This window comes from Cyprinodon tularosa, unplaced genomic scaffold, assembly GCF_016077235.1.
Source record: "Cyprinodon tularosa strain WSP-4 unplaced genomic scaffold, ASM1607723v1 ctg10, whole genome shotgun sequence".
Classification (NCBI taxonomy): Eukaryota; Metazoa; Chordata; class Actinopteri; order Cyprinodontiformes; family Cyprinodontidae; genus Cyprinodon; species Cyprinodon tularosa.
This window is the reverse complement of record NW_024037782.1, coordinates 2,709,582-2,781,670: the sequence shown is the minus strand read 5'-3', so window position 1 is coordinate 2,781,670 and position 72,089 is coordinate 2,709,582. Positions and strand designations below refer to the sequence as shown.

At 37.2% G+C, this 72,089-nt stretch overlaps 2 protein-coding genes across 2 annotated transcripts; one reads left to right on the top strand and one right to left on the bottom strand.

Annotated features, from left to right (window-relative positions):
* The first annotated feature begins 28,972 nt into the window (after window positions 1-28,972).
* st7l (suppression of tumorigenicity 7 like) lies at window positions 28,973-50,800 on the top strand. Its single transcript, XM_038302587.1, has 16 exons — window positions 28,973-28,990; window positions 31,091-31,275; window positions 31,691-31,773; window positions 34,720-34,879; window positions 34,964-35,018; window positions 35,177-35,292; window positions 36,467-36,545; window positions 37,774-37,862; window positions 38,367-38,467; window positions 38,557-38,671; window positions 38,762-38,834; window positions 38,918-39,020; window positions 47,293-47,443; window positions 47,577-47,669; window positions 47,773-47,912; window positions 49,450-50,800. The coding sequence occupies exons 2-16, from the start codon at window positions 31,107-31,109 to the stop codon at window positions 49,543-49,545; spliced, it is 1,623 nt and encodes a 540-aa protein (XP_038158515.1). The 5' UTR covers window positions 28,973-28,990; window positions 31,091-31,106; the 3' UTR covers window positions 49,546-50,800.
* A 3,694-nt stretch (window positions 50,801-54,494) lies between these two features.
* Window positions 54,495-70,957, bottom strand: LOC119794749 (protein Wnt-2b-A-like). Its single transcript, XM_038302486.1, has 5 exons — window positions 70,388-70,957; window positions 64,799-65,019; window positions 63,138-63,415; window positions 60,392-60,656; window positions 54,495-57,390 (listed from the first exon to the last, which is right to left on the bottom strand). The coding sequence occupies exons 1-5, from the start codon at window positions 70,519-70,521 to the stop codon at window positions 57,161-57,163; spliced, it is 1,128 nt and encodes a 375-aa protein (XP_038158414.1). The 5' UTR covers window positions 70,522-70,957; the 3' UTR covers window positions 54,495-57,160.
* Window positions 70,958-72,089: the final 1,132 nt, after the last annotated feature.

Here is a 72,089-nt window from a genome sequence, read left to right as displayed (position 1 = left end):
CCTTTCATTTCTGTTTTCTCAACTAAACTACGGTATATGCAAAATCTGTTGTATTGTTCAACAGTTGTACTGTGTTTGCATGCATGTGCGTCATTGTTTAGCATATATGTGGGTGTGTGCATGAGGGTGTTGCTTGCAGACTAGGATGTAACCAGGATGGATGCAAAACTATACCAGTGGAAGGAAAATGGCTACGATCACACAGAATTGCAACTAAAGGAAGAAGAAGCATGAGGAGGAAAGAAAAACTCAAGCGGGCAGTGCTAAAAACAGTGATTGAGAGTTGCTACCCTGCAACTTTCCCTTCTCCAATGCAAAATGATTTAAATGGGTGAAATCCCTCTTCTTCAATGAGTCTTTCAACTCTACGGAAGCCAAGTAACTCACCTTTCATTTGGAAAGAAATGCACCTAAAGGTTGCTTGAGGGGTGGACCCTTGGATCCCTGAACTAGAGACATCTAAAGAGATAATCAAACCAGATATCAGCTCTGAAAAAGAGGCATTATGGACTATTCTAATGATTCTGCCACCTGTGGCCAAAATAAAAAACTGCAGCATACTCCTGCTTGTTCTTGTAGCTTGCTCTTGTATTTATCAAGGTTTTTTTTTTTTTTTTACTTTCTTCACCTTACCTGTAGTTGCCATTGGTGTCTGGATTGCGATTGCTTCTGTGTATTCGTATATTCAGGCTTTTGGCAATTACTTAATCATATTTAGTTACTTTAACACAATGGTTTTCAGGGTAGGACAAAAAACCATTGTGTTAAAGTAACTAAATATGATTAGGTAAATGCCAAAAGCGATTGCATTATTTTTTTGAGTGCAGAAAATCCATCCTAAATACAATGCTTCTATTGTTTACTGTTGGACCCATTTAACAAGACGTCACATCTGCTGGTCTAAATAAATACTATAAATAAAAACTCTTACAGGTGGTAATGAGTGAACTAGCAGTAATAACAATAAGATGTGCTGAAATTAAAGGTAGGATTTTTAGAGTATGCCTCTGTCCTCTGATGTCATACTGAAAGGCAAAAAAACCCCAAAGACTGTTGTTGTGTCTTCTAAAAGTTTGTGCCATCTTGTTAATCATAAAACATTACTTGAAACAAGATCAAGGCTGCAGGAGCTTTCACATTTGTGTTACATGAACAGAGAATAGAGAGCACCAGAAAGAAAACAAAACCAAAGAAGACAACGTTCTTCAACCCTTCTACAAACTCAGTGTGACAAGATGGTTACTCTCCCAGTTTCTGTGACAGTTAATCCTGGACTAGGAAAAGTGTCAAAAATGTTTAGCTGCGCTTGAGCGAAGTTAATTACAGAGCCCAAGGCAACTCAAACTGGGGCTGCTAATGGCCCTGACTCACAGATGAAGCTCCATTTACCAAAACTGTTTTAAGGCTACTAATCTGATTTACTTAGAATCAAATATTTTGGCAGTAGCTATTAGATGTTCGATGTTTAGTTTAGGCATCACATCACATAGAAGTCTAAATTTTCAAGTTCAAGTTTGTAAAAACATTTATTCTCTCAGTTATTCACTTTGTACAGTGTTGTAGTTGTAGATATGCATAAGAGCCACAAGTGTGGCTGTGCAAGAAAATATTTTCTCAGCTCCAGTTTGACATTCATGCTCCTAACTGTCACTGCTGACATTTAGACCCTCTGACCACCTACAAAACAGTTGCTTTCTTGCTTTGTCTTTTGTTTCTGCATCCACCACCCGGTGTCTTTTTCTCTTTCCTTCCTCTGAGGTCAGTGAACCACAGTGTTAGTGTTTTGAAGCCACTCTTACACGTCTCTGCGGTTGCTTCACTTCCTTTCCACAGGTCTCTTCTGTGCTGTTGCACTGACAGGCAAAATCTTATAAAGAATCAAGACATTAGTGGCCTGAGCAAAGAGAAGCCACACCCAGAGTTTAGGACCCCTAGAGATGGCCATTTACATCAGTAGTAAAGACAAGGAATTATCAGAGATGTTTCACAGACTGCAGTTTTGCTATCTGAAACATGAACTTGTGAAGAGAAATTACTGCACCAACTTTTTTTGCTGACATGTCTTCTGTATTATTGTAATTTTAATGATTTTTTTTTTCATATCCAGTACTGATGGTGATCATACTGACTTGATAAGAGATGAGCCGGGGGAAAAAAAACTACAGATTAGTAAAATAAAGCAAACTCAGGATTTTGTTTTCTAAATTCAAAAGCAATTATATGTGCAGAGTGAATATTAAGAGTGTGAATAAAAACAGATAGCATGAAGCGAAGCTAACACAAAACAATATTTCCATCAGTTTGTTATGGTAAAGGTATCATGCAGTAACAGGACATCAGGAGGAGCATGATGAATGATTTAATTATACAACCATTGACACTGGAACAACAAAAACAGAGGATATCAGGACCAGAAAAAGACAACTAAAAGGCACAGGGTTAAAAGGGACAGGGAGTAACTGAATACAGGTGTGACTTGTGAAACTTTTCACAATAAAAATAATCACTACAGCTTAAATGAAGCAACACAAGCCCCTTTCTATAGTTTCTTGTTCATAAAAACTGTCATGAACTTCACACTGATGGCAGAATTATTGGTTCATTCCATCCACCTGACTAGCTCTGCTCAGTTTTCATTACCGTTCATCAGATCCACCTATCCAGCTTTTACTTAAAATATTTGGCCTAATATTCGATTATTCAAGCTGTTTCTGAGGGTTCTCTAGAGTACCCAGTCTGATCCTGACAACTTCCTTCTCCCAGACCTCTGAGTCTGCCTGCCCCTGTTCTGATCAGTTTGCCTGACCTGTCTAAGAGCTTCTGTTGGATTCTGCCTGCTGATGACCTTGGACCTATCTTGGATTTCCCTAGGGTACCTCTTGGGATTTCTGATCTACTGGCCTGGAGTTCTGCAACATTATCGACACAGTTTGTGGCTTCTCCTTTCTGAAAATCCTGCTCTTCCTCGCCTGCTAGAATATGCTCATCAGCTGGCTCCACATCCCTCTTGGCTTTGGCTCCTGGAACTCTCTGGGCGGCATTCGTAACATGAAGCTAAGGCGGAAATTCAACTGAAGAAACTCTGATTACTTCCATTCAATCTGAGGCTGATCCGCCTCCGACGCAGCCAACCCGCTTCAAGCCACTTTCCTTGATGCCCAATCATCTTCCAGCACTCTACTTAAAGCCACTCCAAATCATCTCTAGGCCTGCTCTTCAACAAGCGCAAGATCCTTCGCTCCTATGTCGGACTTTGATTCAGACAAATCAACTTACCTCCAATCCTCCGGCTCGAAGGAGTTCCCGTCTAGCCGCTCTCTCATCTCGGTCCTCCGCACTCCGCTCCAGGGTTCGTAAGCGGTCATGCAAACGCAGCAGAGAACGTCCCAGCTCCAGCCGCCATAGCGCCCGGTCCCTCTCTCCGTTCCGACGCAAACCCAGGTCCTTCTTCAGATGTTCCCACCATGTCAGTTTCTCAATCCATAGCGGCTCCACCCTTCCACAATCCTCCCGCAGTTGACCAGTTTTCGGCTTCTCTATGCTCCACCCTGGACTCTCTAAATCGCTCCGTTCAGACTCTGTCTGCACGTGTCTAAAGCCTTGGGAAATCCCCACACTGCCACGTCATCACTGCCTTCAGCTTCGCAGCGGGATCCCCTCCCTCCTCCTCCTACATTCACACTCGCCTACGCCCGCCCTGAGCCAGCTCTAGGTAAGACGTATCTAACCATGTTTCTATTATAATTTTCTTTTTTCTCTCTAGTTTTTTCTCATTCTGCTCATTATGCTTCCCCCGCCCTTTCCATTCAGGTAGTTTATATATTTCTATGTATTCTAACGTTTCTCCTTGCCTGTTGCAATATTATATAAGGGAAATACATTAATTTAGTTTCACTCACCCTCCCCTCCTGTGAAGTTGAACATCAAGTCGCCTCAGCAGGTGACATTACAGCTGTTTCAAATCATCCGAGCGCGTTTTGCCCATCTATACCCTTTAAGTCTAGCATTCAATCTATTCCTCCTCCGTTCTCTTCTACACTTGCCCAGCCCACAGACTCTGGTAGAAACGTCCAGATATTCAATTCCAGACCCATCTGTAATAAGTTTAATGAAAGTACATGCACCTTTCCTAACTGCAGTTTCTCCACATTTGCAGCTTTGCTAGGATGCGCATCCCAAGTCCGTCTGTCCCCGTCGTGTTCTGTTCATGAGAAATCGTACCTTCAAACATTAATAGCCCGTCATCTTCTACGCCCATCATTATTTCTGAATTGGCAATTTATCTTACCCATCATCCGACCGCACTTTCGTCAACTTCATTCTTACCGGTCTGTCTCAAGGTTTTCATTTCGGAGTCTGCACCCCCCACCCCCCCTCACCCACGTCTCCCCTAATCTCCAATCTGCTTTAAAGAACCAGACGTCGTAGATCAGCTGCTTCACAAGTTGTGTCCAAGAGTTTCACGATTGGTCCTTTCAAAACATTCTCTGTCTGCTCCCTTTCGTGTGAGCCCCCTAGTGGTAGCTAACCGCTATATTCCGGGAAAATGAGGCTCATATTGGACTTATCTGCCCCTCATTCTGGCCGTCACTCCTCCATAAATAGCCTCTTCCCTCTTTCCTCCTTTTCTCTTCACTACGCTTCTGTAGACCACGCTATTTTCTCTCATTAAGACCACCGGCCAAGGGGCCTGGCTGGCCAAAGCAGACAAAATTATTTTCATTCACCCTTCTCAATGGCTCCTGTTCAGAGCTAAATGGAAGTCTCTGTTCTACTTTGCTGTCCGTCTCACCTTTTGCTGCAGGAGCAGTCATTGTCTGTTTGACAATCTCAGAAGCTCTGTGTTGGATTCTCCTTAATGTTACTCATTTGCCATGCGTTCTTCATCTCAGGATGGTTTCCTACGCATAGATCCTCCCTCCATTAGCCCAGTTCGTCACTCCTTAAACTAAAGTTCTTAACCACTTGGTGTTCCTCTGTCCAAAGAAAAACCATCGGCCCTGTTACAAATTGTGTTTCTAGGCATAGCTCTCGTTTCAGTGGCCATGATGGCATCCCTGCCCACAGACAGGCTGTCTCAGATTCGTGAGATTTCTCAGTCTTATAGCTCTGCATCAATTATTTCCCAACGTCAGTTGCTTCTTTGCTTGGTCACCTTATTTTGCTGTGCGCATCATGGTCGTTCCTTCATTTCCCGACTGCTTGACCTAGCTAACTCTGTTCCCTCTCTCTTAGATTAGGTTTCTCTGGACGAAGGTTGCCGTTCCGATCCTTCCTTCTGGGCTAGACTTCTTGTAAATGGAAGGGCAAATTATTTTCGATGGCATCATTCAAACGCTGACACGCTCCAATTTTTCACGGATGCTGCCCCATCCGTAGGTTTTGGGGGGTTTCTTTCAGGACAGGTGTTTGCTGGTTCATGGCTCCCTCTTTTACTAGTTCTCAGTCATTTGCGCTATGCGAGGTTTACCTTTAGCCGTAGCTTGCCGTCTGTGGGGCCCGCTTTGGAGGAAAATGCGCATATCCGCTTCTGCGACAACATGGCAGTCGTTGACGCCATCTCTAAGGTCGCTCCTCCTCTCAATCTCTCATGCCATTCATTAGAGGCATAACTTGGCAAGCAGTCTCTTACAACTCCATCATCTCTGCTCGACACGTTCCTGGTCTTTCTAACCATGCTGCTGATGCTCTTTCTCGTTTTAAATTTCAGACCTTCCACATCTTCGTCCTTCTGCCGATCTCCTTCCGACCCCCGTTTCTCCGCTAGAAGAACTCATCCTTAACTAACCCACTCTCTTCGTTCGTACTTACTTCCTCCAGTTTCTACATAAATCAGGTTTAGCTTCACTTCAACTAATAGTCGTTTCGATCCTTCCCGGCATTTGTCTCTTTCGGATCTTCGTTTCCACATCGATCTTACAAATATCTTGAATCATTCTAAAGGAAAGGCCCTTGTTTTATTTCTATCTTACGTACAGATGGCCCCTTTGCCCGTTTATCACCATGTTCAATCTGTTCAAAGCGCCAAAAGTTTTTCCCTCATTTCAAGCCACTTCGTCACGCGCAAGGGTTCTCCCGCGTCACCATGCTGGTTCCAGACCATCTCAGAATACTATTAGAATCCTGTGGCTTTTCATCCAGTCATTATTCCAGCCACTCATTTAGGATAGGGGCAGCCACAAAACAGCTGCTCGTGGTGTCTCTGTGGCTTCTCTCCAGCAGTTGGGCCGATAGACTTTTTCAGCCTATAAATCCTATATCCGCCCTGAACACTCTTCAATCTTAGCAGCTCAACGCTCTCTCTGTCTGTAAGGTAAGCTAACTTCGAATACTGGTGGTGGTTTAAAATATATTCTCATCTTTGCTAAATCATTGCTCCCTGCCACGCACCCTGCTATGTTCCCTGTGTGTTCCCTGCCTCATTCCCTGCCTTGCATTCTGCCATGCTCCCTGGGTGTTTCCTGCTATGCTTCCCGCTATGCTCCCCGTGAGTCATGTTCCCTGCCATGCGCCCTGCCATGCTCCCTGTGTGTTCCCTGCCATGCTCCCTGTGTGCCCCTGCCATGCTCCCTGTGTGCTCCCTGCCATGCTCCCTGTGTGCTCCCTGCCATGCTCCCTGCTATGCTCCCTGTGTGCCCCTGCCATGCTCCCTGTGTGCTCCCTGCCATGCTCCCTGTGTGCTCCCTGCCATGCTCCCTGTGTGCTCCCTGCCTGCTCCCTGTGTGTTTCCAACCTGCTTCCTCGCCACATCCCCTGTCGTTTCCTGCCTTGCTTTCTGCTATGCTCCCTGCATGTTCCTATGCTTCCTGCAATGCTCCCTGCAATGTTTCTATGCTTCCTGCAATGCACCCTGCTAAGCATTCTGCAAAACTCCTTTATTTTCTCTCTGCCATGCTCACTGCTATGATCCCTGTCATGATTATTCATTTATCACGTGTATCAGTGTGAGGGACCAAACTTAAATAAGGACAAAAGGTGTTCAAAATTTGAAAAAGTTCTTCCATTTAATTGTGTAAAAAGAGTTAACAAAGGCTCAAAAGCAATACAAAATAACTTAAATACAGAATCTGGGCCCAACTTAACTGAGGTCAACTGAGGATCCAACTCAAACAGAAAACTGACCTCCAAACAAAGAACTAAAGGCTGCTTAAAAAGGGATGGAGTAACCCAAGTCGACAAAATGAGGGAGGCACAACATAACAAAAGAACCAATAAATACAAAATTAACCATTCTATGAAACAAATAAAGCAAAACTAACTTACTTAACAGAAACAATAAATGAGTATTTAAGTGACAAACTAATTTAAAACTTCTTGAAACAAGTCTCCCCCGTCAGTCTTTCAATGATGGTACGCTCCACATTTCCTTCTCCAGCTGGTTTGTATCAGCAGCACCTCAAACAAAAGAACAAGTGTAAATAAACATTCAGACAGACATTAACTAAAGTGTGCACCCATTAGAAAATACCTGTCTAAAATAACCAACTTAAACACAAATTGTAATATAATATAAAGCAAGAAAAGAAAATACTAACACGATGTGGTGGTGGGAGGATCATCCACCACAATCAGCCTGTGCATAATGAAGTCCTTCTGTACTTATCCTTCTCCCTCCGCTTTCTGCATATGCTGGCGCTCAGGCCTGTACCTCGGCAATTTTTGGGGGGAATATCCTTATTCTCATACATCAGTTTATCTGCATTAAAGTAAAAACCAGCGTTTATGTTTCCTGCCGAGGCCTGAGCGCCAAAGTTCAAACTATTGTATCAATAAACTCTTCTAATTGCATCTTTCTCTCTCTGTGAGTTTTTCAGATTGAAATGAAGCTAAGGCGGAAATTCAACTGAAGAAACTCTGATTACTTCCATTCAATCTGAGGCTGATCCGCCTCCGACGCAGCCAACCCGCTTCAAGCCACTTTCCTTGATGCCCAATCATCTTCCAGCACTCTACTTAAAGCCACTCCAAATCATCTCTAGGCCTGCTCTTCAACAAGCGCAAGATCCTTCGCTCCTATGTCGGACTTTGATTCAGACAACCCACCTCCATCCCCTTCTCCACCATTGTAGTAAGCTCATCCGACTCCTCCTCGATGCTCCTTCAACCTCACCTCCAGCGTGTACTCCCTCCAGACTTTCATGGAGTTCCCTGTCACTTTAAACGGTCCGGCAGAAGACCGCCACGTTGAGCCTGGTTCTGCCAGAGATTTCTTCCCAAAGGGGAGTTTTTTCTCTCCACAGTCGCTTCATGCTTGCTCTTCATGGACAGTTTATGCAAACTTTGTTCATTCAGTGACATCTAACTCAAGCATCACCCTGTATACCAGCCTCTATGGATTAACCAAACTTCACCTATCTAAACTCCACCACCAGTTTCAGGCCCGGGGGGAATATCCTTATTCTCATACATCAGTTTATCTGCATTAAAGTATAAACCAGCGTTTATGTTTCCTGCCGAGGCCTGAGCGCCAAAGTTCAAACTATTGTATCAATAAACTCTTCTAATTGCATCTTTCTCTCTCTGTGAGTTTTTCAGATTGAAATGCTGTTAAAAAATCATCTGGATGGATTTCACTCCTTCGTCTGGGCTCGGACTAAACTTTTAACCAGATTAGTGACTCCAATACTCATTATTGTCCTCCATCAGAGATATGTGGTCACTAACCTGTGTTTTTCCATCTACAGAGGTTCCAGCCAGTTAGTCTAAGCTGCTGACCTGCATACTTTCCAAGCAGTCAAACACTTTTATAAATCACTCTCTCTGCCTGAATTTCGGGTCCAACGTTCTGAGTCCTGACAGAAACTACATCAATATCAGTTTAACATTTGGCTAGAAATAAAACAGCACAATAAATATGTTCAACATCAACACCTAAAGAAAGTCTTCATAAATAAGAAAAAATTATCCATGATAGATGGAGCTTTAAACATTAGCTACAATTGTGGTTGCCATGACCCAGAAGACTGAGAATGTATCTCCCTTTTGTCTCCTCTTTCTTTCATCTTTTCTCCTTTTTTGCTGTTTTTCCTTTCCTTTTCTACCTACATTGCAGTGTCCATATAATCTGATAAACTCCCTGAATAATTATAATAAAGCAATTTATATGCATAAATAAGCGGACCACTATGGCGAAAGCCGTACTGCTCCACTTGTGAAAGTAAAATCTGTTGGGCTCTTTTTGGCATCAAGACAATTATTCTTATTGCCACATTGCCAGACAGGACACTGTAAAAAAAAAAAAAAAAAAAAAAAAAAGACAGAGAATCTAAACAGGCATTAGCAGGGTGTCCGTTACAAATGTGTGCAAATGTGCTATGTCCATATTCTGCTTATTTAGAAAATGCAGAAAAAAATTTTCAGATGCGATATTTGTATTAAATTACTAATACAATAATAATTGCGTGTGAATACATTTGTTCATGCGATAAATGAAAACAAATTGGCAGCGGGGATGTAAATACATGAGATCCACTCGCACATTTCAGCCACGGCTCTAGTGGGTGCCATCATCCATCAACTACTTCTTCTTTGTTTTTTTACAAAGCAGTACGGTCCAGTTGCAGATGACGTGACGGATGTGATGCGAAAAAAGTTTTTCCATTGCAATTTTGCGAAATGTAAGAATCCGGAAGTTTCTATTTAACAAATGTATTTTTGTAACTACAAGTTGTGCATTTGATGATTATTGGAAACACACATTATCATCCTTTTTTTCACTAGGCAACCAACCAGTTAAACAAAATATGGATATATCAACAATATATCATTGCAGAAAAATACATGTGAAGCACAATTTATGTTTATTGTAATTTTCACATTTTAAAATTAATAGTATAACAAAACTAGCCTGACGTAGTCCTACTCAATTCTAGTCAGAATATGAGTCTGATACTGCTCCATAGAGCTGTGATTATGGGCCGTGTTTCGAATGAACCAGGGAAAAAAATGCCTCTGCACTCAATTGGATAGACCTACAACCAATAAGAGCAAAGGAGTGCGTGACGTATGTTAAGCGACGCATAGTTGTTGTCAACAAAAATCAAAGCGTGCAGTTGCATGCCTAGAATAAGAAGATGAGCCTTGATCGCGTTTCTCTGTTCCTCTTTTAAAATTAATTTGCTGTCGATATCTTCTAGAGCAGACCTAATAGCAGAATCTACACACCTCAACTCTCCAGCGGCAGCCATTGTTGTTGTCACCCAAGCGCGCTTTGGTGACGTGGTTGATTACGTTACTGTTGATCATCTGTCCATCATCGTATAAAGCCCGCCCTGACAATTTGATTGGCCCGCCAGATATTGTGCGAGCATACTCGCGCTACTATTGAGCAATGCCAGACCGAACTTCCCGACCTCAAACGTTGTGGGCGGGACTAAGTTGGCACCCAGGCTATAACAAAACAGCACTATATCCATGACAGCTGTAATACTGGCAAATATTGTTTTAAAGGCTGGATATTAATTTTCTTAAATACAGAACAACGAGTTTACCTAAAGAGGCTATACAAGAACAATCAGATAATTTTGTTTGTGCAAGTAACACTTCATCAGTCATTTGTCTGAAACACTTGGCAGAAAATAGCTTGCAGATTTACAGATAAACAGTAAGAAAACCTGATTAGTAGGACACATGCTAATTTACATAAAACATTTGGTTAAATAAGTTGAGCTTCTTATGAACAGAAATTTTGCCTAAGAAGGCATTTCTTATCTTAGATATAAATCTTAAACTTTCTGTGCTCATGATTTTACTGTTATAATTGTAATATAATTAATTAATTGTAGCACAATTTCTTTGAGCCTTGTGTGGTTTAATACCGACATGGCAAATCACTCACCCATCATCACCATTAAAATATCCAGCAACAGGTTGTGGGGAGGTTTTTATTTCATCAAGGGGGAGGTAGTCAGATATAATGGGATTGACAATTTAGCAAATTGAAGGACAATCCTAAAAGGAAACTTTTTACAGGTTGTGATGTTCTTGATAAGGAATTACAGTTAAGTGGTTTAAATCAAAGCACTTCTATATTTTAAAATGACAAATCTGAAGTCTATATCTTAATTCAATATAAATGTGCCAAGAGTTCCAAATAGAAACTCTATCCAATCAAGAAAGAGTTTGAGCTTTTTTGCAATTCTTTTTTGAGTGTGTACAGTATGTGTGTGTGTGTGTATGTTTAATATCAAACAGCCACATGTTTTGTTTTCCAATATCATTTATAAAAGGAAATTAAAATGACAAAAGATACACTGTTTTCTTACTGTTTTTCCCTAAAACTTCGAGTGTGTGTGTTTTTATTTTTTTTTATTTGCATTTTTCAAAATTTTACCAGGAAAAATGTAAACATGTAAACAAAGAATCATTCATGAAGTATTCCTGCAAAGAGCAAGCAGCGTCATTTGCTGTTATGGTTTGTACACATACCAGCAATGCAAGGAATTTTCTTTTATCAACATTTCTTTCCTTTGTTTGAGTTGTCATTGTGGGAGATGAGCCTTTTTCCTGAGGATCAAAACTGTGGCTAGTAATGTTATGAGGCATGTGTCGAATAGTAGAGGGGGCAATTCTGCGCTGAGCGTATAAAGGCTTACTTCATTTGGGGGAGGAGCCAAAATAGATGACATCGGAAGCCTCACTATGCCACTATACCATGTGACCGCTTCGGGAAGTGGTTCAGCTTGCTGGGAACTTGGCAGGAGTTTAAACACTCTCAGTATTCAGTCTAGATGTGGGAGCTTGTAGGAGAGTTGCAGTCAGTTCGATATAGTTTGGATATATTCTAAGAATAGATTGGAAAAACAATCAATCCAGTTTGTTAAAACTAGTTTGATTAGATTAAACAATGTAATGATTAAAATCTGGGCAGGCCACTGGTAAGAATTGTAACATTAGTGCTAAGTATTATTGCTTTTTAATGAGTTGTTACCTTGCTAGTGGCGTCAGCTGTAAAAAAAAAAAAAAAAAAATATGGACTTCCACTCCTGGGGTTGTTGGTTTGAATGTCACCTCAGACTTTTGAAAGTTGCAATCAAGCACAACAGGTATTTTCGCTAATGCGACTAATTTGTAGTTTGCCCTAGTACAACTATAGATTGTGTAAAAACACTGCCAAATTAAATTGGTTGGTTTAACCAAAAGATTGGTTGAACACATAACTTCTAACCTGATTAAAACTGTGGAAAAACCATAATGTTTGAATATATATGACTAACACTATTCATTTTGCTCTAAACTGCCCAATTTCCATAAACACTTTCACTGTCTGTTTGAGCTTATTTCACTAAAATGGCAGAAAAAGGTTTCAAAGTTTTATGACACGACCAATCATTAACAATTTCAAAGGAACTTAGATAGGAAAATAACAAGAAAATCACAGATTATATTACTAACTATAATTATTCACTAGACCAGTAGGTGGTTACATGTTCACATAAAGCTTCATGAACTGTGGGGATCGTTGAAACAATCAGCAAAAACAGTTCAATGCCTCATGAGGCCTTATCTCACCATCACTAAGTGTGGCAATGGACTGAAAAGGCTTAAAACTGGACACTACCAAGCCCTACCATGTACCACTGAGCTATGGGGGGGATTTGGGTTTAGTTAGTTTAAATGTTTGCTTTAGTTAATTGTCAGCCATCTTGTTTTCCCCTGTGTTTGTTTTTTGGCTTGGCCAAACGACTTTATATGTTACCCTCTGTGTCATTGTGTGCTCAGTTTTCCTTTGGCAAGTTTGCTTTGTTTGTTAAGTTAAGTGTTGTTAGATTCAGTTGAACCCTTTTATGTGCCAGCTGATTTTTGTATTCTTTTGGATTTTGTTCATTTTTGGGTTAATAAAGCCCATAGAGACTTAAATTACATAGAGATTGAAATAAAAGAATAAACAAAAAGGATTTTAAAATGTGGGCAAATCAACTAACTAAAAGAACTGCACATTCAAGAAGACATTATGGCCTCTTTATGAAGAATAGTTTTGTAATATTAAATAATTAGCCTATCCTGGTAAATACAGCTGTTTAAAGCTTAATTTAGCTTTAAATCTGACAATGTTTCGCAGATTAAGGTTTTTCAGAGAAAACTGATAATTATGAATGTTATTGCTGAACAAGTTTTGCAACTGTTATTCATTCACATGCAATATGTGTTTATCTGTAGATGACCCACCAAATCCCTATTAATTGTATGCATTACAGTAGTTTTTTTTTGCATGAGAATCATAATTTTTTTATATTTCCCTTTGTTTTTGTTTTTTTAGAAAAGGTTTGTTCTTTTCAGAATGACACGTCAGCACTGATAATTAAAATCACAACCAAAATGTGTGTGTTTGAAATATGAAAATCTATTCATTCTATATGTTTGCATGCCCCAGTATTTTTCAAAGCATCAGTGAACGACTTTTATGTCTTCAGGACGTTATACGGATCAATGTGGCAGCCACAGTCAGCCATCTTCCTATACTTGCACTGCAGAGTGGTTTTTTGAATGAATATGACTGTCACTCCTGTAAAAAACCATAACAAAAGAACACTCTTTTGTATTGTGTTTCACTTTGCTTCAGCACGATGTGTTCTCCACCCTTGAATAAATTTCTGTTTAAATCAAAGACAAAAGCCTTTTGAATCCCCTAACGGGCCCAGCGTGGCTTTACAGTACATCTAACTATGCTAATTAGCTTTTGCATGATTATTTTGACCAATTAAAATCAAAGGAGAAAGAGGAGTTGACGAGGTGTTAAAGATTAATTAGCCCTAAAAATGTTTATTAGTCTCCAAATTTAATCTGACAGAATACAATGAGATTAACGTGACAAATTACTAATGTATCGCATTCTTAATTACTCTTGGCTGCAGAGGGAGTAATGAGTGTCACCACTTACATTGTGCTATATCTCATCTGCCACCTAAATATTCTCATAAGTAAAAATCCTAACCATTGCAACCATTTAAAGATGTATTCCCTCAAATTAGACAATTTACAATAAATTGTTGTTGTTTAGAGACAAATTAGATGTCGCATCATTTATAAAGTCAGTGCATGGCATTGAGATTCTAAGAATTGCATTGCACTGATTTGCATTGTGTGGGTATCGTGAGAAGCAGCATCTTTCAGGGCAGTTGATTTTACTGGTGATAAAAAAAAAGCACGTTATGGGCACTAAAGAGCGCATGTGGGTGTTTTCTCACATTTTGTAGATTGATGCAATAAAATAGAACAAGGAGTGGCTTCACACTGTGCAAAACCTGGATCTATAAACCACAATAACATTCATGCATGTGTCCAAAGCTAAAGATTGCACTCAAATTACATTGCTTATTCTGGAGAAAAAATATTTTTGATCTGTAATCGGAATTTCAAAAGCGACAAATTCAGGAACGAAAGGTTTGATGCTTGTGTTTTAAGGGAAACACCCCTTTTATTCACATCTCATAAAAAAAAGTGAGGTGAAAATGAAACTTACAGAAATCACACTTCTATGTTTTTCTACATAACAGTTTAACAAGGTAACACTTTTTGTGTTAAGAAGTTAGTTGGTTTTACCTATGAAGGGTTCCTTTATGTTGATACTGTACTTCTCGCTTTTTATACAAAACAAAGACCCCATATGCGTGTTTCAAGAAAAATCGGAAAGAATGTTTACTCTACTGCTTCTTTATTGATACAGATGATGGCACATAAATATCAAGGACATTTTTGTATAAATTCCTCCAAAGATTTCTCCAACACTGTGCTGCACTGTTGATAAAAAACATATATAAAATACTAAATTGGACAATTGCAAAGCATCATTCTAAAATGTTCTTGTAAGGATTGGGTCTTTACAAAGTTTAAAAACAGTGTTAATCAATCCTCAGACATACAAACCACACCGGAGTTATTAGTCAAAACTGTTAGAATATAAGCAGGTGTACTTTATGTCCAGGATTCTATTCAACATTATTTAATTTAACATTAGGAATGGTGTGAACAGTCACTTTTTTGATGCATGTTAAATATTAGGCCTTTTCCATTGGTGTTTTTAGACTTAGCAGGCTTACATTTTAATTGTTGATTTTTAAATTTGAGTTTAGTTTAGGTTTGGGTAAGGTATGCACCGGTAGTGGTTAGATTTAGGGTTATTGTCAAGGTTAGATCATAAAAAGAGCTGAAAATCAATGGAAGTAAAAGAAAGTCAAGACATGGTCCTCACTACATATAGCAAGTTATACAGTGATAATGGTTTGGGTGTGTGTAAATGGAAAAAAATGGAGGTCAACGGAAAGTCCCCATAAGAATTACGGGATGTAACGTATGCTTGTTTTTGTGCTCCTTTTTGGCATCAGAGTGAGGGCCATTTTTCCTATTTTGCAATCAAATTGGGGACTGTTTGTACCAAAGTGAAGACATTTACCAGGCACTCATTTCTTATTTTGCCAACAGTTAGGTTTCAGGCTAAGGTGTGAATTGTGTTTGGTGTAGGGTTAGGGCGGGTTATGCACTGGTAATGGTTATGCTTAGGGTTATTGTCAGGTTTAGTGCAACGACAGGTTTGGAAATGACTGAAATTAAAGTAAACACAAGTCAACACAGGATCCTCACGACATATAGAAGGAAAATGTGTGTCTTCTTGTATTTTATACATTGTGTGGTTCATTTTCTGAGGAAAAAAACAGCATGTTGCGGGAACCAACTGCTTCTTCTGAGGCCCAATGCCTTGATCCCGTCAGAGGTGTTGCTCTTTTAGGGTTAGGGGTTTTTATGAGCACTAATTTGTGAATTGATTTTAGTTTTTTTAGATGGTTAAGCTGAAAAAAATTGATTAAAAATGAGTGAAAGTAAAAGGAAAAACATTGCAAAGTGTATGTGTGTTTTTTGAAGGATCTAATATTAATACCATCTATCTCTATATTTAAAGGTAAAAGTATAAATTGAATATAAAACTTTTTTTCCCACCAGTTTTACTGTTTTGTGCGTTGAAGGCAAAAAAGAGCAGATGTGCTCAGTTAATTATAACTCATATCATAAGCCAATTTAAAAGTAAGTAGCCGGAATAACAGCACAGACAATTTCTAATAAACTTGAAGAATACAAGTTTATAACATTTGAATATCTACCTGTATGGGGTTTAAACCTGACCTCAATAAAAACTTGATAAACATAGTCTAAATGGACAGTTTTCAAGAAAAAATCCATTCTGTTTTTTGCTGTAACTTCATAGAAAATATTAAACAAACGTTTATACACAAAAGCTAAATATAATTTTTAATTACATAGCGAAGCAGAGATTTATAAAAATGTAAGCAAATGGCTGCATTTCAACCTTTCCCTGTGCATAGAGGTCTAGTAGAAGTTAGTACACTGATATGAAAGCAGGACAGAATTATTTTAATCAAGAAGAAATACAGGTATAGCCCACCGGCAAAGTGGGACATGTTCATCCTTTTTTTTTAGTTTTGTAACTTTTACAAAATTGCTTTCAACAGAAATAATATGGAAAAGAAATAATGTCCAGTACTAATTTAATACCTCATTACCATAAGCTGACTGCAAAGTATGCATAATAAATAGTTGTATCTTTTGCGTGGCTCATGCATATGGTTGAGATACTGGATTCCCTTCAAACTGCACCAAATTTGCATGATAGGATGTGAGAGTTGGATGGATTTGGGGATTATATGAAACACAGTTTCCATTTTCAGTTCATTGTACTAAGAAGAGGTATCACATTTACACAGATGGCAAGGAATTTAGAAACGCATGCAGCTTCTGATTCACAAAATGTTCACAGGAGAAAAAAAAACCACTTCAAAGACTTCATATTCTATACTGTATTTTTTTTTTCCAAGCTCTGCTCTCTAACACTCTGTACTTTTTTTAATAGGCTACACTTTTGTGCAGCTTAAATGGAGCAGATCATTATTGTTATTAATCTTTAAAGTACATGACCACAGCTTCATGACATGTTTCATTGAATGTTCCTGAAACCTGCCACAACAATTGTGCTATTTATTATCTTTAGATCTTTAAAAAGGTCAGTTCCGAGAACATTCCACTGCACCGATGACCTTTATCACCGTCTCAGTGCATAGCTTGTGCTTGAAGTATTAATAAATTATACCTATATATATATATATATATATATATATATATATATATATATATATATATATATATATATATATATATATATATATATATATATATATATATATATATATATGCACAGAATATATATTATAGCAAAGATGAGTCAAAACGTTTCTTAATGCACATGTGAGTAAAGAGAGTCTGATTTTATGAAAGTTTTAAACTACTATTCAAATTCTTATTCAACTTGCAAGAAGCTTTGAAAAGATACTAATATTTAATTACAGCAAGTGAAGAAAGACCCGATTAGCTCACGGTCTCTTCACATAGATTGTATCTAAAGTCTTGAAGTGCATGATCTTTGGGTTGCCCCAGATTTTAGTTTCATGCTAAAAGACTCCCACGAATATGAGAGCTAACCTCCCTTACTCCTGCTGTCAGTTTGATTTTATGTTTTTCCCCATGAGATCTGATTCAGTTTTTGACCAGTAGAAATACCAGTGGCCAGGTAATGGTAATTTGCAGTGAAGTCAAGATCTGTGCAGGAGCCACGTTGCTCAGCAAGGTTATCCTCAGGTGATAGTAATAAGTCTCATTTTGCTATTTAAGGTCACAGATTCAGCAATGAAACTAGCTGGGGTTTAGTGCGGTGTTTTGTTTTGTAACTGTATCAGACAACAATCTTTTAAAACACCACGAGGGCTGATAATGAAAAAGAGGGCTACTTTAAATGTCTTGTGATGTACAGTACCTACACTGGCCTACCTAAACATTAAACACTTCATACACGAACATATAACAATTCAATAATTGTATAAGCATTTAATTAAATACACCTGACTTTAATTTTATTTTTCTGTGTAAAAAATTTAACTAACTGTTAATTTAGTAAAGTACATTTTGACATAAACCCACTCTTTATAATAGTTTAGTATAGACTGATAGTATAGACTTTCAAGGGTTATAGATATAGTGTTGGTCAAAAAAAAATATATTTTTTAAGCTTTTAATCTTCTATCTCATGCAAATATTCTGAAACCGAGTGTTTATTTATTATCAGAATTGTCTGATTATAGCTATTTCAGTTTATTTCGATCCCTATGTACACCTACGCTAAAAGCTGCATATGTAAAAGTAAGCCTGGTTTTGTTCTTGTCACAATCACTGTGACTTTTGTTTATGGGTTTTAGGCAACATCCTATGTTAGGTTTTCAACACTGAATGGGTTGTCTGATGTTGAACATACCAAAAATAGAATTTACAAAAATACAAAAGAATAAAGATGATTCTTTAGGTTTTGTCATTGTGGCTTATGTCTACAAAGCAAAAAAGTCAACAACCTGTCATAATCCTGCCCTTTGTGGATTTTTTTCTTTTTGAGTTTGACAATTTTATTAATATTTGTTATTTTCTTTTTAATTGTTTCTTTTTTATTATGTGTTATTGTATTTCTTTTCTATTTATATTTAAGCAGTGTTGTGTTTTTTGTGTTGCTCTCTGTTGCCCTCTTGTGCCTGTCTCATTTCCCCTAGCTCTCTTCTAGTTGCTTCTATCCACACCTGCTCCCTATTAGCTGATTAGCCCATTCTTTGTTCTGTCTCTTGTACAGGTGCTGGTCATAAAATTAGAATATCATGAAAAAGTAGATTGATTTCAGTAATTCCATTTAAAAAGTGAAACTTGTATATTATATTCATACATTACATACAAACTCATATATTTCAGATGTTTATTTTGTTTAATTTTGATGATTACAAATGACAACAAATGAAAATCTCAAATTCATCATATCAGAAAATTAGAATATTACTGAAGACCAATAAAAACAAAGGATTTATAGAAATGTTGGCCAACTGAAAAGTATGAACATGAAAAGTATGAGCATGTACAGCACTCAGTATTTAGTTGGGCCTCCTTTGGCCTGTATTACTGCAGCAATGCGGCGTGGCATGGAGTCGATCAGTCTGTGGCACTGCTCAGGTGTTATGATAGCCCAGGTTGCTCTAATAGTGGCTTTTAGCTCTTCTGAATTGTTGGGTCTGGTGTATTGCATCTTCTTCTTCACAATACCCCATAGATTTTCTATGGGGTTAAGGTCAGGAGAGTTTGCTGGCCAATTAAGAACAGGGATACCATGGTCCTTCAACCAGGTACTGGTAGCTTTGGCACTGTGTGCAGGTGCCAAGTCCTGTTGGAAAATGAAATCTGCATCTCCAAAAAGTTGGTCAGCTGCAGGAAGCATGAAGTGCTCTAAAACTTCCTGGTATGTGGCTGCGTTGACCCTGGACCTCAGAAAACACAATGGACCAACACCAGCAGATGACATGGCACCCCAAACCATCACTGACTGTGGAAACTTTACACTGGACTTCAAGCAACGTGGATGAAGTGCCTCTCTTCTTTTCCTCCAGACTCTGGGACCTTGATTTCCAAAGGAAATGCAAAATTTACTTTCATCAGAGAACATGACTTTGGACCACTCACCAGCAGTCCAGTCCTGTTTCTCTTTAGCCCAGGCAAGACGCTTCTGACGCTGTCTGTGGTTCAAGAGTGGCTTGACACAAGGAATGCGACAGCAGAAACCCATGTCTTTCATACGTCTGTGTGTGGTGGTTCTTGAAGCACTCACTCCAGCTGCAGTCCACTCTTTGTGAATCTCCCCCACATTTTTGAATGGGTTTTGTTTCACAATCCTCTCCAGGGTGCGGTTATCTCTCTTGCTTGTACACTTTTTTCGACCACATCTTTTCCTTCCCTTCGCCTCTCTATTAATGTGCTTGGACACTGAGCTCTGTGAACAGCCAGCCTCTTTAGCGATGACCTTTTGTGTCTTGCCCTCCTTGTGCAAGGTGTCGATGGTCGTCTTTTGGACAACTGTCAAGTCAGCAGTCTTCCCCATGATTGTGTAGCCTATAGAACTAGACTGAAAGACCATTTAAAGGCTTTTGCAGGTGGTTTGAGTTAATTAGCTGATTAGAGTGTGGCACCAGGGGCCATCAATTTTGAACCTTTTCACAATATTCTAATTTTCTGATATGATGAATTTGAGATTTTCATTTGTTGTCATTTGTAATCATCAAAATTAAACAAAATAAACATCTGAAATATATGAGTTTGTATGTAATGTATGAATATAATATACAAGTTTCACTTTTTAAATGGAATTACTGAAATCGATCTACTTTTTCATGATATTCTAATTTTATGACCAGCACCTGTATATACTCTTTCTGTGCAGTTCGTCAGTGCTGGTTTCTTCTCATTGCTTTGATCCTCAGGTGTGTTTCTCCCTGGCATCTCCTGATTTTGATTAGTTGTTTATTGTTCCAGGATTTGTCTTTCTGTTGCCATCTACATCCATTAAATCTGCAAGAACTCGTCTCTGCCTCCTCATCTTTGCTTTTAGGCTCTCAATCAACTTCCACCCAACATTAACACAACCTGATGATATCTATGACCATTATAAGTTACACAGAATTTATAGTTAAGATATACATAAGCTTCAATTATTATTATGTTTAGATTCCAATTATTTAATACAAATTGTTTCTGTTCGCTACAGTTAATGTTTTGAAAAGGCCAATTTAATTAAAATTCAAGTACTTGGGATTATATGCAGGGGTTTTTCTTATTTATATATTTTCATTCATTGTTATCCATTTCTGAGAGGTGATAATGGTAATTATGTCATTTCACTAATAAGAAAAATACTTATTTGTAAAATATACAAATACATAATTGTATATTTTTCAGGGCTTTAAATAATTTTGAGCCTAAATTGAACATTTTATAAAATATGTTAGGGATTTTGGGTAAAACTGCAATGTTCTAAACAAGGTGAAATAATTATGCAACTTAATTACCAGGTAAACGAATACTCCTAATCTTAAGTTAATCTTAAGTTTAAAAAAAATATTAGTTAGGTAATTAACTTATGTGTATTATGGAAAAATGATAACACAATTCCCTGAAATGAATACTATCATACAGCACAAGTTAACATCTTACCTTTTTTAATTTAATGCTGTGGCAGTGGTTTTGTAATGTCGGATTGGGCCGTTGCGTATCTCCAAATGTGGGTTTGTATAGAGCGAGGAGGCTCCTCCTAGTCTTTTCTCTTACCCTAAAAACTAGGTCACAGAATAAACAAACCAAATGGATGTTCAAAAAAACAGTGTATCCTGATATCTATTTGAACAATAGTCGGTCTTAATGATATTTAACGGATTTTCAGAAACTGTGAAATTAGTACGTACAATAAAATGCATCACTTGTATCTCATAATCATAATTTAAAATCTCAATAAGAATTGCAATGTTTAACATGTGAACTTTCTCGTATTTTTCTTAATGAGATATTTCACAATTTTAGGCATTTACATTTTGGCTTTTAAATGAACATATACAGTACTTTTAAGAAAAGTTAACAATGGTGTTTGTTTTTACTTGAATTGCTTGCAAATATGGGTATGAGTTTGGGTTAAAGAAACTCAACTGGTCAAAAAAATTCAACTGTGCTTATAACCAAATAGCTCAGATTTACATAAATGTTCTAAAGAACAAAACAAAAGCGCTCAATAGTAAAAATCATGTTGCGCCTACTGTAGCTTTATATTCACAACTTGCATTTAAATTCAAGGTTTTTCTTTTCTGCACTTTCATGCAAACTAAGATCCAACAATCACTGTACACAGAAGCTCACTCTGCTTCTTTCTTTTTCTGTGTCATCCTGTTTCATGTTTTATAATCACTGTTGAGTTTAAACTCACAGCTCTCTAAAATTAGTTTGATTGTGACTCATCTTTGAAACCATCCTATAAAGGTTGCATGATTCCTAACGGCTTCTTAACAACTGTAATCATAGTCCTGTCGACTATGATGGATGACTCAAACCACAGAGATGCATGTATTGGGTTTTTGCGCATGCTCTGAAACCTAATTAAATAAATGTTGGTTATTAGTGGTTTGAAATAAGGGGTTAAAAAATCAGTATTCATCATCTGTTGTGACTGATGTTAAATAACTTCACAAAGAATATGATAATATTAGAGCAGAACCATAACCCAAAGCATCAGATTAGGTTAAAATGTTTTGTAATGTAATTGATCAAAATTGGCTTTCTCAACATTTGTATACAGTGTTTAATGGTTTTTAAACAGTTAAATTATATTTTCTTCATTATATCTACATTATGACAACTTGACATAAGAATCAGCTTGTCAATTGATGAACTAATACATAGAATAATAAGCATCCCTTTTTTATACTCATATCCCCTAGGTATAATGGTACACAAAAATGGTACTGAAGATATTTGGTACATCCTTTTCATTACAAATACATACTGAAGAAAAAAGGCACTCAGAGACTGCAGACCTCCGGCAAGAGAGACCTGGGGTCTATCTCAGTCGGACCTACACAAGCCCCCTTGGGTATAATCATGTTGGTGTAATCATCCCCTTTGACTTTGATTGAGCACTTAACGCCACGACCTCATCCTAAACCATGAGGTCGGATCGGACTTTAAAACAATTTTGGTGCGTTCTGGCCTTTCTGTCAGGGTTGTATTGGGCCCGTTGCCTATCTAAGGCAGTCTATGGGCGAGAGGTGGGATAAACCCAGGACAGGTTAGCAGTCTGTCACAGCAAATTGGATATAAACAGTTAAAATGTTTTTTCCGTGATGCTCTGGTCTCTAATTACCGTAAAACAAGCCCTAACGCATGTTGAAGTCTACACAATCCTACACAATAGAACCTTGTGTTTCAACCTTTAAATGTGTGATCATGAAATATAGAAAGAAATAGAGAATACTTGATGAGTTAAGTGTGTGTGCAACGAAACCTTTATTTAGCCAAATTACACAGAACTTCAGAAACATACAGGTACATTCAGGTTCTGTTGAAAAGATCTGTACCCAAAATGATTTCTTACATTACTCATTCAGTAGCAGATATTTCTTAAGCTAGTTGGATGCTTTAACTCGATGTGTCTCTTGAAATTTGAATTTGATATGGCGGATGTATGGACTTGTTTGTCAAGCCCTGGTGGGCACAGTTTGCACAAAAACTTGAGTTTTTTTCTATCTGAGTCTTCCTTTGTTAGTCTATAAATCTCTGTCAATAACAGTAGAGGACCACTAGATGACTAGTACTAGCTGTAGTCTCATCTGTCATGATGTCTGCCCTTATAAGTGCCGTAGAACCTGATGTTATCCAATGAAAAGTGTTGTTAACAATTGAGCATGAACGTGGGCTGTGTGTGTCGCTCTTTCACCTAAATTCATTTAAAACTGATCCGTTCAGTTCACTTTCACTAAAAATATCAACGTATTCAGTTAACACGGTACATTGATGTGTTCATGCACAACACTGGTTGCAACATCTGATTTTCAAATAAGATGTAATTTCTGAAAAATGTACTCTATTTTATCATCTCCAGAGGGTTCTGATTATTGATACACATGTTAGTTTGTTGTATAAAAATGTTATCGGTCTGATCCAAACCATCTCTGAGAAAAAGAGTCAAATATAAAAAGTGTTGCATTGTCCCAGGTTTCAAAAGGTGGTCAGTATTTGCAACAATTCATGGCATGAAAAGTAAGCTGACTTCTTTGTGACTATTTTTGTTTGGACAGTTATAAGTTATGGTGAATCAAAAAAAGGGTATCAGTGAACCCTGGAGTAAAAGGATTTAAATGTCTTCACTCAGATATAATATTACAGGGTGTCAGTGATATATCGGATAACTCTGATCAGATGCAACATCCAGTCAGTAACTGATTTCAAGCAAAGGTAACATCCATCCATCTTCTTCTGTTCATCCATCAGGGTCACTAGGGGGCTGGTGTCTGTCTCTACTGTAGCAGTTTATGGACGAAAGGCAGGATACAACCTGAACAGGTTGCGAGTCTGTCACAGGGCAGCAGAGAGACACACAGCCAAACACACAAACCTAAAGAACAGTTTGAGATGCCAATAAACTGGGCAGTCAAGCCAGAATAACCCGAGAGAATCCACGCATGCGTAGGGAGAACATGAAACTCCATGCCGAAAGACCCTGGACTGGGATTTTTATCAGGAAACTTTTATCATTTAGCATTTAAAACTCTATATTTGTTTTATTTTTGTTTTTTAAAGCAAGTAAATACTTTACCAAATTTTTTGTTAAAATATTTTTTCACAGAAATTGGCTTTCTGAACCTTTTATGCTACAACTGTCATACAGAATTAAACAATGGACTTTAGAAGACACGGGAAGAGAAATGGATCAATGCTTTTTTGACTGAAGAAAAAACTTGTTGAAAAATATTACAATAAAATTGTATTTAAAAGCTTTGCCTTGACTATTATTGTCAGGATTGGCTTGAGGTTTGTGGACCCAAATGCAGAGGCACTGAGGCAGAGGTGAGTTTATTGTGTACTTAATGCGAGGTAAACAAACAACTGAGGCAGGAATCCAAAAATCCAAAAAATCCAACAAGAAAAAAGTTAAACCAACCAGAAACCATGGGGACATAAGGGGAAAACATTCATGACGAGGTAAGACACTATAAGACGGTGTAGGTCGAAGTTTGACGAGGAATCAGCACTGAGGAACTGCACAAAGAGTGTACTTTTTGGAGACAGAACAAAGAGAGGACTAACGAGCAGATTGGGAGCAGCTGTGAACAGAGCAGACAGGAAAGGAGCTACTGTAGGGAAAAAGAACACAAGAGGGCAGCAGAGGGCAACAAATAAAAACCTAAAAACTGAAAAATAACCAGAGAACACAACAAAATAAGAATTAAACGACTAAAACTAGAAACCATGGAGCAAAGTAAAACTGAATACTCAAAGAAAACAAAACAGAACCCAGGCTGTGACAATTATTAATTCACACCTGTCTAAAATGTACATATTTTACTTCTTTGCATCAGATTCAGTACAGTTAATGGTTGGATCCTGTAGAAGTTGTGAATTGCCACCACATCCTTTAAGGGTTATTCACATCACATGGTATTTGTAGTCCCAAAAATGACAAGTTATTTCTATCTACTGAGGTGTTTATTATTCATCTAGTTTAATCATTTACCGTGTTTTTATAACTCTTGAATCCTCACATTTATTTCGCCACAAACAAACATTTCAAATAAACCTTGTAGTTCCTGAGATATATTTAATTCAATTTAGTCATTTTCAAGCAGTTGTTTCTAAAAACAATAAAGCGTTTAAGAGTTTAAACACTTCTTTTTGCCATGTACAATCATTAGGTCAACAATATGTAACTCCAAAAGTTGCTCTGTGAATAAACACAGATCTCTCTTGTTTTGCTTTTGATTTTTCTGGAATAGTTTTGGCTGTAGCTTTGTTTGTTTTAAGATTATGGATTGGTATTTATAGTACCAGCCTGTATTTCTATGCTTCAGTAAAAAACGTGTGAGTTTACATTTCAAAGAAAAATCTGCACACACATCAGTCACTTTCTATTTTGTCAGACATGTATTCTCATAGTCTTCGAATGACTCGCTGCTAATGTAGTTTCTTTCTTACCTAATTTGATGTGATGTGGCACATTAACAGATATTCTTTCAGTGGCAGTTATAGGCCACAATTACTAGGGGGCTAGGCTGGGTCCAGTTTTTTTATTGGGGGCACAGAACAAAAGCATGAAACTAGAAAAAGCCCAGTAGTTCATTGTCTAATATATAAGGTTACATGCAGATCCAAATAACCATGCAGTCATGCTTTTGTTATCATGTGGGAACAATGTCCCTATAATAGGCTACATTTTAGTGCCCTATACTGTAGGTACTTGGATGGAACGAGGGCTTGCCCCCATGAAGAGATATTCTCTTCTCGAACTGGGGGTTAAGTTTAGGACTAAGGTGTGAATTCAATTCAATTCAGCGTATTTATGACAACACGTCATCTCAAAGCACTTTACAGAGACAATTCAACCAAATGATACAGTCAGATTAGTTCAAGGTTTTCTGTCTTAGGAAAACCAGCTGATGGCGTCGATTCATTGACTCGAAAGCAATTCCTCCCACCAAGCATGCATGTAGCGACAGTGGAGAGAAAAACTCAATTTTAAAATGAAAATACCTCCAGCAGAACCAGAACCAGGCTCAGTGGTAACATTCAATGAGACAGAAGCAGACATACAAAAAGAAGCAGATACAAAAGGCAACTGTCAACCATCTCCACTAGCGACCCCATCCAGGAAACACACAACCAGGCAGACGAGCTCCGAGCCAGCTCCCACGTTAAAGGATGAGAGGGAAGCCCATACAGTTATTCACAGTAAAGGTTGGGTTATTTTTGACATATGTAAAGTCTGCATGTGAAAATGAGTTGCCTCTCACAGCTTTTATGCCATACTCTATGTGGCTTTTCCCCCATTCTGGCCGGCTCCGGTAGGAACTGCTGCTCTCTCACCATGTCTTCGTAGTTACAAAACTTTCTAGGTGCGTGGTGTGGAAATTCTGTCTGCACAAAGGGTGCTTGGAAGAGTGGGTAGGCCAAATATTATGTTATTTGGCTGTGCTGACCTCGTGGACAAGGCAAGCATAAACCAAGCTTTAAAGAAACAGGACTACTCTAAAAAAAAATCAGACCAAACTAAAACATCTTTACACAAAGATGTTGAAGGCAGCAGTCTAGATTTGACTTTAGGTCAAATTAAGGGTGCATTGGTAATGGTACGGTAAAGCTCATTCTCAGGGTTAGGGTATAGAAAAGGTTGAAATTATTGAATATCAATCGAAGTCATAGAATGAAAATAGTCCTCGCTGCATAAAGCAAGACCATTATGTGTGTGTGTTCTGTGCACATTTCTGTAATTGCAAACATTAGCCTTAACTGTTAACTGTTACCCATGTTGTCCAAATTGTAAATTTGATGCTTCAGCATAACAGTGCATCTAAATAGCTGTAACATGATATCAACTATGTCTTTTATGATGTCTGTTTTAATGGTGGGTCTGTTTGACTTCCTAGATTTATTAAGACAGATGTTGAAATGTTTCTCATTGGCCTCTGTGTTAGTCATTGTTCTGAGGCACGCTTGCTTTCTGATGTGGTCAAACAGCATGCAAAGAAAAAGAACATGCTTTTTCTGAAAATGAAGTGTTTTGAGAGAAATGACTTGTGGAGGGAGAGTCCCTTAATGGAGGCAAGTAATATAAACTCAGCAAAAGAAAGCAGTGTGGGAGACAGAGAGCAGTTTCATAAAGTTTGACTTTTTCCATCAGTGGAGACCACCAAATGCACAATTGACAAACGGCCAGTCAAAAATCATGCACTTGTTCAGTGAACCGAATTACTCAAACTGAACTCCACAAGTTATCAACTGACATTGTACCCAAATTTCTGTTTCAGATACATTTGAATGCTTCACTGGCATTTTATAGATCTATTGCAATGCATTTGCAGCATTCCTAAATACCTCAAAATACATTTTCAATTAAATCCCTTTTGAAAAATAAACACTATCTGCTTAAACATTTTTGTGACAAATGTTGTTCAGAGAAAAGCAGGTATTTTAAAGCCTTAAGAAAAGGATCCTCTTAAGCAATAACGAGAGTGAGAAATGCAGAGCATTTAAGTGAAAACCCTATTTAATTATGAATGATTAGGGAACTCTTAAAAGCCTTGGAAGGGAAGAGAAAGAAACTACATAAACAGAACATGAAGTCCAAAATGGCTGGATGGATACCAGATGTGAAATTGTAAATGAACCTTAAGTACTGTATACAGGTGAGTGCAGAAGGATGAGGGTTTTTGCTTCTGCATGGCTGGACACTAGCTGATCGAGTGCGGTGTATGCTAAGGTAGCAGCTCTTACATGCAGTTTTATAATAATGCTAACTCTGCATTACTTCTGCAGATGGTTTATTTAAAAGTTATCCAAGCCTTATTTAATAAAGGATTTGTATTTTCGTTTATTCAGTATGATTAAATTATAGGGAGGGCTTTTGTAACTCTGTATGCATTCATTCAAATGGATCTCTGTTGATATTTATCAGTATAAGTGAAGCAGTGCAAAAATTGAAAGGATAATGCAATTTAAGCTGCATTCTGGACTGGGTTACAGCCAAAGTAATTTAAAAAATGATTCATATAAGAATACTTTCAGCAATGCAGTTTAAATTTTACAAACCTGTCTTGCCTCCTTTTCTTTTCCTCTTTGAATCTACTTTTTTTTTTCCTTTCCGACTCTTCCTTCCCTGTCAGTAGCATCATGCATGTTTTCACCTCTAAAGTGACTGTACCTGATTTATATGACAGGCCTTTAACCCTGCATGTTCTTGTCCATCAGCATCAGGTAGAAAACACCCAAGGGCATGAGAGAGCAGGACCAAATCTGGTTCTCTGTCATTCAGCGACTCTAACCTCCAACAAGAATGCACTCCTACAAATCACATTTATTCCTGAACGCTCAGAAGATACAGTATGATTCTACCAATCTATCTTCAAGTTAAGATCTGCTACAAGATAGAAGAATCCAAAATCAGATCTTTAGATCAAACGAGTACACTTTTCATAGAGAGCATTAGTTTGTGCATACATGTTGATTATGTAAATTGTGGAATTAGAAGGTTTACTTGGTTGTGATTAAAATTTAAGATAAAACCATTACAATTTTGATATATGTAAACTAGTAATGAGGCTAATTTGCTAATTGTGGATAAAGAATTGCTAAGTGTTTTATCTACAATCAATAAAATGGTAAACTTGCATTTCTGTAGATATAATTCTCTAAAACATTCTGATAAAAAAAAAACTGATTTTGGACATGTGAATTGTCTCCACCTGCAGACAGCATACAGAAGCTGCAGGCCAGTGTTTTGGTGGTCCAACTGCTCCCCATAGTGGACTTCAGTTGCAGTAGAAGCAGCAGTGAGCAGCTGCCATCAACAACAAAAAAGAAACAACATTATTAGGTAAGGATGAGATTTTTATTTAAATTCCTTGTTTGTAAGTGATCCCTGAAGCTTAACAAATATAAAGAGCAATGATATAAGCCTGACTTACAAAGTAGACTTTATTTATAATATAATAATATTTATATCAACGTGTTTATTTTAGAGGCTTTACCACTTAGCTAGTAAAAGAAATGATTTGAAGACTTGCACATGTTAATTTTAAGTAAAATATACGTGCAACTGTTACAAGTGATTTTTATTATGTTGTCCTGTGTTTTTATATGTCTTACTGTACTGATGCCTCTTGGCCAGGTCTCCCTCGAAAAAGAGATTTTATCTCAAGGGACTTCCTGGTAAAATAAAGGTTAAATAAAAAAAAAAAAAAAAAAAATCTGTTCATATTGTTTCTAAATATTTATCCCCAAAAAAACTTGAGAGATTATATAACCTTCATCCTTGGAACTAGTATTTGTTATGAATATGTTTTCATAAATGAGTTAGGATGTGAAGTTAAACTTTTACTAATCCATGTGCACCAATGGGATATTTGAAATACAGCTGGAAGTTTACAAACACAAAACATGGTTGAAAAATAAAATAACTTTAATGACAATGGAATGAAGAACTGATTAGACAAGTTAAAAGTTATTACAGATTTTCTTTAAAGGAAACAGTATGAACATATATACAGGCTCCAATATCTTTATACACACATTTTCTGGTTAGATATTAATCAAAACACATTAGATTTCTGGGATTGTTGTTTTAAACATGAGAACTATTCTTTACAGGCTGGGTTGGTTTCCTGCCACTGTCCTCTGCTATCAGGCAAACCAGAAGCCTTATTAACCTGCAATTATTGTCCATTTGTTTTGTGATAAAGGTTGAAGAATTTGGAGGGACTTTTCCTTTTTTTTTTGCATCTCTATCCATTTTGTGCAAAGTTGCAAAACAGAACATTAGCATGGTTCGCTGGTCTCTAATTACCATAAAACGTTTCCCTCGAGGGGAATGTGTTGAATTTGGAGATGTTGAATTTCAAATCCAAGTCCCGTATGAAAAAAAGAAATATAAAAATCACCATTGAATTGAATAAAATTGATGAAAATAGGTGACAACAAATACTTATACAACTATTGAGGTTGAAACATGTCCAAAGAGGAAGACTGCATAATATAGAACAGAAAATCCTTCCAGAGTTCTGCAGCTCTACAGGGAAGTCAGAGAAGTCTCTCTGTGCTTATGATTGGCTCTTGGTACAGATAGGAGTAAAAGATTAGTTGCCCTTAGAAAGCAGAGTGGCACATTTGATGTAGGAGCTCAGAGATAAAAGGCGTAACAAAGATTTAAAAATAAATAGTAGTTTTAATGAATCATGAAGTTAACCAACAATCAGATATATTCAAACATTTCTTTGTCAGAGGCCGCTCGATCCATGTTGATGTTCTACTCATTTCACAGTGGGAGGTATTAATTGTTTCAAAGTGTATCTCAGCTAAAAACAGACAGAACCTTTGTTCTTTAAACTATGATTGTTCTTTTAATCTCAAATCAATTTTATGATGGGTGCAGGTTGGGTCACATGGCTGAAACTATGCAGATTGGGTGTTCCATCAGGACACAAAAATGGTTAAAGATGACCGACATTAACTTTTTAGAACAGATGTGACCTCATCACAACTGAAAAATCATGATTGACATTTTATTTTATTTTTTTGATGAGACCTATCATTATCATAAAATGTCAACACATAATGCCAAAATCTTGTTTATGGCCTCTGCAGCTTGTAGAGCGGTGCACATATTAGTAGGCTTTTATGTATATATTTTAAAGCCCATCTATATGGTACTTACTTTGTATAGATTAGGAAAATTCCTCAATAATTTTGTTTTCTTTTTAGATTGACATAATAAAATGCTAAATTGATATCCATATACAAAGCCCAAAATAGATGTGACATTCATGTATGTAACATTAAGTATACTAATTAAATTATATATACGCATTTTTTTCTATTTATTGTATTTATTTTAACCTTCGATGAGATTTCCGGAAATGGATTTTTACAGCTCCAAAATAAAAGCACTTCGCTTGTCACGTGACGCCTCTGTTTATAGACATCCGGGGAGAAACATGGAGGACACCATCGGCAGTAATCCCCCATCTCTCGGATTTTTAGAGAAATTGAAGTCCTGGCTCTCCTGGTCATGGACTTACGTGTGCTTCGTTTGGTTCGGCATGGTGCTAATTATGGTATATGTCGTATGGAGCCCGCTGAAACTGCAGGAAACTCTTACTTCAGGTAAATTGAAGCAGTTTGATGCTACCTGCTGTTAGCCTTCTGCTCTGTAGCTTTTATCTCAGCAGCCGATATTTTGACAGCTCGTTGGTTGCCTGGTGACATAAATAAAAATGATGTGGAAATTATTGTTTGGTTATATTTTCTTAATTGAGGGTTACTTTTTTTTCCCCCCCTCATATTTTTACAAATATTTTATTTTATTGAAATTCTGCAGGTTATTTTATTTGGATAAATTTAACAAAGATAGCATCAAATTTGACTGCGAGGAGAGTATAATACGGAAGAAGTTAAACTATTTGTTATGTTTTCTCTTTTTTTATCGTCTTGTTGTGAAACATACAGTTACAGAACATATTGTGGCCTAAATTGCTCTAATTTTTACTTGTTTTTTTTTTTTTTTTTGTTTTTTTTTTAGCTTCTGTGTTTCTGAACACTCTTACTCCTAAATTCTACGTGGCCCTCACCGGAACCTCTTCCCTCATCTCTGGACTTATCCTTGTGAGTTTTTCCTCTCAGTTATTTAAGCTTTAATCTTAATATTTTGCTTAGTTTTATTGTGCTATATCTGTGCTAACAGTATGGGATGAAGGATAACAAAAATACAGCTTTTTTTTTTTCTTTTGATCTTTAATTGGCATGCATATTCCCATCTACAGTGAAAAGTATACACAAACCTGTTATAATCAAAGGATTTAATGTTTTAAAAATAATGATTGTAAGGTATCTTCTTTTTTTTTTTTTAAGGATTCAGTCTTAATAATTTAGTTAAGATAAAAAACTAATTATCTTTGGGGTAAACTGCAATAACCAGGCTACAAAATATACACTATATTGCCAAAAGTATTTGCTCACCCATCCAAATTATTGGAATCAGGTGTTCCAATCACTTCCATGGCCACAGGTGTATAAATTCAAGCACCTAGGCATGCAGACTGTTTTTACAAACATTTGTGAAAGAATGGGTCGCTCTCAGGAGCTCAGTGAATTCCAGCGTGGAACTGTGATAGGATGCCACCTGTGCAACAAATCCAGTCGTGAAATTTCCTCGCTCCTAAATATTCCACAGTCAACTGTCAGCTGTATTATAAGAAAATGGAAGTGTTTGGGAACGACAGCAACTCAGCCACGAAGTGGTAGGCCACGTAAACTGACGGAGCGGGGTCAGCGGATGCTGACGCGCATAGTGCGAAGAGGTCGCCAACTTTCTGCAGAGTCAATCACTACAGACCTCCAAACTTCATGTGGCCTTCAGATTAGCTCAAGAACAGTGCACAGAGAGCTTCATGGAATGGGTTTCCATGGTCGAGCAGCTGCATCCAAGCCATACATCACCAAGTGCAATGCAAAGCGTCGGATGCGGTGGTGTAAAGCACGCCGCCACTGGACTCTAGAGCAGTGGAGACGCGTTCTCTGGAGTGACGAATCGCGCTTCTCCATCTGGCAATCTGATGGACGGGTCTGGGTTTGGCGGTTGCCAGGAGAACGGTACTTGTCTGACTGCATTGTGACAAGTGTAAACTTTGGTGGAGGGGGGATTATGGTGTGGGGTTGTTTTTCAGGAGCTGGGCTTGGCCCCTTAGTTCCAGTGAAAGGAACTCTGAATGCTTCAGCATCCCAAGACATTTTGGACAATTCCATGCTCCCAACTTTGTGGGAACAGTTTGGAACTGGCCCCTTCCTCTTCCAACATGACTGTGCACCAGTGCACAAAGCAAGGTCCATAAAGACATGGATGACAGAGTCTGGTGTGGATGAACTTGACTGGCCTGCACAGAGTCCTGACCTCAACCCGATAGAACACCTTTGGGATGAATTAGAGCGGAGACTGAGAGCCAGGCCTTCTCGTCCAACATCAGTGTGCGACCTCACAAATGCGCTTCTGGAAGAATGGTCAAAAATTCCCATAAACACACTCCTAAACCTTGTGGACAGCCTTCCCAGAAGAGTTGAAGCTGTTCTAGCTGCAAAGGGTGGACCGACGTCATATTGAACCCTATGGATTAGGAACGGGATGTCACTTAAGCTCATATGTGAGTCAAGGCAGGTGAGCAAATACTTTTGGCAATATAGTGTATGTAAGGTACTTTATTGAAGCACACTTTGTGTTTGTTTTTTCAACAACTCTAGTATTTTTTAGGTTGTAATGTGTTAGAAAGTGACAGCTTGGGTGCTCCTATGGTGTGGAGGTAGAGAAAGCCCGTATTCTTATCTTCAGCTATCACAGTATACATGTCAGATTAAATAATTCTGCTTATACTTCAGTAACAGTACCAAGGTGTTACTTTATTGTATCTCTTATACTTTATCCATTGGTTGTGCTGGTTTTTTTTTACATCTCTTTGCAGGTGATGAAGCAGACTGAAGATGTTTTATCCTTATCTCCTCTTTTATCTCCTCTTTCTTCCATCTTTTCTCCTTTTTTTCCTCTTTTTCCTTTCCTGACCTACTTAAATTGCTTTACCCATATAATCTGTAATACTCCCTGCATGAATTATAATAAAGCAATTTATATGAATGAAACAAGTGAAATACTATGGCGATAGCAATACTGCTCCACTTGTGAAAGTAAAATCAGTTGGGCTCTTTTTGGCATCAAGACAATTGTTCTTATTGCCACATTGCCAGACAGGTCACCTAGTGCATGACCCATATACCAGCTGTTGTAGGTTTGCGTCATGGTCCTTTTGAGCTTTGCCGAATGTAACTCCCCCGTCTCGTAACCTAATTTCTTGTTTACATACTTTCAAATATTAGAAAATAAGAGCCACTACAGCCTAAAAATAATTAAAAAAATGCAAAGAAAGGAACAGCCTGACTCTTTTATATTTGTTAACTGTTTATGCTTCAACATATCCGATTCAGAGAACATTTTATATATGTAGCTGTATAACCCAACAGATTTTTTAACAAACCTCAGATCTTGATGCTTCAAAGAGAATATACCCATGCTCTGGTGATGGGATTCTCCCAGCACAACAGCATCCCCACAGAATGTGCACACCCCTGCAATCTCATTTTAAGTTTCTATGGTTAAATTTGGTTTAGGATGGAAATTATCTTTTTATTTATATATATGCACATTCATTATATTACTAATTCTAAACAAAAACCCTTTATGAAGGTTTCATGCCTCATAAAATAAAGTTCCAAACCTAAAATGATGACAAAATAAAATGTTTCATAAGGAATGTTTTTATACAAGCAAGTTTCTTTACAAGAGTTTTATTTCATATATATATTTTTGTACATGTGTTTAACCCCTTCTTTCAGTGACCTGTGTTGTCTGTTTAAATGTAATAAGACATAATAGTAGTACTTTAATTTTAGCAGTATTGGCATATTCTCTTATGTGAGCATTTGCAATGTCATAATGTCAGCAAAATAACCACAAAACTGTCATTTTTGTATTTATTTTACATGCATGTTTTTTTCTGCTTACAACAGATATTTGAGTGGTGGTATTTTCGCAAGTATGGAACATCGTTTATTGAGCAAGTGTCTGTGAGCCACCTGCGTCCTCTGCTGGGTGGAGTGGAGAGCGGCTCATCAACCGGTCTCTTCTCATCTATTAATGGAGAGGCAGAGCCCAGACCCAGCGTCTCTGGTAAATCCAAACATGCCCCATATTCTTAAAAGGAGCAGCAATCTTAAGTTGCCATGTATTGATGGAATGTCTTGGTTTTGGTAGATTGCAAAGTCTGGAGGAATCCTTTGAACCTTTTCAGAGGAGCAGAATACAACAGGTACAAATGGGTTCAGGATTTTATAAAAGATTCTGAAAATGATCACTCCTATGTGTTATATAATCATAGCAGGAAAATAAATATTTTGCTGTTGTCATTTTTTTTTTTTTTGGTGACACATGTGACTTCAGCAATAGCTTTGGCAATGTTTACTACAGGTACACTTGGGTGACAGGGAAGGAACCTTTAACCTACTATGATATGAACCTGTCTGCTCAAGACCATCAGACCTTTTTTACAGGAGATACTCAACAGTTAAAGCCAGAGGATGCAGGTGTGTAAATGTCACTATTGTGTAATTGTTAAAGAACTGTCTTTACTCAGATTAAAAAATAATAATAATAAAAAAAAAAAAAAAAAATATATATATATATATATATATATATATATATATATATATATATATATATATATATATATATATATATATATTAGTGCTGTCAATCGATTACATTTTTTTAATCGCGATTAATCGCATCAATGCCTGAGTTAACTCGCGATTAATCGCTCATTTTTTTTCTGATTGAAAATCATTTAAATACTCTCGATGACATACAAAAAATACATACAGGCTAGGTTTGTGCCAATGTTCTTTTTTTAAAATGAAAACAGGTCACAGATACTGATTTATGCCATAGAAACATATGGCAAGAAGATGGGGAGGCATGTAGCAAAAAATAACAAATATGTAGCCAAAAAAAAAAGGCCCTGAAAACAGGCTGATGTAAAAGACAGTCTTTACAGTTAATACAGTCTTTTGAACAAAGACAAGCATTTTACCCTACTGCTATAAAATGTAGTACAGTTAACATTAGATGTTAATTAACCAAGATAATAATGAACAATTTTCAATCAATACATCAAAATCAATAGACCGACATCACTAGATGGAGGTAGTCTATGCTCTAGAAAGTTACTTTTCAGCCTCTTAACAAAAATGAGAACACACACACACCCACCCACCCACACACACACAGACACACCCACCCACACACACACACACACGATACCGACCTGTGGCGTACACAGACAGCAAGAGTGCCGTAGATTCCATTTCACCTCAGTAATCTGTTTTCTCAGCGTATTTCAGGTTGCTACTAGTTACCAGACACTCAACTTGTTTGTTGGTGGTGGGGCTTAAAGAAAAGGCACTAGCGCCACCCAGTGTGTGCGTCTTTTTTCCTTGAGGAGCTCCGCTCTCGAAGCCTATGGAAAATGCATAGACTGGGGAAAATAGCCCCGCCTTCCCGCAGGCTGCAGCGGGATGTACTTGGAAAATTGTACCATAAAACCACATAGCGTTAATCTCACGTTAAAAAAATTATCGCCGTTAAAATGGCCTCGCATTAACGCGATAATTTTGACAGCACTAATATATATATATATATATATACTAAAGAAGATCTTAGAGGTCTTGTGAATAAGCTTTATTTTTTATGTGCCCACAGTGATGCAGAAGGCATGGAGAGAAAGAAATCCTCAGGCCAGGATCAGAGCTGCTTACCAGGCCATAGAAATGAACCATGAGTAAGTTTGGCTCTAACACAGCTGCTTGTCAGGTCTAAGATCACAGATAGAAACCTAAAGTAAAAACGAAACTAAACCAATGCAGATCTATCGGATATAGTTTTTTTACATTACGGTTTAAGCCAGACCTAAACTGTACCTAGAATCTGTACCTATGTTATTGGGTTAATAGTTGCAAAAGAGCTGAAACTAACAACTATTTTGCTTATTGATTAATCTGTTGATTATTTTTTGATTAATAATCAAATAGCAAAATTTTTCTTAAAGAAGATTTTATACAGAAGTTAAACCAGAAGCTAAAGCTAATACTAAGCTCAATGATCTGTTCTGGCTAGAGCATTTTGATGGATGAAAAAGGTTTTTCATAATGAATGCAACATGTTTTTACATTTTTTAAAACAATTTAGATATAATTATTGCTCTTAGTGCATTCCACTTTTAGCCAATGGCATGTTTTTGAGTCTCTTCTCTCCATTTATGGATTAATTAATTTCTCAGTTAGTTGTTGATTATTCCTATAATCAATCTGTTTAATTGTTTCAGCTCTAATTGCCAGTTTGCTAATTCAAACCTTTTATGCAACTTAAACGAAACATTTGTATCAAAGATCAACATTTTAAAGCATTTCCAGACTGGTTTGTGAAGTCTGGCTGTTCAGTTGGGATGCATGCAATGATAAAGAAGGATGAAAAAACTAATTTCTATGTAATTCACTGGTGGATCAGCTGTCAGAGCTAATGGTGAGAAGTTAGTTGGTTTTCATCACCGCGCGATGGATTGGTGCAGTACAAAAATGTTGCGAGTGAGACAAAGAATGCTCTGAACCTCCATACAATGTGTTTTTTCACCACGCTTTTTTCTCCCACGATGTTTACATTTGATCACTGCTGCACTTTATGAAATGGAAATGTTCATTTCTCTGCTAAGATGCTGCTCATTCACTTTCTAAAAGCTGAACACAAAAAAATTTGGTTTGTATACCCTCTGTGTATACAAAATGACAATAAAAATTGCCTATGTCTTAGGCTCTAAGACTAATTATAGAAATAATTGTCCAAAAGGCTTCTTTGCATCAGTCTTCTTGAATTTATGTTTTTCCCTTCATAGGAAGTTTGCCATTTTAAAGTTTTCTTATTGATTACATCTGCATATTGTGGTAGGATAAAAATTTTCAGCTTCAAATAGTTTTTTCTCTTTGCTCTTATGTTTTTTCTGTTTGCATTTATAGATGTGCTGCTGCATATGTGCTTCTAGCAGAAGAAGAAGCTACAACCATCACAGAAGCTGAACGCCTCTTTAGAAAAGCATTGGGTTTTGGTAAGGATGGGCATGTCTTATCATTAGTTCCTGAAATATGATATATTAATATAACATGTTTTTTTTTGTTCAATCTGGCTATTTTGTTTGTTTATTTTGTATGGATATCTACTCAAGGACACAAAAAAATTCATTCAATCTGGTTTGTTGATAGGGAACCAAAAAAATTTGGTATGATGATTGATGAAGTCAAATGCAATATAATATGCAATATAGAAAATCTACTGGATTTTTGGATGACAAACAAATAAGGCTCTTTTTACATGAATGCACGTATGTCAAACTAATCTTTTATATTTTAAGACTTGTTTAATTTATAATGGCAAACCGGGGTTGCTCTTATTTTGACAGTACACATTTAAACTCAGTATAATAGTTTCTGTTAACCCACTGAGGGATTTCTGCTAATTAACACCTTCTTTAAACTGCTGCTCTGTTTCCATGATATTTAGCTTAGTTATGTTTATACTTTAATATCTGTTATTTTATTCTTGCAACCAACAGCTGGGAAAGATATCAATCTACTGGTTTACATTAAACGCAGACTGGCGATGTGTGCACGCAAATTGGGCCGGATCAAAGAAGCAGTAAAAATGATGAGAGATGTGAGTTTCTGTCTATAGTTATTTAAATGCGTAGTAATATTACAAGGATTTATGGCAGTAATTTTTTTTTTTTTAAACCGCTTTTTCAGTTAATGAAAGAGTTCCCATTGTTGGGAATGTTAAATATACATGAAAATCTCCTGGAGGCACTTTTGGAGCTCCAGGCATATGCTGATGTTCAGGCTGTCCTGGCAAAATATGATGGTAAGACCAAAAAGAAGATTAACATTTAACAAAAAATAGGGTTATAGTAATTTTGCAACCTCCATAAAACAATTTATGCTTCTCTTGTAGACATCAGTTTGCCAAAATCAGCCACTATATGCTATACATCAGCACTGCTGAAAGCACGAGCAGTTTCAGATAAGTATGTTCCTTTCTGCTGTATATGTATTGTAGATAGCCTAGCCAATTTCCTGTACATGTCATTTAAATTCTACTGTTTTTAAGGTTTTCTCCAGAAGCAGCATCCAGACGAGGGCTGAGCACAGCAGAGATGAATGCTGTGGAGGCGATACACAGAGCTGTTGAGTTCAATCCACATGTGCCAAAGGTAGGGCTCTACAATACGACCATCACTTATATCACTATAAATTTCTTGAATTTGGTCAATACAGTCTAATATCAATATATCGATTTTAATAAAATAACAGGCTCTGAAAGACTGCAAAGACAGACCACAAAGAAAATCCCATGCATACTTATGACAATTATTTTGCAATGTTTATAAAACCCCTCTAATATAACATTTTTGAAATATTTGCTTAAAAAAAGCAGATAAAACATAAAACCTAGTCCTTAAAGAACACTGAAAATATAGACTATGATGTATATTAGAATTTTGTAAATATGTTCAAAAGTCCTTTCACCGTTATTGAATAAAATTGTCCCTATAAGAAATAAATTTCCGCTACATCTTCTTCAAACTTTACATTAAAACATTTTATTCTGAACTTTAAAAATTAATAATTAAATCAAATTTGTGTACCTGTATTGAATATCTTCATAAATAATTTGATCCACTAACGTTCTTATATTTTTGTTTTTTTGACTGGGGATACATTTTCAATAACAGTGATCAAGAACATTACAGCCGACAGGGCTGTCATACTGCAGGTTCACCAGCAGATGTCAGTGTGGGTCTACAAGGCAAAATTTGTCTCAGTTTAGAAAGCCATGTTATACCTATGAATGTATCTGCTCCTCACCTTTATTATTTGTTTGCTTGACTTTAACCCTCATTTGAGCACTGCTTGAAGAAGTTTGCTTTGAAACACTATATGTAGTCTAATGTATTTTTCAAGGAATAATGTGTCATCATAAAAAAAATAAAAATAAATATATGGCATAAAAAAACAGTGCTGTTAGCGTGGCTTGTTTTACAGTTAAAGCGACTAATAGGGGGGTAAGAAAGTGAAAATTAAAAAAAAAAGTGTTTTATTAAATTGTGATTATGGAGCATATGCAATTAGATGCTCAGCCGTACACATAATATACTTATGTGATTAAAATTGTATTTAAAATGGATTAGCAAAGTTTGTTTTTGTCATTATTGTCCCAAAATAACAGTAAGAAACTTTATTTACTTGTATTGTATATTGCTGTACAAAAACTCATATCAATTTATTCATATCAAAATTTGGACAATAGTGTTGGAAACAAACACTATTGAACAAATCAGTTCAAATCAGATTTGTTCAGTTGAAACAACCGAACAAATCAGTTGTTCATTGTTGGTCTAGTTCAAGCTCTCCTCTGCCACATGCCCTTGTGCAATAACTTGATATCCCCTATACTTCTTCCAATCTGCATATTTGTGTATAAATCTGTGCATTTTGACAGGAATGGAAATTTTATTTTAATTTCTTTACCAGCCACTTTGGCTACAAATTTGTCAACCGCAATGTTTCTTTGGTGTAACATACAGGTATGCTTCTTTAAAACTATTCAAGTCAGATCTTTTCTTTATTTTGAAATATCGGGGGTAGCATCATGCTGATGATAGTCCATCCCACCAGTGTAAAATCACATGGTGAATGTCATTAGAATTTTGTTTTATTTTTTGCTAGTGGCAGTCGTATGACGGTAATTAAATTACTTTATATGATTTACAAAATCTCTGTTTGCGTTCCAGTCCAGGTAAAGATGATTATGTTGAATGTTACAGCAGTGTGTCCCCATGCCCGCTTTCTGTGAACATCTCCGTATTTCAGCTCAGTGTCACTTCAAAAAGTTTGACTGAGACGCTTTCTCCCCCTGAGCAGTCCGTAGCGGGACTCTGCATGCACATTTCTAAAGCTGGAGCTTTTTCAGACGTGTCCAGCAGACGTCTGCTTTGTGTCTCCATTGAGCCCGGCGTGATAAAAATCACCATAATCAACAGATTGGGAACAGATCTTGGAGAGAAGCGGAGGAACGTAATGAGGCACTGAAAATTTGGGAAGAAACTGTGCTTTCTTCTTCTACATGTAGTTTGGTGTCGTAAGCTTGCGGTTTGTGATCGTCCCTAGAGTTTGCCAGATTATTTGGTGCAGTTTAAATACAATGGGTAGAAGTCCCATCCATTAAAAATGCTGCATAACCATAATGAGCCCTAAGTGTGCCTCGTAAATACACCTTTATACAAGTACACGTATGTGCTTGTATGTGACAGCTGTTAACATCACATTTCTGAACTACTGCTTATTTTTTCTACTTTTAATGGAAATGGGGGAAGTTTAGCAGCAACTAGAAGTCACTTGTGAAAAGTGAACAATATTTTTTCTGATCAAATTGCAACCCGCCACTGTGGCTGGTTCATAGCTACCCCACTGTTAAAATCTACCCTCCCACTTTGCCCTCATTTGCTCAGTAGTGGCTGCAAATGTTCCCCCCTGAAATATAGTGCGATTACACAAATGTGGCTAAAGTGTAATTTTGGTGAAGCTAGAAATAGGCGAAATAACTTCATCTTATTGTCCATTTGTTCGTTAGGACAAATTGTATTTTTGTGACTGTTTTTATTTTTTTTTACTTCAGGTTTACAAGAAAGCAGTACTTATAAAAGCTCTCTGTGGAAACTACAATGGATTAGTGGGGCTTTTTATTTTGTATTTTTCTCAATTTGAACATAAAGGATGGAGTTTTTTTTCTGCGGGTACTGATTGCATGCTGCTGGTTGGTTCAAAGAAAAAAGAAACTAGTGAATTCCTGTCCCTCAGCCTTAGTGCAAACACCTGCATAGTCAAGTGAGGCTGCTCATAACATTAGTGTGTTATTATTGGGTGTGTTCCAGGTGTGAATTCATGTTATCAGGTGTCAATGAGGTGTTTATGACACAAAATCAAGGAGTTTATGGCCTTTCTAAAAAGTCTTTGAGACTCCGATAATAAGGATTGATGTTTTATTTAATAGTAGCTGAGCTAACAATGCTAATTTTTATACCTAATCCATAGCATTTTTATCTTTTTTTTTCAACTGGTTAAGAAAAAAATGCTCATAAGTGATTACCCTTTTTTACTTATTATAAAACCTGCCTAAATCGGTGTCAGTTTTGGCTTTTGACACTTTGAATCAGTTTGGTATATGAAAACCGGAACTAGACCTACCGAAAGAGTCTGACTAATAAATTGATTGGCATATAATGAATGTGCATAAAAGATTATATCCGCATATCATGCAAGGCTTTATCACAGGAGTTTATTTGGCTGGCCAAAGCCTGTAAAAACTCCTCAGACATTTAACCCACAGCCACACATAATTTGGTGAACAGTACACCGTCCTCCTCACATGCAGCTGGTTTCCCTTTTCCTCTCAGACTCTCTTTGTCAATTTCTATTTTCTTTTTCTCCTCCTCATGTCATCTTTTGTTAATCTTTCATTTTTTCTCCATCTGTCTGCCTATTACATTTAGCCAATGTAGAACTTGCATTTAGGAAACTGACAGCTTTGTAAATACCTCAGAGCTGACTACATTTCTCTGCTACCTAGATCTGCTATTCATTTGCATTTCCAAGCCCTTCTGGTAATTTCAGCCCCGTTATTTAGCTAGTTTACCCCATTTCAGACAGCAGTTTTTCATCACACCCCATTTTGGTTGGCGTTCTCTCTTCCAGATTGCCTGTCAGAGCTCAGATGTACGGACTTTTCTTGTTAAAGCTCCAAAATTGGCTATTTGGTTTGAAAATTGAGACAGAGAAACGGGATTAGGTTCGTATCAAATAAAGATGGATGATGTTTGATTTAGACAGCAAAAATAGAGCTGTTAAAGGAATTGACATGTAGTTTTGGAATTAGCCAAATGCTGGAAGGTTTCAGGTGTATTCTTCTTATAGTAATATGAAGTACAGCAGTATTTCCATGTCTTTATGCATTTATTTACAGTGTATTCCCATGAATCATACAGCAGATATAAAACTGATGCCATTGTTCTCTGTGTGTTGGAGGCAAAACAAGCCACAGAAGAAAATCAGAAGGAGCTTATGGGTTATGTTCTGGGCTTATGAGTGCCCCGGGATAAAAGGAGAACACATGAAACTCAATCCCTTCATCAAAGAGGCGGCTGGGACTAAAGAGCCAGACCTCAGAACAGGGGCAGTGCTGAGGGGGTTGTTTGACTGAGGTGTCACCAAGTCTAATGCCATAACATGTGAGGAAGAACAGCTGATCTGCAAGCTTCTCTAAATGGTTAATCTAAAAGACAGAGGAGCCAGGTCTGCATGTCTGCTAAATATGATCAATTCCTTATGAGCAGCCTGGTACTATGGGGCAAGAAAGAGGAAAAGTTAGATAACAGTTCCTTTGCTTCTTCATTGTACAGAAAGATTCGGCTTTTGTTTGATTTTTCCTTCCTTCCTTCCTTCCTTCCTTGCTTCCTTCCTCACCACTTGATTAGATATATCTTCTAGGTAAAATAAAGTTTGTTTTGTTTTTTGGTTTGTTTAGTTGGTAAAAAAATTAAGACAATTTTAACCTAATGATTTATAGAGACTGGGTTTCAAAGAGTATTCTTTATTGTTATGTTCGTCAACACAAAAGGATAGCATATGACAAGAAATATCAAATGTTATAGAAATTTAGAAGAGGAGGAGGTCTTCCCCGTTTTTGATGATGATAATGAAGATAAACAACCCAGTAAGCAGACAGTTGATCTCTTTGGTCTAAAACCTTCTTTTTTAAATAGACTTCTCTGTGCGCTTTTTCAGTCTTTGTTAATCAACAAATCCAGCTTAAAGTTCCTGAATTTTTTTATGAATAATTAAAAATCACAATAGATTAATTTCCAAACGGTCTTATACAAATTCCAAACTTACTATACAACTGAGTTAATGAAAAACCATGATAGTTTAAAAAAAGCATTAGGATTTAAATGCCTTTTGGCATTTCCCTCTCATGTTTTAAATGTAAATAATTATTATTTTGTAAATAATTGGGAGTTAATTTACGTAGCCTCTGTTAGTCATATTGTACCAACCAATCCAAAAGCTTACGCAGGGGCAAAGGCATTGGCAACATCAACTTGAGATTTTGCCACAATATTTTTTTTAAAAGTATTGTAATGACACCAAAATGCAGGCGCGCTGGAAGCTGTTTCAAGCGAGGGGGGCTGATGGCTGGGTTGGAAAACACATGACGTCATTATGTTGAGGGCTGTGGCTGACGTTTTTAACATAATATTGTAGGCCTACATTTGTCGCCAAAAACTGCCGTTTAAAATGCATCGGAACAAAGCATGAACATTTTAAACTTTATATCTTCTCTTTTAATCATTCAAAATTGATCGTCTGCCTGGCTGTGTGTTTCCTGGACGGGGCCGCCTTTTACAGCTGCTTTTTGTATCTCTGCTTCTGTCTCCTTGAACCCCAGTCGGCCTCAGCAGATGGCCGCTCACACTGAGCCTGGTTCTGCTGGAGGTTTCTTCCTGTTAAAAGGGAGTTTTTTTTCCTCTCCACTGTCGCTACAAGCATGCTTAGTGTGAGGGATTGTATTTGAGTCAATGAGTCGATGCAATCAACTGGTTTTCCTTAGATAGAAAACTTTGTATCAATTTGACCGTATGATCTGGTTGAACTGTAAAGTGCTTTGAGATGACATGAGTTGTGAATTTGGCACTATATAAATAAACTGAATTGAATTGAATTGAAAACAAACAACAGCTCCCAATCAACAGGAACAGGAATACTTGAATGAAACATGGCCTAAATATAGCCTAAACTGAGCACTTAACATCTTGAAAGTCCATTCGACTATGGATATGGGGAATGATTTCATGTCTGAAACAAAACACACACAAAAAAAAAAATTATTTCATATTTTATCACTTAATAGCTTAATACAGACATAATATTTAGTGATATGCAGCCTTATTCTAGCGTATAGGGGAATTAAAACCATTTCTCACCTCGAAATAGTCAGAAATACGTTTCTGCTGCCTATTGCTAGCCATGCCTAAACGAATGTAAGGTGGCGGAAGCACTTCAGGGGGAGTAGCCTAGTTTTTTATGAAATATTAAAATAATGAATCATTAGTTAATATCTTATACACAGCTCATCATTTTAATCCCATATCAAACACAGTCTTTTAAAAAATAAATACATAAATAATTTCATGTTTTTAAGTACAATATTATGTTACCCCACAGCCCCCCACCATGGGGGGCTGATGCTATGACGAGGGAGGCTGCAGCCCCCACAGCACCCCCCTTCCCGTGCCACTGCCAAAATGGGCCTTTTTTAGTATGTTTAGCGCAACTGCGTTTAGAGCTGTCATAGCCCCACAGACGAAAGTGAAGCTTTTCCAAAAAACGCTCTAAAAGGCTTCATTAATAAAACTCTGACAGTAATTTGGTGTATTTTAAGGCATTATTAGTTGGAATTCATCAGTGTCACAATAAATCCAAATTCCAAAAGCCACATGCACCCATTCCAAGTTCTCTATATGCTAAAATTCAAACAATAATATGCAAATCTCTAGTTAACTTAGGTTTTATTACTTTATACAGCAACATGTTACAGGGGGAAGCTAGAAACAAAACCACACCTATTGGGTTGCACCTCTTCTCTGCACATTGAGCCACACAGAGAATCAGTAGGTTGTATGCCTAGCACTTTTACATTGGGATGAAGGCTTTTGAATATGCAGCATCCTGCATTTTAAGGCCTATGTAACATTTACAACTATGGCAGTCTTTTGCTATGTTTTATTTTAGCGATCAACTAACTCAGGAAAGAGGCTCAAAGCTGTTTGAGTCCCTTCTAGTGGTAAAATGAGTGTTGCTTGAAATGATAAACAGTAAAACAAAGTTGCTGCCTGTGAATCTACATCACTGCATCCTGAAAGCCTGCATAGATTTCCATGGGATAGAATTGGGATGTTTTTGGAAAATTTGTTTTAAACTTAAACATATTTTCATGCTTTACTTTGTATTTGTGGTGTATATGGCATTTTAGAGTGTTTTGGGCTAAAATAAATATATTTTGACTTTATTAAAAAAATATATTCATATTTTGCTATCTTTGCCTTGCTGTAAATCAGTCCTTCTGTGTCAAACATGTGGAGATTCTTTACTTAAAGCTACATTTCTTTTATGAACTTTGAAATGCAAGGCAGATGTCCAAAAGTATAAAACAGCATTTGTTTCTGGTGCTGCCATAAGGACATGAAAGGCTACAGATGTCTCTCAGCTATATTTGAAAAATGTTGTCTGTACATGCTTCACAGTCACATTTTGATGTTCTGTCTCTTTTACAAAGAAAATTCCACCCTAGATGTAACTAAACAAGTTCTATAACTTAGACAACTGTCAAACTAAGAGAAATAAGAAGAGAAGATGTAGAAAAAAAGAAGGATCAGGCTGGGCAGGCTGCGATCCAGGGGGCGAAGGGTCAAGCAGCGCGGTCAGGCTGGTTGGCTGAGCCTCTGACCATGGAGGGGATTAGACAGGATTAACTGTGGGCCAACCTCCCCAAAGTGTCAGTCTAAGATCCAGGGCTCTGTGATGCTGGCCGCCTGGGAATCTAGCCCAGGGGGCCCCCAGCTTCGCACAGGGGTTTTGCTTAGCAGAGTCCCCTGCAACACTTGGCACCTCAGAGGTAGATTACAGAGTGGCAGGTTCATTAAAATGATGGTGGAATCAGCAGCAACGTCTCTAATATCCGTTAATAAATATTTTTTAAATAGAGGTATTAAAGATAAACCTTTATCTACGTTTAAAGAAACTTGTTCACATTTGTTGCCCATTTAGCCAACTGCTGTCAAAAAGGTGGTCAACACTAACTGACTGAATAAATCTATACATTCGGGAAAGAATGGAGGGCTTAGTCGGCCATGTTACACATTCATTATATGCATGTGAAGCACTGTAAGAATAACAACAAAAGGATTAGGAAACTTTGTAAAGTTGCAAAATAAGGCTTTCAACAAAAACCTCAAATGGTGCAAATATATTTTTAGTCTGCAGGGAAATTAGGAGGAGCAGTTGCACCATTAAGCTTCATACCAGACAGTTAAGAATCATTAAAAAAAATTGTGAAACTGCATGGAATAAAATCAGACCTTTGAGCAGAAACCTTTATGCAAAGTGCAACAAGCTCAAACTGTGGTTAGACGCTGAGTTCATATTTATTTAATGGGACTCAGTTTTGGTCTTATTTGTTAAGAACTTTTTAAATGTTCAGATGGGAAAAGCTTATAGAGATGATCCCAAAAACGATGTGACTGTGCCGGCCTTTGTTGTTTTTTATTTGTCAAACTTTGTCGCAGACTAAATAATCAAGAAGAATTGAGAAAATAAATTATAAAAATGCAAGACAGATATTTAACATTACTTTCTGTATCCCATTTACAGTACTTATTAGAGATGAAGAGCCTGATTATGCCTCCAGAGCATATCTTAAAGAGAGGGGACAGTGAGGCAGTAGCATACGCTTTCTTCCACCTGCAACACTGGAAGAGAGCAGAAGGAGCCTTAAATCTGTTACACTGCACCTGGGAAGGCAGTATGTATCCCCCTACCCATTATTTTTCTGTTATATTGTACTAGTAACACTTTAAAAGCAGCAAAATGTTAACATTTTCCTAATTTCTTATCAAATCTTTATTATAAATAACATAATTATTTCCTCATTCCAGCCTTCCGGATAATTCCTTACCCCCTGGAAAAGGGACACCTATTCTACCCGTACCCAGGATGTACAGAAACAGCGGATAGAGAACTACTGCCCTGTATGTTAAAGCAACTTTAACCTCCCAGCTGAGCCCAGCTCATATCTGATCCATCTACAAAAGGTTTATAACAATATTCTTTATTTCTCTGATTCTTTTCCAGCTTTTCACGAGGTGTCCGTATACCCAAAGAAAGAGCTTCCCTTCTTCATACTCTTCACAGCAGGCCTTTGCTCTTTCACTGCAATGCTGGCCATGCTCACACATCAGTTTCCTGAGCTTATGGGTGTGTTTGCCAAAGCAGTAAGTAGTACCACACAAATCAGTCAATCCTCAAAGGTCTTTTATGATCAAATATTTTAAATTTGTTGCTTTTTTCCATTTTATTTTTTTTAGAAATGCGTCCGTAAACTGTTGCTACTTTAATGTTGGACTTTAATTGTGAACACCAAAGTTTTAAGCTCCTTTTGCGGTTATCTTCTCCTTTCAGTCTCCTTCGATACAATTAGAGCTTCACAGTAGCCTCAAATTAAAGTTATAGTGGAGGATTTTTCACAAATTTTTAAAAAAGACCCGCCCTTTAAACTTGAAAAAAAAAAATTTAAAAATTCAATTGCACAGCACTGTACTCGCTCCCGAGAGGGAACACCTATTAAATGCACGTGAGAGCATGCATGAGCCCATTTCTCCTCGTGCACGCTCTCTTAAAAGGTTCCTGTTTGCATCACTCATACAAGCTTACTTTCCAAAATAAGAGTTGTAATTTTTCCACTATGTCAGACTCACCACCGGTAAGTAAAAATGGGGACGAGCACATAGGACGGCCATACGTAAACATCACCAGAATGATTGACATTTAGGAGGACAACTTATTTTGATAATCCATCCGGAAAAAGAACATCCTCCACTATACCCTTACGAAACTATAAATAGTTGGATGGTTTCCTATTGGATTTATTTGTTACATAAACTGTGACAGTTTTTAGCACTCATATGCTCCTTGGAGTAGTGTTTTGTTTATGATTAACTTGTTTGTTACGTCTAACTTTACTTTGACTTGTGCATTTTCTTATCCTGGATGAAAAGAGGCCAAAGAGAAAACGTAGAGACCTTTGCTTTGCTTTGCGTTGTGAAAACTTGAGTGCAGAGTTTTTCTCAACATCCAGTAGGCCTGGTTTGTGTCATGCTCGGTGAGAAAGCATGAAACTGTTGAGGGAGAATTTCAAAGATTTCCTTTGCCTAATGAGGTGAAACTGCTACTATGACTGCAAATCCATATTTACAGTCTGCAGGCTCCATGATTGACAATAATTGTAAAACTTCCCAAATGATCTTCTTAGCAGTTCTGTTTTCAGAATTATGATTTGATTTATATATATATATATATATAAAAAAAGTCCTCTATTTGTTGTATTTCACTTCCCAGGTCTGGATTATGTAACAGATGCCATAAATAAAGCTTGTTAATTTCCTTCTATTATTTGCCTTTGATACTAAAACACCGCAAGTGAAACTGAACTCTGATTACATCCAGACTTCTTTGTTTTTTTGGAACAGAATACTGATAGCTTTTAGTGTCAAATGTATGTAAGTAAATAAATGCCAGTCATTTATTAGATTAGAAGAATTCAACGCAAATTGTGCTTCTGAAGGCTGATAATGATGTAGTCATAGCTTCATCCTAACTGTGGCTGAATGATTACTGCCTTTACAGGTAGAACTGTTGCCTTCTTGATTATCTTTTGAAAACATATTTTCAGTAAATTGTGGAGATCTTTGACACTAAGAAGCTTCTGACATGATAATTGAAGGCCTATTAATGCTTTTCCTTTACTTTCAGTTCTTCAGCACACTCTTTGCACCGCTGGGCTTCTTTGCAGACAAAATGGAAAACTTCATGCCGTCCAGTTTTTGGCACCAGCTGACTCGGATCTGATCTCATCTTTGTCTCACTCAGTCATTCACACACACACACCAACACACACACGCTAAATGAAAACACATAAACACCAATCTCACTCAGAATTCTTGGACAAAAAGTGTTTGTTCTCCTGTCTTCAGCATTACCGACCACTTGCTGCATTGTTACTGATTATATTGGCCAAGATTGTGTCAACATAGCCATAGCACTCCTAAGATGCTCTCTAACGTGGTTCCAGCTGACAGAAGTTTCCTAAAACTGATTTGGTTTATATAGAAGCTATTCTCCCGTCACCTTAGTGTCAGTAGGACATCAGACATCATTGTTTTCCATCAAGGAGTCACAGTTGGTACAAAAAGACTAAAACATGCATTATTACTCACTTAGTTATTGTCAGGGATAGGTCAAAGGGCAAGTATAGAATTTCTCATATGATGCATCTCATTACAGATCCATAGGATTTATCATCTAGTTTTTTTAAGCTAATAATTTAAAATGGTTGATTGATGTACATTAAAACATAACAACAGAAGACCTCCTTAATATACTCTGATTTATCTTTGTTTTTTTGGCAATCCAATACCTCAGTGTACCTCAGAAGCAGTTACTAAGACATGAATTCAGAGCTATATAACTGGGATGAATTCCCTTTTTGTGTTATGAAACAGATTTTAAAACAATCAATCCTCATATGTCTATTTTTTAGACTCTCTCAAATACTATTGTAACTTTTTAAGATTGTTTTGTTACTTTAATAGTTTAAAACTAAATAAAAAGTAATTTATCCATTTGTAAATGCAACCCTTTAGAGCAATCCCATTCAAACCTTGAGGAGAAAAGTGCCTTTGTTAGAATATTATGCCACTGAATACATCTGATTTAAATTAATCATATGTAGGCAGAAGTATAAACAAACCTAATAGTTATGGTTTTGTTTTAGGATATTGGATAAAGTAACAAGTTCTGCAATGATTTAAAATTGTTTTGTGTACTCTTTCTAAATTGATTAACCAGCCATTCATTCTCTAAACTCGATCTCCTATCATCTCTTGGGTGGAAATAATTTAATTGTATTTTTATATTAACGATCCCATACAATAATTGTGTTGCATTCAAGTTGTCAACATTTAAAAGCTAATGTCAAAAAATATCTGTATTGTACTGTTGAACTAAAGCGAGGCATGCTGAGGGCAGGAGAATGTTTACACAACTGACTACATTTTAATGGGTTGAACTGGAAAAACCTACAATAAATGTCGCTTTACTGTCATGTGTGATGTTTTTCTTTCTATTTCTAAACGCATACATACTGAAGGAGGTGTTAACCTCATCTTAGACATATTTTGCCTACCTTCTGTTAAGATTCCTTTATCTTACAGGTTTTATGTTTGCTTATTATGATGCTATTTTTTAAAAGACAAGATAAAAAGTAGAAGGTAACAAAGACAGATGATCACTACATGTCTTTTTTTAATACAGGAAACATTGGCACTGGAAAGTAATGATTCAGTGCACAACCTTGGGCTCATTTATAAACTAGAAAAGAGTTCATACCGTCTCTAAACATAACATTTTTTGATGGATTGATTACTGAAACAAGGGGTAGGTTACCTGTTTTACTGTAGCTCCACAGGTGTTTTCTGCATGTGACTTCATATCATCCCTTCCTAGTCATTATTGTGCTGTACTGGATATGGGGATTGCCAAATATTAGCAGCACACAGAGTGTATTCATGTAATAAATCCAGTGCATGTGATCTAGCTCAATGACTTTAAGGATCTAACCAGCAACCGTACAGTCTGCAGCTGTTTGCTGCTTAATGATCCTCAAGAAAGGTATTGAACCATAAAATGTTTGTGGTCAGAGGATCAACTTCATACCTCAACGATAATAGAGGAGAAAAAAAACCCTCCCATCCACAAAATATATCTGAAGCATTTTCCAGTATTTTACTTTTTCAGTTGCTTAAAAAAATTGAGATATTACTAATACTATATACATAGTCTAACAAAAAATAGCTGTTTCTTTTTCATATTTGGTTATGTCACAATCTCAGGTTGTAAAGGATTTTATCTAACAGGCTAAAAACAAGTTTATAATTATAATGTGTAAATAAAAGGATGCATAGTTTCCATTTTTATGGATTTGTAGTCTCCCCCCGTGATAATTAACCACTTTATCTCATCCAAAGACTTCTGTAAACATTTGTCTTTAAGTATTGGCAAAGATTCTAAAGTTTAAATTTCAGAAGGTCAGAACTGGAATATGCTCTTAATCCATTTTTAGCTTTGGCCCTGTTCTTTGTCCTGCTGAATGCTAAATCACCACCCAAGTCTCAAGCCTCCATCAAGGTTACTTTTAGGATTGCTTATCTGTCCCTGCCGATTTAAACAGCTCTCAAACAATATGATACTGCCACCAAAATGTGTCTCCTCAGAGGTGATGTGCATGAAACATTTTCTAATAAATTCCAGCAAAAAACCCAAACAAAGACCACATCTGGTAGTTAAATGCCTTTTGTTCATTGTGTAAATTTTTTAGTTTTACAAGTTTTTCAAGACAAATCCACATGTTCAACGTTGGCCTCCTGAGACCCTAATAGATTTTAAACTGAGATGCCAGTTTGATATAACTTTGATGGCATAGAATGCCTTTGATGCCACTCCTGTTATTTTTACAGACTTCAGCTGAGATCACATGCGGTGAAGGACAAGTTACCAGACATGTTGTTCAGACAAGTATGAGTGATATGTTTAGTGACGTCTCTTAACTGTTCATATAATTTAGTTCAGGTGTCAAACTCAAGGCCCACGGGCCAAATCTGGATCGTCTGCAATTTATTTCAGTCTTCAACGACCAAAAGAAGGACACGTTGTAAAGTAGAGGCATATTTTATTTTAAAGGTGGCTAAAACTGCTAGATAAGCACATTCAAAATTATCCATTGAGCTTTGTTAGCTTAAAAAAAGGTAGATCTGCTCTATGCCATAGACCATTCAAATATTTCTTGATATGCATTCTTAAAGAAAATGAAACCAGAGTACTATCAGGTAACTACCCCGTTATGACCACCTTCCCTTCTTTCTCATTGATCAAAAACTTTATGTGAATAAAATTTCTGTTAACTGAGCTGCTTCTGCCTCTCTGCCTGCTCGGATGCATTTCACCCCCCTTTCACTGCTTGTTTGCATTCTTTTAATTTTTTTTTTTCTCTTAGGCAAAATTACTGAAAAGCTGGAATAAAATTACTTTTTTCTAATGGATGTATTTTCTCTTTTTTGGGGGGCAAATCTGAAAGAAGCACAACTCGATGCCAGCCAATCGGTACAAGATGCCTGCATCACCCACGAGTTCTTTGAAAAAACTTTTACAGCAAAAATTAAACTCTGCATGTGATCCCAAACAGTGACAGCTAGCAAGCTGAATGTAGAGAATAGACTGACTAGCAGTCCCCCTGAGAATGGCCAAAAAAAATCAAAGATGCCAAATCACTGGAAGATCTCGATAGTTAAGTAAATAAAAAGGACCTTTATGACAGGGTCTCCAACTACAGCTAATTTTGACAAAATTTTACAATTTGACCTAATAAACTACAAAACTTAAGAAGAAAACTCAAACCAACTTAAGCTTTTCTTCCTGCTGTCTTAATGTTTCACCCACAGCTTCATAGTTGTGATAGAATAGAAAATTCCTTTATTGTCTCACAATGGGAAAATTGTTGCCTTACAGCAGCAGAAGATTATAACAAAAGTGATCACACAAATGTGGACCTTAAAAAAGCGTATGAAAAAAAAAATAAAATAAAAGACAGAGTTAAGGAAATAAACAATGATGAAAATGATGACTCATTTATAATAACACACCCCTTTAGTCAGATGTTTTCATCCAGACCGACCTTGAAATCCGCAGTTATTAATGTATTTAGAATACTTGTAAAAGCTGCTCCTGCAGACCTACAGGCCCAGCTCAAAGCTCCCCAGCTGCATCAGCTTCTTCCAGTCAGGCCTCTGTGCTCACCACAGCACAAACAACAAATCCATTACCCTCTCTAGAATAAATTGAAAGAATTTTCTTACTTGTAATTGACTTTTAACTTACTTTATCATTTGACCTTTAAAAGCCCTTCATTTTGGCTGCTGTTCACGTTTCATAGACCTGAAACAATTTCTTCATCTTCATTTTTCACAATCTGTTGTCAGATTTGTTTAGATGCACAGGCCCTTCTAAAGATTTTTCTGCAAATGGCTTGTACTGCTGCGCTGCCAGATGTTAAGCTGTCATATTTAGGATATTAAGCCATTATAATGTGTTTTCTAAATTTTTTGGCTTCATTTCTTAAAAATGTTAAGCTATTGCAGAGCAATGCGATGCTAAGGGTGTGTCACTAAAAGTACAGTCGGATTAGATTCCACTGGGCTATTCAAAGGTTTCCACACTCCATAAATTAAACCCCATGTTATACTGTACTATAGAACAACAACAAACCTCAGTATACTATTGTTTATTGTATTATTTTTTGATAATATGTGACAAACTAGCACAAAGCAGTGCATACATGTGAAAATGGAATTCAAAGATCTGAACTATATGACCTATATAACTACCCATCAAAACTGTTCTTAACATCGAAACTTCTTCATAAGCTATCTAATTTGCATCCAGATGAATATAATTTAATCTTGGTATAGATGCAGATGTCTTCCTTCCACTAGAACGACTCTTGACATACAGATGGAGGTAGAATGGGATGCTTTTAATTAAACTACGTATATTCAAAGTAGAATGGCCTAGTCAAACTCCAGGCCTAAATCAAACAGAGCTGGAAAGACTTGAACATTTATTTTCTCAGACTTTCTCAGCTGTTTTGTGTTACATGTACAAACCACAAAAGAATTTTGACTGTGTTGGCAATAAAGTTAACACCTTATGGTTGTAGAAGATTAACTTAGGGATCTGAACACAAATGCAGACAACGATTTTTATTATTTATTGGTGAAGAATAAAAAAATAAGCATAAAGTTTCCTTTTAATTCCTTATTACTATGTTTAAAGTTTTTGACTTCAGTTAAAATCAAGATGCCGTTAAGAGGGGAGTAGTAAAACAGCATAATACAAAACAGTTCAAAGGGTATGGATGTTTTTGTCAACCTTATGTGTTTTTTTTAAGAATGAAAGAAATTCCTAAAGGCTATGCAGTGAGAAAATAAACAGGTTGGTTTTGATCTAACAACATGATGTAACAGAATTCCCAATCACCAGTCTAATTGTCTCAAAAATTGTTTCCAGATTGAATTTGCAGTCTCTTGCATTTTTTTGTGTGTGTACATTCATGGTGCACTGGGTGTTCAACCACTAAAATACATCATTCTTGGCATTTTGCATCAGAAATTCTCCTGAAATGGCTCAGTAGCTCGATTTATGTCGGCATGGCTCCCCGGAGTTCAGTAACACATACAAACACAATCAACCAGAGGTAGACACATTTTCACATGACGCAAAAACTGAAAAGTATTCTAAGGGAGATTTAGTTAAATATACATTACACTGTACAAATATATTTCAAGGAGCAATCCAAAGTTAGCTTGAAGCATAACATTTTTCATTTGTCCCTTTTTAGTTTAACCAAATCCAAGCTTGACTGAAATGGGCCACAGAACTGATACAATATCTAAAAAGTGAAGGTAAACAATCAAAATAACTTGTTTACATGGCTAAACAGTAACATGTATTAGCAGTTCAGTCATTTCTCTTTTTTTTTGTTTAAAAATCATAAAACCAACTTGGCATTTTGGAGACATTCTCATCATATTTGTGGCTCTAGTCTACTATTTACAACAGGATTTTTTTTTTATTATTATTATTTGCATGATTGGCCCTAGAATAAAGTTATGATTCCGACAATTAGTACCCAAAGGCCAAATCGGTTTTCCTGCTTCCAAGCATCTGTTTTATCCAATTGCAATCTCCCTCCCAGGGTTCTGGATCCCGAATTGAAGAGACATAAGTTGCTTTTTCAGGCTACTGTAAGCCAAGGTGAGCTCCAGAAGTCAAAGCTACCAGGTGCCTGCAGGAGAGCTTTCACAGCAGACTAAGACAGGAGACCCGTCTAAGAAATTCAGGCAAGGTTCGCCAAGAGTCATCTTCTGCATCTCTGGTAAATTGGTCTGAAATGAGCACCCTCCATAGAACTATTGGGATAAACCTCATTATAGGGTGAGGAGCTCTGTTGTCTGGAAGGAGCTTGGTGCAGAGCTGCTGATTCTCCCCTTTGAACAGATTCAGCTCAGGTAAGTGATTCTAATGTCTCAAGGGCACCTTTCTTTGTATGTTTTAAGTCAAAGTGGGGTCCACCTGGAAGGAAACCACATGGCAGACCCAGAAATTGCAGGAAATAACAAATATGATCCATGTGTCCCAGGAATAAATTGTGGTCCCACAGCAAAAGCTGGAGAGTGTAGACATGGAAATGCTCCTTTTTGATCTGTGGTTACCTCTGGAAGCAACGTCTCACATAAGACAATGATTTGATGGATACAAATATTATGCTTCTTTTTTTATTTACATGCATACCTACATTAAATCAGTAGTGTCCCCATAAATTTCCTTTGTATGTGGTAAATTTAAATTGCTTGGGAGCTAAATTGTTCTTGATAAGTTGTTTCTGTAACTTGGACCAGTTTTCAGTTTAGTTTACTTAATCCGAGCTCTAGCTTCACATTGTTGTGGGTCACGTCAATATTCGAGGCTGTCATTGTTTTGAAGTGCATGAACGTTGATAGCTGCAATACATCACATCATCTACAGCCTAACTTATTCCGCTTTTCAGCTGCAAAAGTAACTGATGACAAATCCATTCTCTGGTATCCTCAGAAACACCTAGTTAGTTTAGTCAGACATCCTCTGAAATGGGATCTCTGTTATTCAAAAAAAAATAAAAAAAAGAAGGAATCCTAATTTTCTAAAACCTGTGTTCTATCAGAGAGTTTTGTGGTTAGCATCCCTGATAGTTGAGAATGTAGTAAAATTCCCAGAAAGAAAACCTTTGCTCAATCACTGATGGTGCCTTCTCCCTACATACTCATAATTGAATATGGCTCTGATAAGGTATGATCCTGAAATCCTCACAGTCTCGCTAAATCAATACTTTGTATATATATATATTTTTTGTTTTAAGACAAAATAGTTACTATCACTGTCTCCAATGACATTTTTTAAGAAAACAGCACATTTTAAATACTTAGATATCAGGAGTAAAAGTCAAAAACATGCAATAAGTCAAGCGTCATTATAAATGAGACAATGTCAGCATGTTTTCTTTTTTTTTGTTCTTACTTTAGATGCAGTTGTTCTGCTATAATGGTGATATCTTCCATCTTCCGGTAAAATAGCATTTTTTGTGTCAAAATTATACAAGTAGAATAACGTATTCAACCATTTAATAACACATATTTAAGTGTTTGATAAATTGTCTTATTTCAAACAGTTCAGTGGGCTACTTTTCCAGTTTACAATCCTCTTAAGGTTTAGGATGTCCTTCCATCGAGAAAGATCAACAAAAAAAAAATCTTTTATAGTCACAACCATTTCTAGGATAGTTCTTGAGCCCATTGCATTTGTTTTCGGCCATCTTCTAAGTTATATCCAGCCAATCTGGCCTTTTGTGCGGTTTGCAGGTGTGAACATCCACTACTTCCTCACAGTCTTTGCACTCCACCGCGCAGCACCACCTAAACTTGCACTCGCACTTGGTAACGCGCTTGATGCGCATGGTGTCGTAGCCTCGTCCACAGCACATGACCTCGCAGCCATCTGTGCCTCGTGAAGACTTGTTGCACACTCGGCCAGCTGTCCCCAAGGAGCCTGTGAAGTGATAAAAAGAGTATAAATCTATAACTTATTGCATTATAAAAAGCTATTTAGGTGAATAGAATTTAGGTGGGTTATATCAGTTGTCATTGATCATTGTTTTCTTCTTTGTAGAAAATAGCTTTTAATAGAATCCATATTGTGTTTAAAATATGGCTGCTCTAAATTTCATATAAAATACTGAATATATTTAACAACATTTCAAAAGGCAACATACTCCCAAAAACCTTAATCCGTTTGTGGTTGATATGCTTAGATGTGAATGAGAAAGAAAAAAAAAGCAACAATATTAAAATAAAAAGGTTTTTTGCATGCTTTAGGTATTCCCAAACTCTGCCCCGAGGGCCGCTGTCCTGCAGGTTTTAAAGGTTCCCTGCTTTAGCACAGCTGATTTGATAATTGCAGTTCAGCAAAAGCTGGTTAATCCCCTATCAATGAAAATCAGCTGTGCTGAAGCAGTGAAACCCCTAAACCAGGGTGTGTTAAACCAAAGGCACATCTAAAGGTCGCAGGATGCCAGCCCTCAGGAACTAGAACTGCACACCTCTGCTAAACCCTGCAGAATAGAGGGGCTTGAGGACTCATTTTGGGCATGCCTGCTGTAACAAATAAAGGGTTCAAGAAAATAATTAAAGATATCCTTATTCTAACACATAAAGAAAAGTTTTGCTAAACCTCACTTTGAAACAAAGAAGAACAGAGGAAAAATAAAGAAACATAGACTGATCCACTCTGGTTTGACCAGTCTATATATTTTATAGACACTAAAAACAAAAACAACCAATTAATTCAGTAGAGCACCATTAGCTATTTATCATATATATTATTTAGCATCAATGATCATTAATGATAGATAATACTGTTTGGACATATGCTTTATGCTGCCTTCTCTATGCGTAACACAGAGAAACAACCATTATTTATTGACTGAAAATGCAAAAAGCAACAGAAAAATTTTCCACAGCACAACTGATATGGTTGCCATTTTTATATACATATATGTTTTACATTTTACTGACAAGTCTTTGTATCGCTACTTGAACTTTTGCAGTAAGCATGATCGTCTGTTTCAAAAAGCGTTACTGCATGTAACATATGCTGACACAGATCTTATGGTTTATTTATGGCAGCGATTGGAGGTTGCGTTCCACCAAATAACCTTTTAAAAAACTATAGTGATATCATAGAGCGTCAATTAATTATGCTGCCCGTTGGCCAACAACAGTAGACATTTTGATGCAATGTTACGGTTTTCCAAACCAAAAAATCTCACTTTTCCCACACTCTTAAAAAAGGTTCTGGCTACCAGGCAGAATAGTCTCAGACCCTGATTGTGGTCATGTACTCATGTGGAAAATCTTAGCCTAAGATCAGATGCCAGGTCTAATAACAGGGTGTCTAAAGTCAATGAGAAAAGAATAGAAGTAGAATTTCCCCCTGGCTCAGAGAGAAGAGGCTCACACTGACCAAAGCAATGGTTTGCAAAATAAGCCTGATGTATCCTTAGGCTGTGAATTCCTACACAAAGGAAATAGCAGTGAGGTAGGTTAGGGACTGCTGTTAGGATTTTAATTCTCAATAGGTAAGAAAGCATATCCTTTTGAATGAACACACTGTAGATACACCAAGGTTGTCATACTGCAATTATGCCAGCTATTGGGAGGAACAAAGGAATTTGCAAGATCAGTGCCATAGTGTCTCCTGCACATGCTAACCTCGTCTAATCTACTAACAGTGAACTCTGTCACGCTCTGCTGAAGGGGATGGATCTGAAAACGAAGCAAAGCAAACATCAGGAATTAAAGGAGATGTGAGAGGTCAAATTACTGAACTTTAAGCTGTGAAGGAATTTCGGACATCAATAGAAGGCCATTCGTTTTTGATTTTTCTTTTTTTTTTTACTAGTACAGGATCCACCATCTGTTTGTCGTTTTTTTTGGAAATAATGTTTCAAAGGGAACATAGTTCCCCTCAGTTTTAAAGGAACACCACAGGGTAATGGTAGTATTTTATAATGGCTTTGACTTTGTCAAGGGATTGATGTTCAGCCCAGGAAAAAACGTCAGAATATGACTTTATTCTATCTGTCCTGTTAAAGTTCTAAACAATGATCTGAGATATTTTAAAATATATGTAGAAATCAACAGATGGTGTCCTGCAGACGGACACTGATGTTTCAGCAGCAACAAAGGTTAGCTGCTAATGAAATCATCCTGTTGCTTGAAAGAGGAGCTGAAGGACAAATAATGAACAGGAATAAAAGCTGCCTTTCTGAAGCAAAGCTGAGAGTTGAGAGAAGATTTTAAGATGTTTTCAAAAGCAATGACAAACGGGTGTTATTTCATGCAGTGACTATTCTGAACCGGACAACTCAGAACCTTCTTACTGTAGCCCGGCTACAGAGCAGAAATTGGAACAGAAACTGGATTGTCTCTGGCTCTGATTTTGTTTTATTTAGATGAAAACACATTTTGCATTCCTTGTTTTTATTACAATGAGACTTGGCTGCTGTCCTTACTGCCTGAAATACTAATAATGGTTAGTGGCCACTCTTCTGATCTGAACTTCATTGAGAACCTTTGGAAAATTGTCAAAAGGCAGACAAAAAGATTCGTAGCCAAAAGCCCTGATAATCTGATGGCCGCTGTCATAGCAGCATGGGCTTACGAAACCCCACGAAAATTTCTATCATAACTGGTGTTTTGTGATATTCAAATTTTAGGTGAAATCAAGAACAAGGATTTTTTTTGTTTTTTATCAACTGCAAGCAACTATTATTTACCTCAACAGATTGTATATATAACACTATGTTCGATGTATGAGTTGCACCTTTTGAAAGGAGTTAATGTAATAATTAGACTATTTCCAATGTACAAAACTTTAAATTAAAGACTGCGTTTGGTTTAATAAATTCAAAACTTTCAAAATCAACCTTTAAAAAAAAAGAAAAAAAAAAAAAAAAGAATATGCTATCATTTTTTATTTATTCACTTGCCTGCCATTCGGTCCCTGTTACAGTAATCTGGGGAGTTTTCCACATAAACCAGTTCATTCTTGGTGGTTCCCTGGAAGTCCTTGTCTGCCACCATAAAGCCGGTCCCATCCTGGTTCATGGTCACTTCGATGGCCGTGTTGTACTTCTTCCGAAGGTAGTCTCCGGTTCGCCTGAAGTCAGACATAGCCAGCCAACAGGTTCTCAGAGAACAGGAACCACTGACCCCGTGACACTTGCACTCCAGCTTCATAAAGCGCTTCACTGCCTAGAGCAGGGGTCAGAGGTGACAGGGTGTTAAGCTGTTGCCTGTGGCTGATGCAGGTGTAATCAGCTCTGCTCTTGATTCTGTTTAGATTTGAACTTATGTTCTATCTGTGACTTTTTAGACAAATAATTTTTTTTTCTGGTGTTCTTTTTTTTCAGAAAAACATAGATCCAACATTTCTTTTGTTCTCTTGTTAAAAGTACCTGTGGAACATTTTTTGATTTATGCCAAAATATTACATCAATTTTTATTTTTCTTATCAGCAACATATTTTGGAACATTACATAATATCACAGAACTTTAGTATTTTAAAACATTTTGCACTTTTAACTCTTAAATTTGGTTTTCTTTTCATTATTGGACTTGTCACTAAGCACCAAAATAAGCAAATAATGCTGTTTTACTGACTTGCTTTTTAATCTTTCTTAGCTCACATGTTACAGACTTCCTGAGATCAGGTATCAGATGAATGCAGCAGTTGTGTTTTAATTATCTGTACAGCATAAATAGAATAAGTTTAAGAAGGGGCACTTAGTTCTGCCTACAAATTTTATCAGCCCATAGAAGTCTGATATAATTTAGTGTAACGTACACTGCTTAAAGAATAAAGGAAACACTCAAATAACATATCCTAGAACCTAATGACGGATATTGGAAATTTCGTTGAATTCTGTTCAGTGACAATAAATGCTATCTATATATTCTCTTTGAATAGCTTGTACTGTGCAAAGTTGAATGTGGTGACACAGACATGTGCAAGAGTCAACAAGTCATCTCCATGTCATGTATTTGTTCTACCCAGCCACTGAAGCAGGTGAGTCCAATCTTCACCGTGAATTGACATGTGCAGATTGGACTCACCCGGTTAATTGGCTGGGTAGATTAAATACATGACATGGAGATGACTTGTTGACTCCACATTGCCCATGTCTGTGGTGACAACAAAATCACTCAACATTTGATTTGGAGTCACACAGAATTAAAGTGGAAAGACACACTACAGGCTGATCCCAGTGTGATGTAATGTCCTTAAAACAGGTGAAACACCCCCAGATCAAACACCCCTAAAATGCCTGGACATGCTGCTGATAAGGTGGTAAGCTGCTGATCCCTCTCCTGAGGGATATCCTCCCTGAACTAAACTAAAGCATCCACCCACTCCTGGATAGCCTGTGGTGAAACGTACTGTAACATCGGTAGACGGATAGAGACATGATGTCCCAGATGTTTTTAATAGGACTCAGGTCTGGGCAGCGGGCAGACCAGTCCATAGTTTCAATGTCTTCATCTTGCAGGAACTGCTGACACATTCCAGCCCTATTAGGTCTGGCATAGTCCTGCATTAGGAGGAACCCAGGGCCAACTGCACCAGCATAGTATCTCACAAGGGGTTTGTGGATCTCATCTCTGTACCTAACAGCCGCACATGGAGGGCTGTGTGGCCATCCAAAGAAATGCTAATCCACACCATTACTTACCCCCTGCCATCATGCTGAGGTATCTTTTATGTAGCAGATTACTCTCCACAGGGTCTCAAGACTCTGTCCCGTCTGTCACGTGCACAGTGTGAACCTGCTTTCATCTGTAAAGAACATGTAGCGAATTTGCCAATCCTGGTGCTCTTTGGCAAATGCCAAGTGCCCTCATGCCATCCTCATAGAGTCAGTTTCTAACCCCTTGTGCAGACACATGAACATTTTAGGGTTGCTGGATTTCATTTTGTAGCACCCTGGCAGTACTCCTCCTGTTCCTCCTCGCACAAAGGCAGAGGTAGCGGGCCTGCTGCTGAGTTGATGCCCTCTTACGACCGCCCCATGTCTCCTGGTGTACTGATCTGTCTCCTGGTAGCTCCTCCAGCTTCTGGACACTGCGCTGACGGACACAGCAAAACTTCTTGCCACAGCCTGCATTGATGTGCCATCCTGGATTAGCAGCACTACCTGAGGCACTTGTGTGGATTGTGCATAGGTAAGTGGTCTGTGGTCCCCACCTGCAGAATCACTCATGTATGAGTGTATCTTGCTAATTGTAAATAATTTCCACTTGTTGTCTGTTCTATTTGTATAACAGCATGTGATATTGATTGTCAATCAGTGTTTTGACCTAAGTGTAGAGGTTAATGTCACTGAATTTAGATTTGATTGAAGTTATGTTGTGTTGTTTAAGTGTTCTCTTGATTTTTTTGAGGAGTGTACTAACATAGAGATCAAACTAATACTCCAACATGGTATTTAAAAGCTAAAACAAAACAAAACATATCGGAGCAACTTTAAGCAGCAAAGCCACTTAAGTTCTTAAGCTCTCATTTTGCAATAGTATTTTTAGGCAAATCTAGTTCTTAACTCTGAGCTGTACAGCATTTCTATATTTAACTCACTATTCAAGCATTCTGGGTTTAATAAGTGTAATAGCTAGCTTAGCTCCCCCTTGTCAACAAAAAACCTGATTCAAATTGATAGAATTCGATCTGCTGCTGCTCACCATCCGACCGCATCGATTGTTGTGCAGGTTCATCAGTGCTCTAGCATCCTTCACCATCTTCTCTCGAGCATCCACGAAAGCCTTGGCAAATTTGATGCCAAAGTTGATGTTGTCGCTACAGCCCCCCCAATCAAAGTAGCCTTTGTCATCTCGTTCTCTGCCACGTTTGAGATCATCACAGTGGCAGATTTTAAGCTCGCCCTGACTGCAGGCCCTGGTGATGGCGTAGACCACTCCGGCTGATGAAATGGCATAAACAAATGCCGCCTCTCTGCTGCCTGGATGGAGATACATACGTTACCATTAGAGAAAAAGACAAAAACCCTTTTGTTTAATCATTTATTGCCTTACAAATGTTCTTTACCACCTTATCTAAGCTGTACTCATTTTGTCCTATTTTTAAATTCAATTCTTATTTAAGTATTTAGTTTCTTTGTTGAGAAAAGAACCTTTCCTCCAAATATGTTTTTAGCAATAGGGCAGAGATGGGAAGTAACGAAGTACAAATACTTTGTTACTGTACTCAAGTAGATTTTCCTGATATTTTTACTTTACTTTACTACTTATTTTTATGGCGACTTTTTACTTCTACTCCTTACATTTTTACACAAATATCTGTACTTTCTACTCCTTACATTTTAAAACATTGGCTCGTTACTTTAGTTTTGAATCATTTCAATGGAGTTACCGTTATTATTTTTCACGTCATCAATACCAAATTCAATCTAGTTGGATGGGAATCTACGCTGCATTTGATGCACCACTACAAGATGAATCGACAGATTCCGCGGTATTCATTGGCGGCAAATCATTGCAGCTTGGTGGCGGTGGCGTTAGCATAGTAGCATGGACGACGAGATGATTGAAAATGAACACAACGGAGATCTAGTCCTATTGGCAGACATCCATTTAAAATGTAGGCAACGGCATGAAAAAAGTGGCTTCTACTTTTACTTTTATACTTTAAGTAAATTTACAAGCCTGTACTTTGTTACTTTTACTTGAGTAAAGAAGTTTAATCAGTACTTCCACTTTTACCAGAGTATTTTTTAACACAAGTATCTGTACTTTTACTCAAGTACGGAAAGTGAGTACTTTTGCCATCTCTGCAATAGGGGTACCATTATCTATCAATTTGTCGCAGATGGTCCAGACAGTGTTGGAGCTGAAATGCCACAGTTCTACTTTAAACTTTTTTTTTTTAATTTCCAGTTTGATCGAGGTCTCTGAACTGTGTTTTTATTTCAGACAAGAGACGATTCTGGGGGTTATTTGGTCTGGCTGATTCACCCTCCTCTGTTCTCATTCCTGCTCACGCAATGAGGCAAAGCACAGGCAATATGTCAGGGAGTGAAGCTTTGTCTGGCTGCCAGATACATCTACCCAAATATTTACATCTTCTATTACTGTTTATACATCACCATTGTGGATTTCCCAATCTGCTTCTTGTTTTCAGGGAACATTTACTTTCCCAATCGTCCTTCATTCTAAAGATGGTAAAATAACCCACAACACTTTCTCCCTTTGTTTGTATTCCAAGGTAAAGTTAATTTCAATGTTTACTTTTAGTTCATTAGGCTTTTCCGAAGAAAATTAACTCTAGTGTCATCCACATAAGTAACCTCTGTGACACAGCACGCAGACAGAAAACTCAGACTCACTTCGCAGCATCACTCTGCCAAACACAGTATGGTCTCGGTCTAGTGTGCTGCAGTTCCAGCGGTGGTATCTGAACTGGTGCTGGCACTCTTTGATCCACTCCTTGGCCCCCTCGCTAATGGACTGCATCAGGTCTGGGTGCCGCTGACAGAGCTGCCGCTGCTTGTTTACCAGGCCGGGAATGTTGTCACAGATCACCCGAGCACCCAGTGCTCCAATGTACCTTCAGAGACACAGATAAAGCTAATGAAGAGCCAGCATAGTGATGCCTCTCAGAAGATGGAGCTTTGCCTTCTCATTTTTTGTGGAGTTGGATAAGTAGCTGAGTTTTGATGTTGAGTTATAAACCATTCAAATGTTATACAAGATGTAAAATTAAAAATGAACGCTATCTGATTGACAAAATAATGAGGCACTTTGATATCTAATGGTGCGTGGACACCAGCCCTCCTAAAAATATATAAAAAATGGCTTAGAATATATTAATCATTTGTGCCAGTTTAATAATCTACCCCTGACAAATAAATGTAAAAAAAAAAAAAAAAGGTGTACATTTACTTGGTAAAGACAAATCAACTATTTTACACAAAATCACAGAACACTAACAATCCTTTTAAAATAAATGAAAATAAAGTATTTTATTTTTAACGTGCTTATACTTATTGAGTTGGTCAGTTTTAAGGAACGTTTAATAATTAACAGATTAGTCAACTTACTGAATAAACTAAATACTTATTTAATGTACTCAAGCAGCTTTTTTGGTATCTTTACTTGAGTTTTTTTTTTTTTTTTAGAACTTTTTTTAGCACTTTCCACTCACTATTTTTCACAAAACTAGGTCTTTACTTCTACAGATACTGATAACAACATGGCATACAAGCTGCAACAAAACATAGGGAAAATTAAGAGTGCAAAGAGAATTTGTTCAGATGGAGCTCCGGTTGTTTGTATGAGAACATTGATAGTGTCATGGATGAAGACGGGGGGCTGGAAAACATTGCAGATGATTCTGAGATGCAAGACATTCTTCATCCATTCCCTCCTATTTAAATCTACACCTTGATTATTTTAAGTATGTTTAGTAAAGGAAAGAATATGAGTTCTTTTAACACCTTAGTAATCAGCGTCTTTCTGTTTACATGGAAAATAATCATGATGTGATAAGGATGCCCCATTTGTTCAGGCAACCCTTCAAAATAGGAAAAGAAAACAGAAAAACAAATGATTTGTTCTCATAAATGAGGAAAGGGATACAAATAAATAGCCTAAATTGGGTTTACCTTCTAATTTCTTATTTAGAAGCTTAAATGTACTAAAGCTATGGCAAACCAAAATTACCTCACCACCACATCCAATAAAAAGGTGCTAATAGAAGTAAAAAAAAAAATAAAAAATCACAGAACTTCACTGTTAGAGAACTGAAGTAATAGATTACCTCTTGGGTCTCAGAGTCTCTAAGTCTGATTAACTCAGCATCTGATTGGTCTGTCTCCATCAGGCTTGAAGTCATCCTGCAAGTCACTGGATCCTTCCAATTATTGTATCTAGTATTTCTAAATATATAGATTTATTTTATTTTATTTATTTATTGTATATGCTAACTGGTAGAACATATTATGGTATTACCAAAGCCAGAAGATGAGTACATTTTTTAAACAAAGAACACAAACTGTTTAAAAAGGGCAGGTTTTTCATTTTGTTGATACCATAGGTGCAAGGCTATCTAAGGATAAAATAAAATGGCAAAATGTATTAATGATGAATGTGTTTTAAGGGAAGATTTATTTAATGCATCATGTTCAAAAACATTTACTTGTAAGTGTCTTGGTCAACGTATGACTATTGTGCAGATCCAAAAAGTATATTTTGAGATTGAATGCTTTATTCATGTTCTGAATACTATGGATTTAACATATAAACTTACTTACTGAATTGCAAACGATATGAAATAATGCAGATTATTGTCTGTTAATTTGATTTGATGAATCTCATTGTAGACCTTACAAAAGTGTGTTTTGACTTTGCTACAAATATTATTCCTTTAAACGAATGCAAATCAAAATATGAATATGTATTTTATAGGTAAAAAAAATCTAAATGGTGCATTGTTTTTCTAGTTAGCTTTTTGGTTTTTAATAGAGCCCTGATATAAACATTGCAGATATCCGAGCAGCAGTAGCAAACCTCAAGAGCAATAGAGCTGAGAAAATATGTAGTACTGTCCAAATTATTTGTCCAAGTTAGGTTGTTTTGATTTGTAGCATCCACCAAAAAATAACCTTCTCTTGGAGAAAAACATGTGATGCACTGCAAATTTGCGTGGCATAAAAATTTCTTACATTAAGTAATTAATTAGGTAGTTAATTTAAAAAGGTAAATAAGATTATTTGCCAATGGAATTAGTATTTTTACTCTTAAAATAAGATAATTAGATAATATGTACTTAAAACAAGACAATGGGATTGTTTTTTTATTATTATTTTAGATGTAAATTGTCTTGTTCAATTGGCAAAGTGTTTATTTTAAGAAATATTTTTTGCAAAACGGTCATTATTGCAACATTTCCAGAATTTTTTGCCCTAAGGACTAATGAATTAAATGAGTTTTCAAAGAAATGTAAAATTTCATGGAGAAAAAACTTTCTGCCTCAGTTTTATCTTTGTTTGATGTTTGTAATCACAGATTTTTCAGCAGCTCATTTAGAGGAGTAATCAGATTATGATTTCTTTCTTATCATGAGGAGAAGAGGACAGCCACCTTTAGCACAACTAAAGACTTAAATCAGCCACATGCTTGCACTCTCCCCTCTCTCCTCTCCACCCATTTTGGCCTCTTTAAGCTCTGTTCTCCTTCCGGATATCATCCTGGTGCTTAATCACAGCCGCATTTGTGTCGCCAGGCCACTGAGACAGAAACAGACATAGCGGGCTGTTTCCACTCCTGTTATGGCTGTCCCTGTCCCATTCCGACCATGACAATCTGTCTGAGCAGTAAAGCAAAACAGAAGCTCTACTTGTGTTTATTGTGTGATGTACAGAAAGAGCTCTGATGGTCTCCTAGAGAAATAAGAGAAAGAGAAAGTAAGGAGTGGGTCCTCTAGTGAGACATATGGTGCTTGTCCTGATAATAATAAAGTAAAAACAATGGAAAACAGATACAGGCAACTAAACTGAAAATGTCTCCGTTTTTATCTGTTAGCATGAAAATAAAAACTGAACAGTTTCTCTTATAATTGCATTTTTATTAATAAAATTGCACAAAAAGAAAACTAAAGTATCATTGAAAATGAGAAGAGAAAAAAGACGACTAATGGCTCATCTGTGATTTCAGATTCGATGCAATTACAGTGTTTCAGTGAGGGTCAAGCCATTTTTTTCTGTTAGTGGTATTTAGGATGTTTGAAAGAAATGATCAAGGGACATTCAGTCATGCACCGCTGCCTGCACCTGCCTACTATATTCTGAGCATGAGAGGTGGATAGGGGAACCTCTCTTCACACCATTAATCTCTAGAACTCTGCTGCTGGGAGCATCTCAGTTTGCAGTAAAACTTATTTAAAACAATAACATCAACACACATCCAACACATTCCAGTTTGGTGGCAAAGATGTTCCTCTTTTGAAGACATAGCAGAGTAAAAACAAATCTGTGTGCGTTGGGGGGTGTCTGTGTATATGTGTGTGAGAGCTGTTCATATAGCTATATTTTTGATGATTTTTTTAGAATCTATTAACTGACCATTCATATGGTATTGAGACACATTAAACGCTAAATAATAAACAATAAGCACTTATTAGGAAGTTATTTAATAATTTGGCTTTTACATGAAACCATTAAATTAAGATTATTTTTACAACAAGGCCTTACAACTTACAGTATATAATCATGGCAAAGACATACGTTTGAATGAGGGTAAACCCTGAAAGGTCGTCCATGTTCACTTCACAGAATGATGTAACCAAGCATAAAAATGGAAAGTTATGTATAAGGAAGAACATTTAACAGAGAATGATGTGCAAACAACAGGGCTGGCAGCATTCTTGGGAGGTCTAAAGCAAATCTGTTACAAAACAAAAGGCAATTACAAGAACTAAAGTCTGTACCGCATGAGCCACCACACACAGATATATAAACTGCATGGACAATAACTCTTGCATTGGTAATGTTAAGCCACTCCTGAACCTGAGACAACAGCAAAAACACAATTTTGTAGCATAGGAGAAAAATGTATAATATGGTCTCAATCTGCAGGTTTACTAGTGGTTCCTAGAATTTCTAAAAGTAGAATGGGAGGCAGATCTTTTAGTTATCAGGCTCCTCTCCTGTGGAACCAAAAACCAGTTTTAGTCCATGAGGCAGACACCCTGTCTATCTAGGCTTAAAACTTTCCTTTTTGATAAAGCATATAGTTAGAGGGGTTCAGGTTATCCTGAGCTATCTCTATAGTTATGCTGCTATAGGCTTAGACTGCTGGAGGACATAGAGAACCCTCTTTCATCATTTTGCTTCATTCAATCTCTATTCTCCCACTCTGCAGAATCTGTTAGTTCAATCTCTAACTTTATGCTCTCTGTTTTTTCTCATAGATGTTGGGGATCGGCCTGTTTTTCAGTGTAGTCCTGTTTCTCTTACTGACTGGATGCACTCTCTTTATCCTCTAACATGGGAGCTGGCTTGGAGCTCGTCTACCTGGTTGTTTGTTTCCTGGACGGGGCCGCCTTTTACAGTTGCTTTTGCATCTCTACTTATGTCTCCTTGAACCCCAGTCGGCCTCGGCAGATGGCCGCTCACACTGAACCTGGTGCTGCTGGAGGTTTCTTCCTGTTAAAAGGGAGTTTTTCCTCTCTACTGTCACTACAAGCATGCTTGGTGTGAGGGATTGCCTTCAAGTCAATGAGTCGATGCAATCCACTGGTTTTCCTTAGATAGAAAACTTTAAATCAATTTGACTGTTTGATCTGGTGAACTGTAAAGTGCCTTGAGGTGACATGTGTTGAGAATTGGCACTATAGAAATAAAATGAATTGAACTGAATCTTACTTTAGTAATCAAGAGGCACAGAAACTAGTTCATATGATGCTAAATGTGAAGCCTTCATGATCAGTGATGGTTTGGGGAGTCATGTGACGCTGGTTGATGCCAGTGCAGCCATCATCCATCCTATCCCATTGCCCACAGTAGACCCACTAGTCTGTGAGGTCATTTCAGGAGCTTGTGCTTATATCCAGTGGTCAGTAGTTCACCAGTCCATCACAGCCAACACAACTTTCTGAAAGAAAATTGTACTACCCTCTGATTGAACACCTGCTTAGATATGGTTTAAGAGGGTGTCCTTGATTGGCAGGCTTAATTATCTGACATTTGTTGAGCTTATGTAATATTTCCAAATCTTTGACAAACCTCATTTTAGCTTTTTATTAGCTGTCACTCATAATCTTCTCATTAAATGAACATTTTACCTGAGATGCACCTGTGAATAGATACGCAAACCCCAACCTTTACAGAAATAATCTAGTTAACATTTCACATATCTATATTTTTCATACTCATCAGCTGCATGAGTGCAGAAACATGCCTCAAGATCTCACTTACCACCAAGATGAATCCACTCTGGGTGTGAAAATCAGCAGGAGCAGAATAAAAATGGGTTTGGCAGGATGTTGCCTCTTTGACCGGTTTCTGATCCACATAGCACTGCTGTTGTCTGATAAGTTGCTGGATTTCATCAGAGAAATCAGGTTTCTCCCACTTATGTCTTGGTAAACAAAGCAAAGTCATGCGTTAAAGTTCCCGGTGACTGTCCGGAGTCCATTATCGGTGGGTTAAAGAACTTCAGAAAAAGGAAAACGTGGTTCAGGTCTCCATCAGTTTACTGCAGACAGTATGTAAAATGAGCGTCTGATCGACACAGCTATAAAATTGTAATGTGTAATATTTGAGTCCGCCGCCACCAATAGGAGACATTAAACTTAACCCCTCTGCTGCGCTACAAAATAAAGTTAGGAAAAGTTGCGGGAACTAAAAATCTAAATAATCCACTGATCTGTGACTGTCTCTAAATCATCCCAAAGAAAAATAGAAGAAGTATCAGAGAATCAGACGGAACTGGTGCGCACCTTTCCACCAGCAGCCGGGAGTGAAGATGCGCAGGAAAAGGCGCAGCGCTCTGCTCCGGTGCGTCAGCTGTGCGCCACCCCTCCCATCGCCCCTAAGCCTACCCAGACTACAGTTTGCAGGAAGATGGATTTCAATTGAAGGCCATTTTTGTCCAATGGATGCAAGATGCAAACAAAATGCTTCTTTTAACAAATGATTAAATCTTTCTCCAGAATCCATCCAAAAAATAAGGATTTGCGCATTGGGATATTTACTTTTCTTATAGCTTAAAAAGATATATATCTCTAAAAATGAAAAGCACACATTTCTGAGAAACTGGACAAAAACTGAAGATGTTGTAGAAGGACTGAAACACACAGTATGAAAGCATAGAAGACTAAAATGATAGTTTGTGCATGTTTTTGTTGGGTTAATTTATTTCACTTTAGAAGTTGAGACCTATTGAGCATTTAATACATGTAATCAGACTTCTGGGATGCAGAGAACACTGATCCTTAGTCCATCCATATGTTTCAAAGTAAATATTACAGGGATATTACACAAACACTTTACGGGGAAAACAGAATTACCAGTCCTAAAATAGCACCACACTGAATAAAATAAAAATCTAAAAAAACAAATCATACTGGAGACCATTAGTCAAAGCACAGACATTAAACATTCCTGAAAAGTTCTCACTGTACAAACGTAGAGAAGTGAGAAGAGAGCACAAACAAGAAATATGCAGCATTCAAAAAATTGAAAAACAAACAAACAAAATGTTGGAAAAACAGAACCTAACATTGAAAGAAGCACATGTATCTCCAAAATTGGCAACATCCATCATCTGAGCAGAAGAAGCTGGAAATGTTTAAAGTAGGCTACTGGTTTTATTGCACATGTGATGAAAATCTAGAGTTTTAGATTCAGTGTTGTGCATGTTGAAAAATCACCTTTAGCTATCCACCTCACTTGACACCAGAGGGTTTGGGAGCAGAACTGATCAAAGCTTCCTCCACCTTAACAAGACATTGCCTGGAGGAACATAACGGTAGCATCATAATGCTTCCACCACCGTGTTTCACACTGGTATTGTATTCTTTAGGGAATGTTTGGTTTTATTTTTGAGTCCGGTTTACCTTTAGAACTGGGGCCCATAGTTCAGCTGTGGTACCAACAGACCATTCTCCTGTGAGGT

Excerpts from the sequence above, each read along its gene's own strand:
- st7l (XM_038302587.1), top strand. The coding sequence starts at position 31,107 with ATGGAGGACACCATCGGCAGTAATCCCCCATCTCTCGGATTTTTAGAG. Across the intron at positions 47,670-47,772 it reads GGATAGAGAACTACTGCCCT|CTTTTCACGAGGTGTCCGTA; the intron begins GTATGTTAAAGC and ends ATTCTTTTCCAG. Across the intron at positions 47,913-49,449 it reads TGGGTGTGTTTGCCAAAGCA|TTCTTCAGCACACTCTTTGC; the intron begins GTAAGTAGTACC and ends CTTTACTTTCAG.
- LOC119794749 (XM_038302486.1), bottom strand. The coding sequence starts at position 70,521 with ATGAAATCCAGCAACTTATCAGACAACAGCAGTGCTATGTGGATCAGA. Across the intron at positions 60,657-63,137 it reads ACAATCGATGCGGTCGGATG|GCAGTGAAGCGCTTTATGAA; the intron begins GTGAGCAGCAGC and ends CCCCTGCTCTAG. Across the intron at positions 57,391-60,391 it reads TAACAGGGACCGAATGGCAG|GCTCCTTGGGGACAGCTGGC; the intron begins GCAAGTGAATAA and ends ATCACTTCACAG.